This window comes from Camellia sinensis, chromosome 13 (genome assembly GCF_055761805.1).
Source record: "Camellia sinensis isolate YWXY chromosome 13, ASM5576180v1, whole genome shotgun sequence".
Lineage (NCBI taxonomy): Eukaryota > Viridiplantae > Streptophyta > Magnoliopsida > Ericales > Theaceae > Camellia > Camellia sinensis.
The window spans coordinates 47,097,597-47,158,905 of NC_138973.1; the positions used below are offsets into that span (position 1 = coordinate 47,097,597).

The window sequence follows — 61,309 nt, forward strand, 5'->3', positions numbered from 1 at the left end:
TGGATTAAAAAATGCTCTTAGTGAATTTCAAAATATAATGAATGATATATTTAACCCATTTAGACATTTTTCTATTGTTTACATTGATGACATTCTTATTTTTTCTAAATCTTTTAATGAACATTAGAAACATTTAACTGCTTTCTTTTATACTATTAAAAGTCATAGTCTAGTCATTTCTGCTCCTAAGATTAAATTATTTCAAACTAAATTTCGATTTTTAGGATATGATATTCACCAGAATACAATTTTACCTATTAGTCGTTCTATTGAATTTACGTCTAAGTTTCCTGATGAAATTTTAGATAAAAATCAGTTACAACGGTTTTTAAGTTCTCTCAATTACATTGCTAAGTTTTACAAAGACCTTAGGAAAACTTGTCAACCTTTATTTGATAGGTTAAAGGATAATCCTCCTCCTTGGTCTTCTACTCATACTACCATTGTTAAACAAGTCAAACAATATGTCAAGTCTCTTCCTTGTCTTGGTATTCCCACTGAAAATTCATTCAAAATTATTCAAACTGATGCTTCTGATATTGGTTATGGTGGCATTCTTCTTCAGAAAGGCACTCCTCAGTTATCTAAACAAATTATTCGTTATCATTCTGGTGTCTGGAATAAAGCACAATTAAATTATAGTACTATTAAAAAAGAAATTTTATCTACTATTTTATGTATTAGTAAATTTCAAGATGACATTTTAAATTAAAAGTTTTTACTTCGTGTTGATTGTCAATCTGCTAAATATGTTTTAGAAAAAGATGTTCAAAATCTTGCTAGTAAGCAAATTTTTGCCCGATGACAATATATATTAAGTATTTTTGATTTTGATATTACCTATATACCTGGTTGTCAAAATTCTACACCTGATTTTCTTACCCGAGAATTTTTACAAAGAGATAGGCTTGAGTAAGAGATGACCACTCCATTTATTGCTTACCATAAAACCCAAATTACCCATTACCGTGATCTTATTCACCAAATTGCTTACCGTATTGCCCGACTAAAATTAGCCAGAAAAACTACTCAACGTGCTCAGTTTATTAACTATCACCAGATTCAAGCTTGTCGCCATTTACTTGCTGATTATTACAATTGTTTGGATTATCATCAAGCTTACTTAGATCTCCTTAGTTCTTGTTAAGTTTTGTGACTAATCTTTCTTTCTATTCAACAGATGTCTCGCCCCAGGCCTCCTTCCAAAGCCTTGGTCCCATCTAGTCAACCTTTTGTTCCTCCTTTGGAACTAGTAACCCAATACCATCCTAGTAAAATGATTAACCGTTACCAAGTTCTTGGTAACATTCCTAAACCCAGTTACACATCTGCTTTGATTACTGATCCTTTTACATCCTCCAGCCGAACAATCACTCCATACCCTCCTAATCCTATTAAAACAGCCCGATCCGATTATGTGAAATCTACCACTACTAATATGTTCTTCAAAGAACCCTAAAAGTCAGTATGTTAATGACCTAGTTAAATCTTATTTTCCTCCTGGATGGCATTTTGTTCCCATGCATCCAGAGAAATAAATCACCTTCTATAAAGATATTTTGTTTACCCATCAATATATTGTGATTAAACATATTTATGATCGGATTTACACTAGTAAAGTTGTTTATCATTCCCTCTATATTCACAATATTGTTTGCTTAGCTGAATGGGGTTCTCCTTTTCAACTTCGCGACTTACCTAATCACTCTCTTCAATATATTTGTTATGACTATATTGATGCCTGGTTCAAAGCATTTTTATATCAAAATGAAACCTTTAGTTACTCTTGGTTCATCCAATTTGATCAAAAGTTCAAATCAGAATCACTTACTTGGTTTCTGCGATGGTGGACTCATTATGGTGCCATTTCAAATATCTTCCCAGAAATTGTGATGGAACAGGTTAACTACTTTTCAACTGTTTTCTCATTCACTCCCCAGCAGAAGAAATTCCCTAAATTGCTTATTTTTATATCCAAATACAAAGTCCCTTGGATATTTAAATGGCATTATGACATTTCTGATGATGTTGTTCAAAGAATACACTCGGTTAAATGGTGGGATAATTACAAAATTTCCCACATTGTTGAAATTGTTCAAGCTGAGTTCCCGATTAACATTCATGCTCCTACACCTGCCATGGTTAAAGCTCAGTAGAACCCAACTGCTTCAATCACCCAAGGAAGCCAACTTTCTACAGTCAACCTTGGAAGCCCATCTTCAAGTTCTTCCAAACCCAAGTCAAAGATTAAATCAAAGGATAAAGCAAAGCCCAAGACTGATAAAGCACAGTCCAAGGGTTATAGCGATCCCGGGTTTACCCTTGTTGTACAGTGATCCGGACATGTGTCCGTGGATGTTGGTAGTTGGTTGTTATCGTGTTTACATTCCTTTTTCTTCATATTTGAGTTATAGGATGTGTTAGGCAGGTTTGTTACAGGTTGGTTGTGTTCGGGAGCCTAGTGTTGCTGCCCAGAATTTTGGATCTTTGCTCGAGCAAGGAGTTGGTCGCTCGAGCGAGAGTGGGGTTCGTGTCTGGTGGGTCGAGCCAGAGTGGCTCGCTCGAGCGAGCGGTTGCACCTGGTTCTGGACCTGAGAGTTGCCTTTCTTGGCTCAAGCGAGCTTCCTTCACTCGAGCGGTCTGGGTTTTTCTTCGCTCGACCGAGAACTTCTTGGCTCGAGCGAGAGTTTTCTGTGTCTGGTCGCTCGAGCGACGAAGGATTCGCTCGAGCGAGCGTGTTTTATATCAGCGGACAGTAGCGTTTTAAACATCACTTTTTCACTTCCTTTCTTTGATCTAACCCTTGATCCGAGCCTCTCTCTCTCTAAACTTACATTCTCTCTAAGATTTGATCTCCCTAGGGTGTGAATCTAGCCTAGGGCCTTTGTTAAAAAGATAGAGGGTGTTGAGAGCTTCGATTTAATCTGAAAAAGTTTGGATTTGGAGCACGTTGATCTTCGAGTCTTCATCTCCTTTTTGGCTAAAACTTCAAGGTAGGGATATCCTACTCCTCTCTATGGGTTTTGTCTTTAAATTTTGGTATTTTGAGATGTTGGGCTTGGTTTGGTAATTTTGTGAAAGTTTGGGGCTTTTGTGTAATTTTACAAAAGTTGGGGTTTTATTCATAATAAACCTAGATGCATGTTTGACATAGAAAAATGAAATGATTGTTGAATCATTGATGAAAATGGGACCTAAGGGTTGAAATGTTAATTATGGGAATTGACCTAATTACATTGTTTAATTAATTGGGATAATTAATTGAAAAGAATGAAGAAATGAAATGTTGATTGAATATCCATTGTGCATTTATTTTCTGTTTAGAAATAACTGCTTTGGGCTATCGGTGGAGGATAGTCGTGATTGTTGTAGACAATTCATGATGATTAGGCAAACCGAAACTAATCAATGAAGTGTGTCATGGAACTTGACGGTTGATAGAATACATTAATTGTATGTATTGGTTGATTGTGTATAGAACCAATGTGTTTGTATACGTTATGTGTAGAGGAGGAGATAGGGGATGTACTCCGCGGTTTAGGGGAAGATAGGGGATGTACCTCTAAACCGGTTAGTGTTGGGAGAAGATAGGGGATGAACTCCGTAGATACAGCTCATATGCTTGTCTAGAAGTGAAGATAGAGCTTATATGCTTATCTTTGTGATGTGTGGATATAGCTCATATGCTTATCTGTGGATATTGTGGTTATACATATCTGTTGTAGAATGTGGATATAGCTTATTTGCTTATCTGAGAATGTGGATATTGTTATTATACATATCTGTTGAGAATGTGGTTAGTGCTTATATGCCTATCCGTTGAAAAAGGGAAAATGAAAGGAAACTTGGACTCATAAGTCGTATGACATAAATATGTGATTTATGTGATTGTATCAGTGTTGGCCATCTATCAATTGCTAATATTTTAGTCATTGTTCATGGTTGGTTTAGTGTATTTCTACTGGGCTGTGGCTCACCCTATATGGGAATATCATTTTCAGGTGCAGGTAGCATGCCACCTCCAAGGACATAGCTGGGAGGCTAGAGGCGGGCATACTTTTGTTGCTTAACTTTTGATGTATTACATGTAACTTCAAGCCAAGGGCTTAATGTGTAAACGAGTCAGTACTCTTTTGTTGTAACCAAGTGTTAACTTGGAAAGCTGTAAGCCCATAGGGCATTTTGTTATGATGTTAGCATGTAATACTTATGTAATGGAACTCTAAGGAATAAAGGAATGTGGTTAGTTTATATGTAAATGCATGTCTTATCTGATGGGTTTAATGTTGTTATTTTGAGGGCGTTACAATAAGTCTCCAGTTCCTGCTCAGCCCAAAGTCAAGTCCAAGGTTAAATCCAAATCCTCCAAAGATGAGCTGCTCAAAATGGCTCGTCTACTGGTTAATCAAGCCCAAGCCCAGTCAGATTCGGATAACAGCAGTTCAGAAGAGAGTTCAGACAGTTCAAACTTTTCTAAAGGATCAACTACTCAAAACCCATATGGACCCGAGTTTCAAGATGCACAGGATCCATATGCCTAGTCAACCCTACATTGGATTCCATATAGATACAAATTAGCTTCAACCAATACTCTTTTGAGAAAAGCTGCCAATTTGTATTTATATTGATTCCTCTATTCACATGTCTCCACCAAAAGTAACAAAAAGTCATTGTTCACTTTACTGTTTGTCACTCAATCAATCTGCTAAAGCAGCTTCAACTTTCAGTCAATCAACCGAAAGCATCCGACAGCCTACTTTTACCCATGAGCTGCCAGCTGCTCTCCTGATCAAGCAAGTCACATGTTACATAGTTAATTGCATTTTCTATAAATTAGAATAACTTAGTCATTTGTATTCAGGGGGTTAACCAAGGAGAAAAGAAGTTCGAAACTTTGAGTGAGAACCTATTTATCTCTGATAGTCGAACCTATTATGTATTCTGAAGTAACCCAATGTTACTTCCATTAAACAATTGTAAGTTATTTTGATATTAAACATTTACTTTATTTTGGTTACTTTGTGTGCATATTATTCCTTTTCTTTGTTATCATTCTTTGTTTTTATTTTTTAATAACAGTTTAAAAATTATCACAAAAAATATTACTAATTATAAGTTTTAGTGATAGTTTAAAAAAATCATCACAAAAAAACGTTACTAATTTTTTATTTTTAACCACAGTTTAAAAAATTAGTCACAGAAAAATGTTACTAATTGTAAATTTTAATTACAATTTATAAAAATCGTGACAAAAAAATCACTAATTATCAAATTTCAATTATATATGTAAAAAATCGTCACAAAAAATTATTTTTAATGAAAATTTTATTAGAATTTATTTTCAATAGAATTTGAGGGAAATTAAGTTAAATTATTAAGACCTATTGGTAATTTATCTTTCATTTTTTATTTTTAAAAGATGCTTAGTTAAATTGAATTGAATTGTGTAGTTTTTCCATGTGATGAGTAGTACATACATTTGATCTGGCCTTAAAGCCTACGAAAGACCCAAGCCCAGATCGTAGGAAGTTGGTTCACTCGGAGTGCACAATTTATAGGCCCATCAACATGTTGAAGTGGATTGGCTTTGATCTGTAAAAACACACACCACACTTGGCACGCCCTCAATGGTAGAAAACATGAACATGGTACGATTACAGAATGGTCTTCTCCACCTGTAACTATCCCCAGATCGAAGAGAGATATAAACCTGCACCACGAATACTAATAAGCATACTCCAAAATAGTATTACGTGTGATGAATTGTGATAAGTGAGGAATGTAGCATAATCACCTCCTCACACAAGTAAAAATTCTATAGAAATTCATTAACAATCTTTAAAAATGTATGTATATACGAACATTCTTGCTATTTACATCTTCAAACATGTCTAACTTTATCAACGAAGGATCCTTAGAAATGTATGTATATACGAACATTCTTGCTATTTACCATCTTCAAACATGTCTAACTTTATCAACGAAGGATCCTTAGATATGTATGTATATACGAACATTCTTGCTATTTACCATCTTCAAACATGTCTAACTTTATCAACGAAGGATCCTTAGAAAGGATATCAGTCGGTGAGTTCTCAAAAATTTATTTACAAGCCTAACAAGCAATAGGCCTCGTTTAGAAACATGTTAATTTAGTAATTTTTTAGTTATTTGGCTAAAATATGAGCTAAAAAAAATTAGTATGTTTGGGATGACTTTTTGGCTTTTTACGAAAAGATGTGCAAAAAGTAGAGAGAAAAAAGAATCTTTGACTTTTTTATATAAGTTGTTAGCTTTTTGGCTAATTTAGTAATTTTTTGACTTTTTAGCTAAAAGGAAAGGTTCCCAAACGAGGCCTAGCTCACATCCAATCTGAAAGCCTAGAGTTGCCAAAGATCCGGTCCAATCCATAGGTCCACCACTTATTAATATTATCGACATGTTTGCCTCATTGTACCAATTTTCTAACAAACTTTTAGAAATCAAAATCAAGCTATCATATAACATTGACGGACAAGGCCTCGGGACAGTCAATCAACTTTGACAAATCGGGCATTCAGTTTTCATCGTCGGTGCGGCCTTTGGTAGAGCATCAAATTTGTGAGTTAATGCAGATGAAACCAGTGAAGGCTGGGGCGAAATATCTGGGGTTGCCATCATGTTGGGGCCGATCAAAAAAGGAAGGCTTTAGTTATATGACAGAACGGATGATGGATAAGCTTCAAGGTTGGAAGACGAAATTTCTATCACATGCAGGCAGAGAAATCTTACTAAAAGCCGTAGTGCAAGCCATCCCCACATATGCAATGGCCTGCTTTCTTTTCCCCAAAAGTTTATGTGAGTCTATGAACTCAATGATGAGCAATTTTTGGTGGTCAAGTGACTCTAAGAGCGGAGGAATTCATTGGGTAGCCTGGGACAAGTTGACCTTGCCTAAGATGAAAGGGGGTTTGGGGTTTCGTGATTTTCGAGCTTTTAATAAAGCATTACTAGCCCGGCAAGGGTGGCGTCTTCTCAAATATCCCAACTCGTTTGTGGCCAGGTTCTTAAAGGGTATCTATTTCCCTAGCTTAGATTTTTGGCATGCTTCTAAAGGATCCCGAGCTTCTTGGGCGTGGGCGAGTCTTCTTGAGGGCCGTAATATTCTTCAACGTGGGTCTCGGTGGCAAATTTCAAATGGGGCCTCAGTCAAGTTTTGGGAGGATAAATGGGTTGCAACGGCAAAGGATTTCATAATCAAATCCCCTAAGCCAGCTGGGTGTCCTATTTCTAAAGTCGCAGATGCAATTAATTCGACCACAAACTCCTGGAATGTGGGGCTGTTGCAGAATATGATTTCAAGCTCTGATGTCCGTAATGTTTGTGCCCTTCCTATCTCTTTTGGCAACACTGAAGATGCTATTATCTGGCACCATGATCCTAAAGGCCTTTATCAAGTCAAATCTGGGTACCAAGAAGAGAAAATGTTTCAACAAACTCAGCTTACGGCCAGCCCGTCCACTTCTTTCCAAGTTCCGGATCAGGTCTGGAAAATGCTTTGGGGCCTTCCGGTCCCTCCGAAACTCAAACATTTTTGGTGGCGCTGCTGCCACAATTCTCTGGCTACGAAACAAAATTTATTCCGTCGTAAAAGCTCTCGGGAGGATGTGTGCCCGATCTGCCTTGCTGAGTCTGAATCTATCGAGCATTTAATTTGCGAGTGTGCTTGGACTAAAGCTGTCTGGTTTGGCAGTGATTTGAGCCTGACTTTCAAGGATGAGGTTACATCTATTTCTAGGTGGATGTGCAATCTATATTCTGCCTTCTCCCATACTAAAGAGCGGATGTACTTTTTCAGTAAACTTTTGTGGGTGGGTTGGCACATTTGGAAATCTAGGAATGCTCTGGTCTTTCATCGATTGCCAGTGGATCCGCAGTCTACCATTTACCAAGCTGCTAGGGATAATCTGGAATTTCTATTAGTTGGCCCTCGTCATAGCTTCGGGGGAAGCCTCAATCATTCATTAGTGGAAGTTTCAAATGAAGTTTGGACTGCTCCTTCGTTAGGCTGTTTTAAAGCGAATTGTGATGTGGCCATGGGAAAAGGCTCGACCACGGCTTTTATTGTGGTGTTATTTCGAAATTGGAAAGGTGAGTTGGTAGATGGGGCTGTGCAAAGGATAGCCGTGCAATCCGTCTTGCAAGGGGAGGCTTTTGCGGTCCGTAAGGCATGCCTCATGGCCCGAGCTCTTAATCTCTCTCAGGTTGAAATTGAGGAGGACAACAAATCAGTCATTTCGCTGTGTGTCTCTGAAGATGTTCCTCCCTGGACTTGTGCACCTATTATTGAGGATATTAGAATGTTAGCTCGCTGTTCTAACCTGTCTTTCCATTGGTCTCCTCGGTCGGCAAATGGGGCAGCTCACTGGACTGCCAGAGCTTATTTATCTGGTGCTCTTCCAGCCAACTGGGTGGCCAATCCTCCCTTGCCTTTAGTGCGAGCTTTGGGCTGAGTTGTGTTTCTTTCCTTGCTTAGCTCTGTTTTGCTTTCCTTTGTTTCTGTGTTCAAAAAAAAAAAAACCATTAGACTGGTTCATCATAAAAATAAAAATAAAAGCAAAAACAAAAACAAAAACAAAAAAATAAATGTATTCACTAAAAAACCTTCAATAATGCATCAAGAAACAAAACCAAAAGGAAGGTTAAATATATATATATATATATACAGAACAGGGTAGATTGGTCATCAAAAAAAATTTAGCCCTCTTAATTAAGCCATCGCAAATCCATCTCCCAGAACATGAGAAAATACGACAAATCAACACATAAAGAAGATATCAATTAAGAATAAGACCCCAAAAAAATAAAAAATAAATAAATAAATTCTCAATTCATCATCATCACAATCAAAAAGAGAAAAAGAGAGACTTGCAATTATAGAGTGGAAGTTGAATCGAATTTGTTGATGGCAGTCAATGATCTTCAATCTTCAATAGCTATTCTTCAATCATCGATATTTCAATCTTCAATTACTGATTTAAGCAACTTGGAGAGAGAGAAACAGAGGGAAATTGGGAAGAAAAATACAAAGCAGAAAAGAAATGTGCCTGTGTTTTCAAGTTGTAAATATTTAGAGCATCTCCAACGTTTATTCGTTTTCTTTTTTTTTTTCCCATCAAATTTGAATAAAAATTTAGATAGAAGTTTCATTTGATACCGAGCTTTCCACCAAAAAATTTTCATTTTTCATCAAACCATCAATTGACCAGAAGGACGATTGGGCGAATGTCTAATCGATTCACTGGTTTTGTATAAATTAACTAGAACCTAAAGGACAATTTTGCGAATAAGAGGTTGTACAAGAGGATGGACAACATTGTACAACCGACCACTCGTACAGTGTACCTGCAACACTGAAAGCATCCTCAATTTGATATTGATTTGATGTTATGGTTAGAGCAACAAATCTAGACTTATTTCATCAAATTTAAATTTGATAAAAATAAAAATTAATAGAGTAAGCATTGGAGTTAGTCTTAAGAGAGACAAAGTTGAATAAATGTTGGTTATATCACCTTCTTTTTTTCTTCTTTTTTTTTTTCTTTTTTAAACTGTTGTATCACTTCTTCTTTTTTGACTATTATACCATATGGACTTTTAATTATGTCATTTTCTTCTTTAGTTACGATTATTTTTTTTTAATTATGATATTATTTTGAGATATTTTGTTATACCTCATGTAGTGTTTAGTTATAATTTTTTTTTTTTTAGTTATAACTCAAAAAATATAAAATTATACCATTTTTTTTTCTTTAGTTATTAGGTGCAAAAGTGTATATCATAGTCTTTCTCTCTTTTTTATCATAATATTTCTAAACTATTAATTAAGGTCATAATTTCAGCAACTTTCATTTTTTTTTAAAAATGCTATAGAAAACAATTCATAATGAAATTGAGTAAATTATACTTTGTCCCCTTCATGTTTATGTTTAGTCACTCTCTCATTTTGGTCTTTAAAATTTATTTTTTCCTACTTTCAAGTTTTTGTCACTTTACTTTTAAAGTTAATTTTTGTTAAAAATTAAACAAAAAATGATGCATTAATAGTCACATGGCATAAAAATATTTTATTATATATGATCCACACCTTTGACATAAACTTAAAATCCATTATAATAATATATTTTTTATATTATATGACATACTAACAGTTCCTATGATATTTTCTGTTTAATTTTAAATAAAAATTAACTTTAGAAGTAAACTGAAAAAAAAAAATGAAATATAAAGACTCAAAATAGGGGGAAAAAAATTTTAAGGTTAAAGTGAAAAAATGGCCTAACTTAAGGGGACAAAAGGTAATTTTACTTGAATGATGTGTCAGTTTGATTTTTTAAATTATAACTAGTCACATTATTTTAGATAATTTGCATGTAAAATTTATATATCATGTTAACGGTTATCTTAAAGGAACAAGCTAAAATGGCTTGAAAAAATTATACATTTTTTATTACACAATTTTATGTACAATGTAAACCCTTTACAAACATTCAAATTTCATATATACCCCAAACAGTCAAAATGAGTTGAGAAGGTGGGACTTTTCCCAAACTAAGTCAAAATAGCAACTTATTTTCCAAAGTAGACTTGGTTCGGACGGAATTCTCAAATTAGGCTAAAACGTGGTTACAAACCACGCTTTTACCGTTTTTGTGGTCCTCCCATAAAAAATTTATAAAATCGTAAAAGCGTGGTTACAAACCACGCTTTTAATTAAGAAAGCGTTGTTAGGAACCACACTTTTAAGTAATTTTTATTTTTATTTTTTTCTAGAAAACATAGTTACAAACCACGCTTTTACTGTTAACCAAAGAAAGCGTTGATGATAACCACACTTTTAGCCCAAATGTAAAAACGTGTTTTGGAAACACGTTTTCAACACAAAACCACACCCAGAGGCTTCATTCTCTCTCTCTCTCTCTCTCTCTCTCTCTCTCTCACACACACACACATACACACACGCTATTTCTCTGACACACACACACACACACACACTCACCACACTTACACACTCACATATATAATTTTTAATATATATAAACTAGCCTATCACCCATGCTATGCACGGAATAATTATAAATATTTATATTTGTTTTAGATTGTTTTTAATATATAAATTATGTTTTTTAAGATTTTTTATAAAAATAATTTAACAATCTTATTACTAACCATAGTGTATGGGAGAAGTTAAAAGAGTAGTGCAGTAACTATACACGGATTGTATCTATAATTTTTTGTATGAGGAGATTTTGACCAAATTAATAAATGCAGTCATGTGGAAAGACATGTGGATTGAAAAATGTTAATAAATGCTGATCAGGGGATTTTGACCAAATCAATAAATACTGAGTTTTTTTTAAATAAAAAATAAAAAATTAGAAAATTCAGATTGGGATATTGAAGCTCCCACAGACCTTGGGGGTTAAAAGCCCCCTTTTGTTTAATATATTAACATATCACCCGTGCTATGCACGGAATAATTATAAATATTTATATTTGTTTTAGATTTTTTTTAGTATATAAATTATATTTTTTAAGATTTTTTATAAAAATAATTTAACAATCTTATCACTAACCATAGTGTATGAGAGAAGTTAAAAAAAAGTACTGCAATAATTATGTATAGATTGTATCTATAATTATTTATATGAGGGAATTTTAAATGCTGATCAGGGGATTTTGACCAAATCAATAAATGCAGACATGTGAATTGAAAAAAATTAATAAATGCTAATTAGAAGATTTTGACCAAATCAATAAATGCTGAGATTTTTTTTTTTTAAATAAAAAAATTAGAAAATTTAGATTGAGATATTTGAACTCCCATAAAGTTTGGGATTATAAACCGCTTTTCCTTAATATATAGATAGATAGATGGCACTTGTCACATGAAAGATCACGTATGAGTGGAGAGTTGATATAAATATTTCGATATAACTCAAATTGTCCATTATCACTCAATTCCATATTTAATTTTGTGACTCGAAATAATTTATTTTAAACATTCTGTAATCTACATATACCAGCATGGCTTAAAAGGTGACACAAATTCCGATACAAAAATAACTAAAATACCCTCCTCAAAATAACTTATCATCGAACAGTGTACCTAATTCCATTAGTCTCATTTTCGGCCCAAAAAAAGAATTAGTAACAATAATAATGTTTACCCTTATCAGCGTAATAATAACTACCATTTATCAAATATCAATATGAAAATAAAAATATAGGGGAAGCCGAATTAGAAAGCCAAAGATCAATAATTTGAAAAAAAAAATTCTATGCACAGGATAATTATCGATATTTATATTTGTTTTAAATTTTTTTTAATATATAAATTATGTTTTTTAAAGTTAAAAAGATTTGGAAGAATTTAATAAGTGCTAAGTTTTTTTTTCTAAAAAAATCAAAAAAATTAAGAAATTAAGATTCAGATATTGGAACTCTCACAAAACTTGTGGGTTAGAGATAGATATAAATAAATAGACAGATATAGATATAGATATTTATATTTGTTTAAAATTATTTTTAATATACAAATTATTTGTTTTGGAAAAGGTACTGCAGTAATTATGAGAGAAGTCAAAAAGTCTTGTAAGTTAAGAGAAGTTAATAAATGCTGAGGTTAATTTTTTTTTTAAAAAAAACAAAAAATTAGAAAATTATGATTGCATATTGGAGCTCCCACAGGCCTTGGGGGCTAGAAACCCCCTTTTGCTTAATATATAGTACTAGCATATCATCCGTGCTATGCACAGATTGTGTTTACAATTATTTGTATATATGAATTGTGATTTTTAAATATATTTTTTTTAAAATGTCTTCTTTTATTCCTTTTTAATATTATATTAAAGTTTAGTATTTTGATAATAATCATATGTGTTTGACTTTTTAAAGAATTAAATGTCTTTTTTTTAAATTATATTATATTAAAATTTAATATTTTGATAATAATCATATGTGTTGGACTTTTCAAGAAATTTTTTTTATGTTTGTTCTTAATGCATTAAAGTGTTATTATGAAGGATAATAATCATATGTGTTAGGACTTTTCAAGAAATTCATATTGTTAGATTTCAAAGAATTTTTTTTTATGCTTGTTCTTAATGCATTAAAATGTTATTATAAGGGTAAGACTTGTGAGTTGGGAGAAGTTAATAAATACTAAGATTTTTTTTTTAAATCAAAAAATCAGAAAATTTAGATTGGGAGATTGGAACTCCCACAAAGCTTGGGGCTAAAAACCCCCTTTTGCTTAATATATAGCATAGATTTTATTTTATAAAATTGAGACTAATATTAAATATATATAATAATAATTTATAATAGCAAATAATAATCAACTATATAATTTTTATAATTTTTGTAAATATAAATCATTTTTATATAATTTTACAAATATTTTTTTACAAATTAAATTAAAACAATCATACATACGTATGTATATAACTTGCCCAAAAATTAAAATGATAATTATTTTTTACTCTTAAATGATAATTATTTTTTATTTCTTATTTCTTAACCAAATTAATTTTTAATTTTAAAAAAAAATTCTAAAAATCAAACCATACATAGCCTAAAATCTTTTGATAAGTCATGTTTTACGTTGGTAACTTATTTAATTATTTGTTAATTTTACGACATTTTTACCATCTGAGGCATATTTAGTAACCATTTCATTTTCAGTTTTCAATTTATATTTACAAAAATTTTAAAAACTATCATAAAAACTTGTTTGTTAATTTTTTTTAATTTATAAATGGTTGTCTCAATTTGTAAATTTGAGGAAAAAACGTAAATTCAAAAAATGAGTTTACATTGGTTTTTAAACAAAAATTTAAAAATTTCACTAACAAAATTTTTTTTCAATTAATTTTTTAAAAATGAGTTTTTTTTTGAAAAAAAAATTATTTACAAACCAACGTAAACTCATTTTTTGAATTTATTTGAAAAAAAATTAATTGCAAAAAAAAATTAATTGAAAAAAAATTTTGTTAGTGAAATTTTTAAATTTTTGTTTAAAAATCAATGTAAACTTATTTTTTGAATTTACGTTTTTTTCTCAAATTTACAAATTGAGACAACCATTTATAAACTAAAAAAATTATCAAACAAGTTTTTATGATAGTTTTTTAAATTTTTGTAAATATAAATTGAAAACTGAAAACGAAATGGTTACCAAACATGCCTCAGATGGTAAAAATGTCATAAAATTAACAAATAATTAAATAAGTTACCAACATAAAAAATGACTTATCAAAAGATTTTTAGGCTATGTATGGTTTGATTTTTAGATTTTTTTAAATTAAAAATTAATTTGGTTAAAAAATAATGATCATTTAAGGGTAAAAAATAATTATCATTTTAATTTTTGGACAAGTTATATACATACATATGTATGGTTGTTTCAATTTAATTATAAAAAATTATTTGTAAAATTATATAAAAATGATTTATATTTACAAAAATTATTAAAGTTATATAGTTGATTATTATTTGCTATTATAAATTATTATTATATATTTAATATTAGTCTCAATTTTATAAAATAAAATTTATATATATTAAAAATTATATATGTGAGTGTGGTGAGTGTGTGTGTATGTGTGTGTGTGTGTGTGTGTGTGTGTGAGAGAGAGAGAGAGAGAGAGAGAGAGAGAGAGAGTGTGTGTGTGTGTGTGTGTGAATAAAGCCTCTGGGTGTGGTTTTGTGTTGAAAACGTGTTTCCAAAACACGTTTTTACATTTGGGCTAAAAGCGTGGTTATCATCTACACTTTCTTTGGTCAACAGTAAAAGCGTGGTTCGTAATCACGTTTTCTGAAAAAAAAAATAAAAAAATACTTAAAAGCGTGGTTCCTATCAACGCTTTCTTAATTAAAAGCGTGGTTTGTAACCACGCTTTTATGATTTTACAAATTTTCTATGGGAGGACCACAAAAACGGTAAAAGCGTGGTTTGTAACCATGTTTTAGCCTAGTTTAGGAATTCTGTCCGAACTAGGCCTACTTTGGAAAATAAATTGCTATTTTGGCTTAGTTTGGAAAAAGTCCCTAGAAGGCTGGTTCAACAAGTACAAAGGAATGGTAAACATTCAAATCTCATTTTGATCCTTTTTTTTTTAGGCAAATTACAAAAAAAACTCCAAGATTTCGCGTATTTTTTAATTTAAACGCCAATGTTTCAATTTTGATAAATTAAACCCTGGAGTTTTTTCTTTGTTTCAATCTGAACCCTCCGTCTATATCCGTTTGATTGAACTAATGGAATTTGTGCAAAATTCTCAGATTCAAACACACATGTTCAAACACACATGTTCAAACACTTGTATCTCCCTCGTCACAACTCTGTTGCGCCTCATTTTTGCGTCGTTGGATTTACCTTATTGCCTAGTTTTCATTCCACTCTCATACACCTTGTTCCAACTCTTTTTGTGTGCCGTTGGAACTCCGAAAGTTGGCAAAAAATAATATTTTTTTCTCTTTGGGCAAAATTTTCAGATTCAATCACACATGTTCAAGCATTTGTATCTCCTTCGTCGTAACTCCGTTTCGCCTCATTTTTGCGTCGTTGGATTCACCTCATGGCCCAGTTTTCATTCCACCCATTGTATGCCTTGTTCCACCTCTTTTTGCTTGTTGTCGGAGCTCCAAAAGTTGGCCAAAAATAAGATCTCTCTCTCTCTCTCTTCCCCTCTTTCTTTCTTTGTCTATCTTATATCTCCATACTTCTTCTTTCCTCGTTCCTTTCCACAATTATTTTCTTTTTTTCTCTTCTTTCATGGCCCTTCCCTTACTCTTATGTTTCTTTCTGTTCTTGTAAGTCACATACATTCATACTCGACGACACCGCCACTAACACCGCTACCGCTACCGCCACCGCCACCGCCACCGCCACCGCCACCGTTGGAGGTTCGGTGGCCACCACGAGCTCAGTGGAAGGGCCATGAAAAAAAAGGAAAAAAGTGATTAATTGTGGAAAGAGTAGGAATGAAGAAGCATGGAGATAGAAGATAGAGAGAGAGAATTTTTATTTTTGGCCAAATTTTGAAGCTTTGACCACATGCAAAAAGAGGTGGAATAAGGCGCATGAGGGGTGAAATGAAAACTAGGCCATAAGGTGAATCCAACAACACAAAAATGAGGCGAAACGGAGTTATGATGGGGGAGATACAAGTGCTTGAACATGTGGGTTTGAATAAGAAAATTTTGCCCAAAGAGAGAAAAATCTTATTTTTTGGCCAACTTTCGGAACTCTGACAACACACAAAAAGATGTGAAACAAGGCGTATAAGGGGTGAAATGAAAACTAGGCCATGAGGTAAATCCAACGACCTAAAAATGAGACAAAACGAGTTACGACGAAGGAGATACAAGTGTTTGGACATGTGTGTTTGAATCTGAAAAATTTGCCTAAAGAGAGAAGTATCTTATTTTTTGCCAACTTTCAGAGTTCCAACGACACACAAAAAGAAGTGAAACAAGGCGAGTGAGGGGTGGAATAAAAATTAGGTAATGAGGTGAATCCAACGATGCAAAAATGAAGTGAAACGAAGTTACAACGAAGGAGATACAAGTCTTCGAACATGTGTGTTTGAATCTTAGAATTTTGCCCAGATTTCGTTAGTTCAATCAAATGGATATGGACGGAGGGCTCAGGTTGAAACATTGAAGAAATTCCATGGTTTAATTTGTCAAAATTGAAACCTTGGGGTTTAAATTGAAAAACACGCGAAATCCTGAGATTTTTTTTTTTTTTGCAATTTGCCCTTTTTTTATTTTAAATTTTAACAATTTTCTAGTTAAGAAACTCTTTAAAAAAACAATTCACTAAGAGCATCTTTAAACAATTCACTAAGAGCATCTCCAACGGTTCAGTATTTTTTCATCAAATCTGAGTAAAAAATGGACGATTTCCTCAATTTGATATGAGTTGTTCCAACAGGTGCACTGTAGCTTACATTAAAAGGCAGGGACGACCAGCCAGTTGACCGGATAAGGCACTGAATTTTTTTTTTCCCCCTCCATTTTTGATTGGATTGAGAAAGTGAGAAAAAATTCAATAGATAGAAAAATAGTGAATGAGCTAGATCAAGATTATTTATCTGCTACAGGGTTTGGAGGTGGTGGAAAGGTTGGGTTTGGGGGGGGGGGGGAGGGAGAGAGAGAGAGAGAGAGGAGACAACTTACTCGTACTCACACACCATTATGGAGAGAGAAAGCAAGATAGAGGTTTAAAACACTAAATTTATGAATGAACAACGACTAGAGTTTTTCAATTTCTACTCTATATATACACCTGAGTTTCTCTAAATTCCATACTCTCTTCCTCTCTCACTCTCTCTAAATCCCAGTTATTTCTCTTGTTTTCTTTGCTCTACAGATCTAAGGGTTCTTGTAAAAGCTAATCAGTGAAGTGGGCTTTAGGTTTTGAAGCAATGTTGGAGTACGAATGGGGAAATCCATTAACAGTCATGCACTTGGGCGAAGAACCCACCGGAGATTCCGACCCGAACCGCCAGATTTTCGATCACTACGCTCAAGCTTTCAACGAAACCCTCGTGAATTCAACTAGGTTTTCTCAGAATCAACACCACTTTCATCAACCACAACTTTTTTTCCACCACCCCCAAACCCAAGCCTACTCGCACTCTCTCAATCTTTGCTTAAAGTGTCAACCCAGTTCGTAGACCAAACATGGCTGTAGCTCTGCATTTTCTGTCTAAATCAGACGACCAATGGGATAACCGGCCAGAGTCTGACCGATTGTCCGATGGGACCCACCTCCAACAGAAACGCACAGTAAAATGGTAAAATCAGACCCAACTTCTCAATTTGGTGACAGTTTTGCTCCATTCTCAGTTTAATACCATTTTGATGAAACCGTGGAGCCAAAAAAAATATACTTTTTCACTAAATTCAAATTTAGTGATACATCTGCTTAACCGCTAGAGATGGTCTAAAGATGTCCCCAAAAATGGGCTGAAAAACTTTCCCAAATAAGGAAGTTAAAGAGGGCCAGAGATTTCATAACTGAAACAGAGAGTACACACAACCTCCTCATGAACAATAAGATAACCACTTGTAATGTAAGATCCTTTTAACACAATTATTTCCTTTACATCAAGAAAAGATGGGACTTCAAAAATTAAACGAAAGTTTAAATTCCAACTATAATTTGGACCATCTACTAGAGCAAGAAACCTAACATCATTCTTACAAAAAGAACCCTATAATGGGATCTCCATTACCTAAAAGCATTTTCCACATGATTGTACTTATTCATCCAACTCTGAATCTTTGGCACAACCATCTATTTACTGTTTCAAAAATCAACTCCTTAATCCTCTGACATCTCTCTGAACCTGGCAATGGCCTTCTTCTGAATGAGAGTTCGATAACTGTCTCCAGCTTGCACCTCCAAGTTTGGATCCAACTTCTTTTTCTTTTGACTCCCCAGTCCCGCTCTTTTTTCCATTGCTTGTGCTTGCACAGGCTCTACCATGCCACTCTCATCCTTCCCAAGTCCCTGCACATCAAATCACAGAGGAAACAACAAAAAACGACACCCCAAAGCAATGTCAGAATCCTGCTAAATGTGGAAGAAACAACCACCGGCTACTACTATACCTTTCAAACTTCGAAACTCCTCATATCATTAAACGGAAAGAAACAGGTGACTGGCAAAACCAGAGAGATGAAAGAAAATATGCAAGTGCTACTTTTTGAGGATTCAAAATATAGTTTATATATCTAGCCAACTCTTAATGCTATGTTTGGTTCACAGGAATGAAAATGGAATGAAATGAAATGCTCATTCCCTAGCTTCTGTAAAAACCCATTTTCATTCCAATGAACCAAACACTACCTAAGGGTGTGGAAAGGGGAGCCTCTAAACGGTAGTTGCAGCCTGGGTTGAGCCCACAATGGGTGACAAGTTGTACATATATAAGCTAAAGGAGAGATACCAACCACTCTTGCCTCTAGCGAGAGTCGAACCCCCGACATCTCATACGTGAGAGGTGGGGAGATGCTACTGGGCTAGAAGCCTGTTCGCACAAGGGCTACTTGTATAACAAATCTAACTTCATAAAAGGTTAGAAACAACCAGACAATGTCCATAAGACTCACTTGGCAAAGAAGTGTCTCACCATCAGATTCGTAAGAGGCATATTTGACTAGCTTCTAGCAAATACTCAACACACAAAATGTAAACGGGTGTCCAAGAGTGGAAAATGTTACCCAGCCTTCCTGCCAGCCCATGTTGCGAAGCATCCGGTTTCCCAAATTATTCTCATCAATGGCTTTGTCTGCTGCAATCACCTCATAACTCTGCACATTAGTAGTATCTCCAGAACCACGTCCTCCCCCAACTCCAGGGGGAAAAGGCATCGAATCGATTAAACCCCTTTTGGATGATGAATCGCGATCTTGAAAGTTCAGGATTACGTAAAAACAAGGGATTTTCTAACAAGTTAATACAAATATTGAGAAACATAAAGCAAGCAATCAACCACTGACCTCATAACTCAACTAAATTTTGTCAAATGTCCCATGGCTATATGTATAAAACTACTGAAATTACCAAGTGCAATGATTCTAATCTTTTCAGGCATTTCTATAGATCTAAAAGGTGCATTCAAGAATGGCTTCATGACATGGAGTCAAGGGCTAAGCCACCATATAACAAATTGTCAAGTGAGCTTACTTGAATCCCCAATCCCAAGGTCAGAGACATTGTCTCCAATGGAAGATGTTGAACCATACAAGCTCCTCCTCTCAGCCGCCCGATCCCTATAGGTAGTTTGAGGTTGTTCCTTGTGAGTAGAAACTGACTGCACTGGCATCTCAGAAAACCTCCTCTTGCCACTTCCAGAAGCCACTGGTGGTGTGTAAGAACCCAAAGCAGATGCATCTGTTCTAAAGGGTGTCAAAGTTGTGGGTGCATCTGTATTCATTGATGAAGAACCAGCAGGGCATGTAGCAGCAGCAGCAGATGAAGAGGATGAAGCTCCTACGAAAGTTCCAGGATACGAACTATCTGATTTCACCACAACCCTTCCTCTAATTAACCCCTTTACAGTACCCCCTGAGCTGCTACTAACCGACCTTGGCTTATCCTCACCCTCCAAACTAACAGACTGGGCAGCAGTCATAGATGTGGTTGTGGTAAATCCAGAATTGGTAGTTATATTCTCCTTCGTGATCACTGCTTCCATTTTGTACCTGCTCCTTGTGGACGCTCCAACAGAATTGGATTTATCTTCAGCTGAAGCAGCTGGCTGATTGTCATCAAGAGCTACACGGGGTGCTTGCCCTTCATGACTCCTCTGCTTCCACATTGTCAACACATTACTCATTTTCTTCTTGTTGGCCAGAATACTGCTCCTTGAAGCAAGCTTTATCTCTTTCAACTTCTCCTTTTCTTTCTTCTCAGCAGCTATTGCTGCACTAGCAGCGGCCTGAACAGCATCTGGCAATGACGCAGCCTTCTCATTTGATGTTATTGTGGCAGCTGGCGCAGAAATAACTACTTTCCTATTGGTTGAACCATCGGATGCCTTGGAGGATTCAGTTTGTTTTCCTTTTCCAGCTGTTTTATTGTCACTCTGATCAGAGCAGGGCACGTACTGCTGAGTTTGGTGATCATAAGAATACCAAACCCCATTGTTACCATCATAATATAATCCTGCACATTTATAAAAAAATAAAATAAATAATAATAATAATAATAATAATAATAATAATAATAATATAATCCTGCAAAACACAAGAATAAATAAATAAATAAAACATTGATCTTCATCAATCAAATTCTATTTGGTCTACTCCACTAGCACTCGTACCCGTCCAGTTCATTAGCAGCAAAAAGCATGCTTGCATAAAAACAGAATACATATTATCATAGATATGCTTCACCTGATCATGGCATTAAAAATAAAAATAAAAAGATTAAGGTTGCGTTTGACAGAGCTTTCTAAATATGATTTGAGAGTAGGAGTTGTATTTTGAGTTTGTGAGTTTTGGAATTATGATTTGAGTATAGAAAATTTGTTTGGTGAAAGAGTTTAGAAAAGAGTTTTGAATTGAGTGGGGAATTTTTAATGTGACATATGATATTTGATACAAAAACTTACAACTTATAACTAAACACACAACTCAAAATTCTATTAAAGCTTATAAAAAATTTTAAAAAATTCGGAAAATATTTTTTTCGAATATATAAAAATTAACATGTGTCAATTGTGCAAAAAAAAATTTGTACTGCTCCGGTCAACCGACCGGACGACTGGTTAGCCCAAATTTTCCCGCTAAGACAGAGTTTTCAAAATTGAATGTGGAATTAACTTTGAAAAACCATAAACAAACATCGAATGCAAATAAATAAGTGAAATCATAGTTTGAAAACCATTCCAAACAGAGCCTAATACTTTATGTTACATATTTGTTTACCACTAACCCAATTTTAACTAACAAACCATGCCTTCATTGATTAGTATTGTTTTGAATTTTCAAAGTATAAAACAGAATATGAAGATATTCGAATATTTCACAAGTTTTCTCACAATTATAAAACAACAAAAAGATGTTGAAATCAAAACAATAATGACATTTTCTATCTAAGAAGTTGCGAATGTCAATATAAAATATCATCCTTTCACTCTGTTTATGACAATATCATGGAGTTGGGGGGCTTAAGGCGGGTTTAAGGCTTCTCATGGCCATAACTCCATATGTTCTTGAGAAATTTAATCTTTGAATGAACCGATAACAAATACACAAAAAGAAACTGGTAGGAGTAAATATTTTTTATAAAACAAAAATATTAATTATTTTCAAGAAATATTCCTCATGAAAACTTTTGTATATCTCCACAAATTAACCCTATGTAAACCTCAAAATTTGGAAGAAAGATCCCTCATTAGTAAATTGGATAGGTTTCTTAGCAACACCCAACAAATACTGCTCTCAAAGTTGTACAATTCTATTGAGTGTTGTCTCTCCTCTCATCTCTCTGAATAGTGTAGAAATATCGGGGCTCTACTCAAAATTTCAAATATAAAAAACTTTGTAACTATTACTAAAATTACATTTTCTTAAAATAATCCAAACTAAAAACCATCAACAAATGCAGAGCAATCCAAGCCAACCATAAACTCCAAAATAAAAATGCTGTCACAATGCAATGGTCAGTTGACAGCAGAAATCCAAACCAGAGGCCCTTTAAAAATTGAATGCCACCACAAGACCAATGATTAACGAAACTAATTATTTGATGCACACTGAATAAGATTGTTAAAGATTTAGGATGCCACACCAGTGCACCAGTGCAATTGCATGAGCAACACATATCAGAACTTTCACTTATAGAATACAACATTGATATCATGGGGGCTATGGCCCACATGATACAACACTTGCAACATTTGCCTACATTATGCATAAACATAAAATCAAGAGACAGCTTTTATAGTAACAATGAGGAAAACAACAACTAAAAGGCAGCTTCCAAATAAATAAATACCTGTATTTCCATCATAATAGAATCCAGAAGAAGCATCATAATAATAGCCAGATGCTTCATCCCAAACAAAGCCAGATTGTAATGAAGAAGAAGAAGCATCATAATAATAGCCAGATGCTTCATCCCAAACAAAGCCAGATTGTAATGAAGAAGCATCCTTTGGACCTGCAACCTCTCCACCACTTGGCTCCTGTCCACCAGAGGGCTGCTTATTGTCTGGATTATATTCCTTTGGTGCCCATCCAACAGCATCATACTACAAGGATTGAAAGGAGGGAATGTATTTATTCAATCAGGTTCGTCAATAATACAGACTAATTGCATCTAACCAATACAAGAAAATAAGAAAAGACCAGCCAGGTAGAATGCGTGCATGTGTGCATACACGTGTGCGTGTCTTTGGAAGCAATCATGAGCATTCAAAGTGCTTGCTTCCTGAGTTACCATTGCAATGAATCCTCTCCTTAAATTACATGACACTTCAGCTTCAGATCAGCAAAAGGACCACAGTGGTTTTCTAGATAGCAGGGATAAAGAATGGGATGAATGGGGGTGTTTGGTGGAACTTTTTTGAGCCAACTTATGGCTTCTAGCTTTTAAAAAGTTATTTTGGATTGTTTGGTTAAACTTATTTCAAACAGCTTTTGATTCTAACAACTTATTTTAAGTCAAAAAAGTTGATTCTGAGAAACTGCTCACCCCTTGCTTCTGATTATCAGTTTATGCTGTGGACATGCTAATTCACGGTGATACTCTTAGATTTTTTTTTATTTTTTATTTTTTTTAAAATAGAAAAGGAACCAAATGGACTATAAAATATTATTATTATTTTTTATGAGAAATGTTGACAAATAGTGAATAATAAAAAATAAAAGTTAATTGAAAAAACTACTTCACAGCTTATTTAACAAACACTACTCAGCAACTTAAATCTATAATCCAACAGCTACACCAAACAGATTAACATTTTCTGATTAAAGTCATAATCTATAATCTGTTAAGCTATAATTTATAATCTGTTCTAACAGCTACACCAAACAAGACCAATAAACTATGAAAAATCCAAGAACAAGCACAAAGTGTATCCTGCAACGTATATGATGCTACGCAGGGGCAGAGCCAAGATTCCTCCATAGGAAGTCATACGGCAGATCTCGCCGAGCTGTTAATGGATCGACATGAATTTTATTTGATTAAATCATTATTGAATATTACTTAATAGAGGCCAATTGAACTAATAAAATTATAAGAGATTAATCTCAATTAAACAATATTTGTACAGTTTTTACAATTGAGGGGGTCAAAATGTATGAATTTATAGATAAGCGGTAAGGTGATATTTGCTAATAGTTCAGGGGATCTTAATGTCAGGATGATCAAATTTTTTTTTATCACAATTTGTTTATCACCTTAGCCATTCCTGCTTAATACTAATGTAGAATTGATACATAAGATGGTAAACAAAACATCGTAAGAAAATATGCCTATCATAATATTATTGTAAATGTTTGAGACCACTATATGAGTTACTAAATTTTGAAAGCCAACACTTATACAATGTAGACTTCACAAATTTTTTGGGAGTGCTACATTGAATTTGGTGGGCTATCATGTAATATGAAAAATAAAATAAAAATTAGAAATAGCATACATATGTACAAATGAAAATTTTCAGAACCTTGAAGGGGCCACAAACCCCTCTCCCTCCCTCCGCCCCTGGTGCTACATATCATAAGATCAAGTTAACTAGCACTAGAGAGCAGAAAAGAGCAGGTTGCAACATGATGGCAGTGTATATACATATAACCAAGAAGTGAACATCCAAAATGGCCACACTAGCATATTTAGTATAGAATAGACCACTATACATTTATAATAAAAATGAAACAATACATGCCTACCTGTTGAGCAAAAGCTGCTGCCTCAATTGCGGCAGCCGCAAGACTGCTTGACTGAGAAGATCCTGATGGCCCTGATCCCAGTCCAAGAATGCTTTTTGCATATGCTACTCGCAGAATCTGTTCATTCTTTTCTAGAGTTGTCCCGTTTGTTGCTCCAAGAGCTTTGGTAGCATCCTCAACCTGGAGAACAAGAAAACACATAAAAACCATAGTTTGAGCATGAATATCAATATGTTTCAACAAACAATAACATGATAAAAAAATATTTATATTTATAAAAACCTAACTTTTATTAAGAGTGGAAAAAAATACGACAAAAATAAAAAGCACAAAGATTGAGATGACCACAATGCCTTTATAATTGCAGTTTGCATCTTACATAGTTTTTATAGTGAGCCCCGTTGCAACTCATAAATCAGCTAAGCAGTCCCATTTGTCTAATCAAAATCAAATCAGCGTGACAAAATCAAGTGACATTTTGAGAGCAAAAATGAAATATCATATAGTCTTTGTGATGGGTCATTGTGGTAGACTTGGTAACTAATATCTGAAACTCTAGAAATGGGAATTCCTTAATTTACCACAAGCCCATTACATGGTTATCAAGAAAAAATACACATAAATTATGCTCCTCAACAGTTCTCATTCTTTGCCACAATTCTACGTTAAACACTAATGCAAATCAACACGTGATGTGCATTCATCAATAGCAGAACATAGGGGAAATCTTCATGGCATACAATAATACAAGCATAAAAACTCATTAGTTTGTTGTAAAAGAGTGTCAAAGTCAGCTTTCAGCATGATACTTGCTGTGGGACTTCAAATTGCTAGCTCCAGCTCTAGACAGGATTGCAATGGACAAGAAAAACTCAGTTGCACTTTACTTGGATCTGTCGGGGCTGTGCAGGATCTCTCTTTTACAATTGTTATAAAATAGTTGATGGGCACTTACAACTATTCTCTTAAAAGAAGGGAATTCGGTCTAAGGTGGCCATTTTTTTGGGTGAACTATTGCACATAAGAAGATTCTCACCAATTTTGATTTACAAAAGCACAACACTCCAAATTGATGTTTTATGTACAAAGCACAAGGGAGACAATCACCAATTATTCATTATAGTGTCGCTAAGGAGATTTAGGTATTTCTTCCATGTTTGGAGTTACTTGGGTGTTCCCACAATTAGCATCCAACCTACATAGTTGGAGGCATGGAGTGGAATATAGGAGGATGAAGACAGAGAAAGACACAGCTCCTTTGCTTAACGTCAAGTAGTTGAGGAGAAAGGAACGCAAAACCATTTGAAGGGTGCTAAGAGCCATTTCACAAGGTGAAGAGAAGATTTTTTTGAAATGTGATATGGTGTGTTTTGGGGAATCTAAACCATTCCATTGGGCCATTTAAAATTTGAAGAGCATATAGAAACTTGATGATGAATTCGATATACTTGTACGGGGCAGACTACACACATTTGGCATGCATAGGATTGTAAGGTCTGTCAATTTTATTTTGTTTGGCATGTGCATCTATAATAGGGTGGCACCCTTGTTTTTGTACTAGTAAAATAAATCTATCTTATGCGATAAAAATTAAAACTTATCAGAGTGATCTATAGTCTATAGACAAGTCTACCATGGATAAATTTAGTTATTTAATAAGTTTGAAGCATGCACTGATTGATGTTAATCCAAATATTGGTAGAATTCCATCCCAATCTCTGGTTGCCATCATGCCACATATTTATACATCACCCATAAACCAATGTGTACAAATACATTTACTCAGGTCAGCATTCAACTGAATCGACAACTAAAAATACACATACCGTATGAAAATGTAAAAAGGCAAATCCCCTTGAAACATGAGTAAATTTGTCTCTAACCAGACGAAGATCCTGCAGTTTTAAAATATGTATAACTTCAGCAGATTTGAATGAAATACAGCATAGTCATTTACATTTCAGTACCTTATATATAAGTAAATAATACATATTTATATATCTATCGTCCCTTAGTCGTTACGGACTTTCGGTTTATTTATATTTCAGTAACCTATATAACAAATCCAGCATGTTTTACCTTAATTGGAGCATGTTTGGAAAACTCATAACGAAGCATTTCTTCATCAGCACTTTCATCCAACCCACGGACAACCAAGACATGGGTAGGACCTGATGAAATGTCAACTTAGCAAAATCTCCTACACATGATCCTAATGCACACCAAGTGAAAGCATCAGAAAAACTAACCTGCCTCCCCTTTCTTCCCCACTGTTGTAGGATTTGACGATGCCACATCTGCTGGTAGGGCATCAGCTGTTCGTGGCTCATTACACTGTTTCCAAAGAGGGAAAGAAAACCCACCGATTTAGTATAATTCATAGTTAATTGTTAAATAGAACATGAGAAATAGACAGCCAAAGAGGGAAGAAAATAGACCAGCTTAATGTAAAATATCAGATATACCTATTACAAGAGCCTCTGCCGCAACCAAAACATCACTCTCAGAGTCGCAATGTAAAAACACTTAGTTGGATAAAACATAATTAAAAAAATAACAGTTTTTGTATTAACTGAAAATGTTAGTCTCATTTAATTAATGCACATATGTCCAGATGAACCAAATTTCTATTTATAGATCAAGCATGTACAGCAGAATAGCAGATTTAATCTATCTACCTCCAGTGAATAACTACAAAGCAGATTCATATATAGTTGTACTACAATAAAACTGATGCAGAAGGCACCAACTACAAGCCACTAAGCACTAGACCAAATATAATGAGGTTTAGGTCCACAAAAATGATACACCTTTTTGATAAAATGACAAGGGGGAGAGAGAGAGAGAGAGAGAGCAGCAGCAGGAAGAAGAGAATAGATGCAAAAAGTGCCATAGAGGGGGGGAAATAAAGAACAAACCTGAAAGCAGGATGTTCGCCGTGCAAAATTTACGCAGCCACAGATGGTGCACATCCAATCAGATGGTACTGTGATACTTTTATGGTTACCATGACCAGATTTTAACGCATTATCTGGTCCAAATGATGGTCCACTTGTCCCCCCAGTCGGCCTACTACTGCAACATGACAGAGTTGCACATTGTAATAAAAAACAGAATTCATATGTGACAGCTTAAAGCTACAGATAAATTAGTGGAACATTTTGGTTGCATAGAAGAACAAAACTAACAAAAATCTCAAACAAAAGTTCATAACGGAAGTTGAATAAGATATGGTCCAAATCTCACCCACACTATCTGCCATGAAGAATCTTTCTAAAGAGCTAAGAAAGAATAATACAACGCCTAAAACACTGAGACAGTAACATATGATTCAAATCCGATAAGATGAAAGCACTGGAACTCAGTAATTGGACAATGCAAAAGCAAAGCATAATGTGCTTCACTGCCTAATGTGCTTTCACTATATAGTTATTGAACACTTACGAAAATTATATGGTTCACTGCCTAATGTGTTTCAATCCCTTTAGAAAGTAAAAATTGTGTGAGTGCATACATGAAGAGGACCATGCATTAAAATTAACATAATGAACATATTAGTGCGCTTTCACTATATAGTAGTTATAGACAACTACTATAACAGTGCTCAGAAGAGGACCATGCATTAAAATTAATGAAAGTGTAACAAAAAAGTGTTCAATTTCCCATCCCCCAGGCTATGGCCTCCGATGCACCAAAAAAAGTGTACCAAACTTGCATTAAAAATGCTTATACCTGTACTCGAAGAACAGCTTCCTACCATCCACAACAAGACCTTCATCTCCAAGTTTATCCATCACTGCACGTGCAACTCCCTGTTTCACAACAATTTAGCTCACATGTGCCTTTCATAAAGCCAAATTATCAAATGTTGACATGATATGCTTAATTGATACCACAGAAGGGAAATCAATAAAAGCAAAGCCACGAGAGATGCCCGCATTGCGTTCTTTGATCACGCAGACATGGCGAAGTGGTCCCCATTCAGCCTGTTGATGGTAAAAATTAATGAGATGTAGCCAATGTGGTAGACTGCAAGAATTAACAAATGAGGTAATTAAAAATATTGAGTAGAAAAGTACAAGGATCTGGTATAAATCTTCCTCGGTTGTCTTCTGTGAGAGACCCTTCACAACAACAGTAGCAGATGGGGCCTGCAAGAAAACAGCACTGACACTTAACCCATTGAATTAACAATAGTGAAATATTTGAATAAGAATATCCACCATTACACAAGCATACCACAGAGTAATGCTCATGGTGACGTTCATGATCCCTTCGCTTCTCACTCCTCTCATATCCAGAATCATCATAACTGTCCTCTCGATGACTCCAACCATGACTTTGACTCCGAGGAGACCTTGACCTGGGGCAATCATCACGTCCACAAGACCGAGAACACTCATGACTTCTATGTGGACTCCTATCTCTACCCCGGCTCAAACATCTCTTGTCATGATCTCGTTCACGAGATTCACGGCTCCAACTACTGTCTCTCCTACTACCTCTATCATAATCAGAATCATAACTATGCCTGCCATAATCATAATCTCTCTCACGGCTATCCTCCTGGCTTTGATAGGAAATCCGAGATCTGTAGTCATAATCATCATATGCATAATCATTACGATCACATCCCCCATATCTAGCAGGCCTGTCATATCTATGATGATGGTAGTTGTCAATACTACGATAGCCATCCCGAAACTTATCATATTCCTGAAATGTATCAATTTCGTGATACTTGTCAGCTTCATGGAAAGCATCCATTTCATGATATGAATCGGCGTATGGCTTCTCATGTCGCCTAGAGTCCCTCTTAAATGAATATTCTTCTTCGTAACTTCTCCTCCTTGATTGAGACCATAGACCACCTGCAGGTGGAGGAGTTGGATAGTTCTCCCTCTCCAGTATATCCCGGTGGAAGGCATTCCTGGAGTAGATATTATCCCTTGAGAATCTCTCATCAATAAACCTCCTATCTTCGTATGAACCATCAACCCTGCCAAAAGAACATCAGCAAGAACCAAACAGGAGGAGAAGAAAAAAAAAATGATATAACAAAATGTGTAGAATATAGAACAAGTAGTAAGAATTGAAAGGTCACTATCACATTTCATTTAGCATGCATATGAACAAGAAAAACACAACCATCACAAATTAATAAGAGGTCTGCTGCATGTTTGCACGAAATGTGGGATTTATACCAATACATTGCACGATAAAATATGTAAACCGGCATTTTAAATAAGCTCTTTACCCATGAGCAGGTAAATTACCCTAGCACCAAGCATCAGTCAGCACTCACCAGAAGTCTGGCTCATGGACTGCACCATACCCTTCCAAAGCCTGTGGATTCAAGAGAATAAGCTATGTCAGCAACTAATAATGATGGTATGAAGTAGGCAAATCCATTCCATATCCTCACTGTCCCATGGCTCTCTCTCATTGTTCTTTAAGGATGAAATGCCAGGAAAAAATGGACAATCACATGAGCCCTAATTCTTGTAAATCATCCAATATAGTGATTAAAAAGGAAACCACAATTACGCTGTTATTTTCCCATCCTTGCCGAAGACCATAGTGACCAGGATCCATCTCTTGCAAGAGCTGAAAGTGTTACCCCCCTGAAAAGCTCTTGATGATCGTTCAGAATTTCAGGAGCGGATGTCTGAAACCTTTTGTTAAAATTCAATGTATAAAGAGAATTGTATAGATAATGAATATAAAGAGAATTGTATAGAGAATGAATGATGTATTATTGATTGATATATAGATATGTTACAATGATTCCTATATATAGAAGAGTAGGTGGTAGTAGGTGGTAGGTGGAGTAGGTGAAGTGGAGGTGGTAGTGGTATAGTGGGTTAGGTTTAGTGGAGTAGGTGAAGTGGAGGTGATAGTGGTGTAGTGGGTTAGGTTTTTAACAGCCCCCCGCAAACTCAAGGGGGATAGGAACTAACCAACTTGAGTTTGGAGAGAGTAACAAAACAAGAAAATACATAAAAATAAAAGAGGATAGGAGACACTGTATGGTCGTGTCAGACCATTGGTGAAGACACTGGATGGTGGTGTCATAACGTTGTAGAGGACACTGTATGGGGGTGTCATAACGTTGTAGAGGACACTGTATGGTGGTGTCATAACGGTGTAGAGGACACTGGATGGCGGTGTCAGACCGATATAGAAGACAGTTTATGGGGTCATGTCGGACCATTGTAGCAGACAATGTTGTGACAGTTTACGGAGTCTTGCTGGACCCTTGTAGAAACAAACCGGAATCAATGTCGGGACAGTTTACAGAGTCTTGTCGGACCCATGAAGGAGCTAACCGGAATCAATGTCGGGACAGTTTACTGAGTCTTGTCGGACCCATGAAGGAGCTAACCGGAATCAATGTCGGGACAGTTTACAGAGTCTTGTCGGACCCTTGAAGGAGCTAACCGGAATCAATGTCGGGACAGTTTACAGAGTCTTGTCGGACCCTTGAAGGAGCTAACCGGAATCAATGTCGGGACAGTTTACAAAGTCTTGTCGGACCCCTAAAAAGTCGCACCCTCAAAAGGTGTGCCCAATCTTTCAAAAGGCGTGCCATCAAAAGGCGTGCCCAATCCATAAAAAGACGTGCCATCAAAATGCGTGCCCAATCCATAAAAAGGCGTGCCATCAAAAGTTGCGCCCTCAAAAGGCGCGCCCACTTCATCAAAAGTCGTGCCCGACAGAAAGCGTTGAGCCATCAAAAGGTGAGCCGGAGACGCGGCGAGGCACGTGAGCGACAGAGCGGCGTGTCGGCCGCGTCGTCTGTGTCAATATAAACCAATGCAGAGGCGGAGGAAACCAAACCAGACTGAAACCTCTGAACTTGTTATTCTGAAACAATCTGTAAATACTCTGTATCCAATCCTTCTCGGAAACACTCAGCAACCCAAAAAACATGGCCTCTTCTTCCCGTTCAGCAACCCAGAATATGGCCTCTTCATCCCGTGGTCTACTCACTCTCTTTCCCGACCTCAATGAGTCAACAAGAGAGAGAACTGGTGCGGTGGCCAGTGAACCTCAACCAAACACCTCTGTGTTTGCTCCGTTGAACTTTCCAATGCGGTCGGTGGAGCAAAAAATGGCGGTGCAAACTGATATTGAGGCCAATCAGTATACTCTGAAGTCATGTGTGGAAACCATGACTGCGGTCACAAACTTGTCGCACCGGCTGCAGAGCAGGACAAATGAGGTGCAACAGTTAAACTCACAGCTGGCTCTGCTCCAACGCATGTATAAGGATGCGCGAGCAGAGATCAGTGTGCTAAAGGCAGAAAACAAGGAGCTGAAGCGGAAGGCCACTGTGATGTTCCGATTCGAAGGTCCGCCATATGCTGCAGTGGAGGAGCAGGGAATAGTGATCGTGCCCAGTAGAGTGGGAAACACGGAGGCAACACCGTCAAAGGCCGCCCAGGACGGAGGCAAGAAGAAAAGACCGGCGGAATAGGCGAAGAGAAGAAAAATCCCGCCTGTGGATGTGGTTGTTTGCAGAAAAGAAAACAAAGCCGTTGTTTTTTTTTTTTTTTTTTTTTTTTTTTTTTTTTTTGGTGTAAAATGGTGATCGGGGTGAGCCCCGACATGAATAAAATGAGTTTGTGGAATGATGAATGTTTTTTTTTTTTTTTTTTTTTTTTTGAAAAAGTAAGGGAATCGAATAATAAAAAAATATGGAGATAGTGATGAAATGATAAGCATGGTGATGATGAATATATAATAAGGAATAAAAATAGACCACCAATTAAGTTTTATAATAAAAAAAATAAAATTTGGGCGGTGGAAAATGTGATAATGATTTTGGGTGGAGAATATTTTAGAATGAAAAAAATGTATATATAATAATAAGAAAAGTGAATTGGGTGGCCCGAGGAGGGTTCAATTCATTTGCTTATTTATTTAGTTATTTTATTTGTTTGGGGAAAAAGAGTGGATCACATCAGTTTATTTATTATAATAACAAGAAAGTGGGGTGGTGTGTCAAGCAGGGGCTATGAGGAATTTTATTTTATTTGTTTGTGGTAGTGTGTTGAGTGTGTGCCCATGTGCATAGGTCTGCCGAGAGGGAGAGAGTAAATGCATGGGTTGGTATGTCAAAAAGTAGAATAAAAAGAAAAGTGCACATGGGAAAGAGAGATAGACAACCCTAAGCTTGCATTCTTGTATTGTCCTTCTACTGTCTTTATTAAAGGTATCTTGTGGAAGCTCATCGACATCAGCATCTGAAGCCACAATTGTGTTTTGTAGGAGAAATTTATCTTTGCATTGCATATCTGGAGGGTATTCTGTTTGAGCTTGAAGGGTGACAGTTCCTGCTGCAGTTGCCATGTTTGTCGCATAGCTGTATCCCTTTCATCCTTCAGATGTTGCAAACCCGGAATATCATCATAGCTTGAGGAGCTGCGCATAGAGTTGTTATTAAAACTTCGATCATCTGGGTTTCCAAGAGCTGCTTGAGGAGACATATTTCCTTCTGGGCCAAATTTAAACGGCAGTGCCATTTCTGTATGATATGTGGAAAGGGATTCAAGAGAGAGCAGCAAGAAATTTGACAGCGGAGTGAAGGTATGTGTAGAGGTTCGGCGGACGGCCAAGGCGAGGCTGCCGCCCGCCGGTGAAGCGGAATCACTAAGTTCTTAACCTTACTCTGATACCATGTTAAAATTCAATGTATAAAGAGAATTGTATAGAGAATGAATGATGTATTATTGATTGATATATAGATATGTTACAATGATTCCTATATATAGAAGAGTAGGTGGTAGTAGGTGGTAGGTGGAGTAGGTGAAGTGGAGGTGGTAGTGGTGTAGTGGGTTAGGTTTAGTGGAGTAGGTGAAGTGGAGGTGATAGTGGTGTAGTGGGTTAGGTTTTTAACACCTTTCCTGTAATGGATGCACAAACAGATATAGTTATCCACTGTGAACTGAGAAGCAATCCTCGTAACTTGGCCTCTCCTTTTACTGGACTTCTCAAATATCAAATTCCTCCCACAAACATCCTTCTACAAACTCTCTTGACACAAAAATTAAATGGCCTTGATAGCAAAAACCATCAAATTATAAATCAATACATCATCCGCGGGATGAATTGAGGCTAAACAATCTCGATCAGGTCTACTCTGGATGAATGCAAGCCCGGACAACATTCAGAATGAACATTGTAGCACGAAAGGAGTGCCAGCACCAATGAGCCACACACCCTTTCACCAGAACAATTATGGCAGCATGGGAGCCTAAACCAATGCTAGGCTGTAAAACTTACTTTAGCCTATATGTCATTTCATTTAACTATCTCACAAAAACTGACTCAATTAGTATTAAAATTCCACAGTTGCAAAATGCAAAAAATATAGAAAACCATCAATGGTACTTATAAAAGAATATGCATACCATAGCCACCTGAGAAAATATTACATTATATACATATGAAGTGCACGCACATGAAATAACCATTAAAACGTAACATTAAAGTGTGATGCTTACACTAATTCAGAATTATAAACGAAATCAACAACATATAATTAAAAAGCAAAATTAGAAAGTATTAATTTCTCGTGTCTTCGAAATTCTAATCATTCCACTAGTATTTCTAAAAATGTATAATCATCCATTCATCAAGATTTTAAACATTTTCTATCTACTGTGTAGACATCACATCATGGTCCCCCATCTAATGATCAAATACAACATGAACAACAAACCCTGTAATCCTATTTAAGGAATGTTTACAGATCCATATATGTGATTGAAGAAAAAGCATGATCTTTTATATGATCCACCAGCTGTAGAAGCATAATCAAATACAATGTAGCTGCTAACATATAGATGGAAGGAATAAATACACAGCATCACAACCCCTCAACATTAATGGAGCATACACCTATTCCTCTCTTCTATAATCTAATCTAAATACATTCAATCGCAACTCATCTTATAAAATCATTCAATTGGGAAAATAATGTGGTGGTTCTTGTGCTACAATATCAAAAACACACCATGTGACCAATTGAGCACTCGATCTTGTGATGTAAATCAGTCAATCATGAGTATTCTAAAGAACAATTTATATTAGTAAAAAACTTGTCTAAAAAAAATTATGGAAGCAAGAACAGGGCCGCATGCACTACAGGTAATGTATATAACCATCTATCATTGTCTATCCTTTTTTATTTTTTACAGCACATCAGAGCTGCTTTTCCAAGCTATTTTTCTTGTACTCATCTCTAACTACCACTTAACACAAACACTAAACTGAGTATAACCCCTGCAACAGAATGAAGAATACAATCCAGGGATTCTCCATCAATCTTGCAGATATAACACACTATAGCAATCAGCAGACAGCAGCCTCTTCTAATCAACTCATCTTCTATAAGCATTTGTTCTGCAAACCCTACCTACCCACCCTCTGTTAGAATAGGAAATTGTTAGAAGCATTTGTTCTGCAAACCCTACCTACCCACCCTCTGTTAGAATAGGAAATTGTTAGAATAAGAAGTATTAGAATAGGAAATAGTCGGTTGTATTCTTATTCATTCCTTTTTTTGATTACTCAGACTATGCATGTAATTGCTCAATTATCAATATAAAAGGGAATGAAGTCTAACTCATTCCCCAACTCTTTCTCTTCTCTAAAATTACATGGTATCCGAGCCTAAACCCTAGCCCATAACTTATTCTTGTCTGCCGGCAGCTCTATCTTCCCCAAGAGCCCAGTCAGTCACAGTAGCCTCTCACCCAGACCATCGTCTGTCATCCCACAGTCCGTCTAGGCCATCGTCAGTCTCCTAGGGGGTCTGTTGGCACTCTAGGGCCTCACCCAGGCCATCGTAAGGCACCCTAGGGCCTGCCGACAGCCTCTCTAGCTTCGTTGGCTTCTGTCGGCATCTCCTAGGCAGCCGTCGAATCTCTCTTGACTGCCGACTCTCTCTCTCGCAGCGTTGTCTCTCTCACAGTCGTCAACTCTCAGCGTCATCTCTCTCTCTTTTCTTATACAGTTGTAATGGTGTATTAGGAGTGCTTCTAATGGTTGGTTAGTAAAATAAATAAATAAATAAACAAAAAATAAAAAATATATAAAAAAAATGATGCTACATTAAAAAAATAAATAAAATAAAAAAAACACTTATTTTGCTAATCTCTTTGTGGTTATAGTGTTGGCTATTCCTCCACCATCTTCGAGTTTGTGGTTGGCAGATTTCACTAGTGAGTCTACAAGATCTCAGCCACCTAAGAGCGAGAGTTCCCTTATCCCTTCTACTATGCCTGATAATCTCAACCCTAGCCTTAAAATCATCACTTCTTTATTCAATGCTCAGAACTATCTAGCGTGGTCGAAGAGTCAGACTATTTTCTTGAAGAGCAGAGAGAAGATGGGGTATGTTGATGGCAGAATCCAGGCATCCCTCACCACAGACCCGAGTTATGATCAGTGGGAGATCACCAACTCACTCAACAAAATGGTGTTGCAGAACTCAAAAATCACCATCTCCTTGATATCGCCCGTAGTCTATCCTTTGAGATGCGGGTTCCTCGATCCTATTGGGGGGATGCGGTTCTCACTGCCGCTTATTTGATTAATCATCTTCCTACCCAAGTTCTTCAAAAACAAGCACCTCTTCAAGTTTTGTTCGGGTTTACCCCTTCCGAGTTCTCCATTCCTCCTACGACTTTTGGTTATGTTTGTTTTGTCCATAATCATTCAACCACTCGTGGTAAATTGGATCCCCGGTCTCTTAAGTGTGTTTTTCTGGGTTATTCTACCACCAAAAAGGGTTATCAATGTTATCATCCTCCTACTCGCAAATGGTTTGTCTCCACAGATGTTACTTTCTTTAGGTCTCAGCCCTATTTTCCGACCCCCCTGGTATCACAGTCATCCCTTTAAACAGATAGTGGATGATGAGCCAACAATTGTTGAGGAAAAGGAAGCAGACAAAGTTTATATCAGGGACAAGAATAGACAGCAAGTCACTTAGATGCAAGAGACTACTTCTCTTCCTCTACTGCCAACTTCTTCTCCGGATGAGTGTCTAGAGTCACCCACCTATACTAAGAGTCCAGGTAATTCTAATTCTAGACTTCTATTCCTGTTTTTTCCAATCTTGATGTTCCCATTGCTAATAGGAAGGGGGTTAGGTCCTGTACTCAACATCTTATTAGTAATCATGTCTCTTATTCTCATTTATCTTCCTCATATAAAACTTTTCTGTCTAAAATGTCTTCTATGAGTCTACCTACCAATTTTTAGGATGCTCTTTCTATTCCTGAATGGAAACATGCCATGATGGAAGAGGTGAGAGCTCTTCGCAAAAGTGGCACTTGGGAGTTAGTGGAGTTACCTAGCGGCAAAAATCCAGTTGGTTGTAAGTGGGTGTACACGGTAAAACATAAAGCAGATGGTTCCATAGAACGATACAAAGCAAGACTAGTTGCTAAGGGCTTCTCTCAGACTTATGGGTGGATTACCAAGAGACATTTGTACCAGTTGCTAAGATGAATTCTGTAAGAATTTTACTCTCTTGTTGCAAATTTGGATTGACCCCTTCATCAATTTGATGTGAAGAATGCATTTCTTCATGGAGATCTAGCAGAAGAAGTCTATATGGATATTCCACCTGGTTTTGCCGATGCTAAGTCCAACGGTAAGTATGCAGGTTCCAAAAGTCACTTTATGGCCTAAAGCAGTCTCCTAGGGCTTGGTTTGAAAGGTTTACTCAAGCTATGCTGAAATATAGGTTCAAGCAAAGTCAAACTGATCACACCTTGTTTGTGAAACACTCCTCACATGGTAAGACCACAGTTCTTATTGTCTATGTTGATAATATTGTTCTGACAGGAGATGATGTTGAGGAGATTCCTCATTTGAAAGAATATTTGGCTAAAGAGTTTGAAATCAAAGACTTAGGCTATTTGAAATATTTTTTGGGCATTGAAATAGCTCGGTCCAAGGATGGCATCATCATATGCCAAAGGAAGTATGTACTTGACTTGCTAAAGGAAACTGGAATACTTTGAAGTAGACCATGTGATACACTTCTAGAACTGGGCCAGAAACTGAGTAAGGATCAAGAGAGAGATCCAGTGGACAGGGGGAGATACCAGAAACTAGTGGGCAAGCTCATATACTTATCCCACTCACGTCCAGACATTGCCATTGCTGTGAGCATAGTGAACCAGTTTATGCATGCTCCTAGAACTTCCCACTTGAAGGCTGTTATGAGAATCTTGAGATACCTGAAGTCTTCTCCTGAAAAGGGTCTCTATTTCTCAAAACATGGCATCTCAGTGTGGAGGCATTTACTGATGCAGATTGGGCTGGCTCAATCACTGACAGACGATCAACTTCCGGATACTACACATTTGTGAGTGGTAACCTAGTCACATGGCAAAGTAAAAAACAGAATGTGATGGCTAGATCTAGTGCTAAGGCAGAATTCAGGGCTATAGCTCAGGGTGAATGTGAGTTACTATGGATTAAACTATTGTTGGGAGACTTGGGAATCCATGACTCCATGCGACCATTCTGTGACAACAAGGCCGCAATCAACATAGCTCATAATCCAATTCAGCATGATAAAACTAAGCATGTGGAGATTGATAGGCACTTCATCAAGGAAAAACTCACTAGTGGCACCATATGTATTCCATTTGTGAAGACTGAGGACCAACTAGCTGATGTTCTCACCAAGGGACTAAGGAGCAAATCCTTGCATGGCATTCTCAACAAGCATGACATGAGAAATATCTTCGCACCAACTTGAGGGGGAGTGTTAGAATAGCAAATTGTTAGAATAGGAAGTATTAGAATAGGAAATAGTCGGTAGTATTCTTATTCATTCCTTTTTTGATTACTTAGACTGTGCATGTAATTACTCAATTATCAATATAAAAGGGAATGAAATCTAACTCATCCCCCAACTCTTTCTCTTCTCTAAAATTACACCCTCCCCCTCTCTTTAGAAAGCACCTATCCAAACCCAAAATAAAAGAAACAACAACAAAAAGGCAACTAAAATCTTCAAATTGAGAACTCATATCCTGAGAAACTTGTTAAAATTCACCCACTATCACCTACCACACTTCACCTACTCTCCACCTACCACTACCACCTACCACACTTCACCTACTCTCCACCTACTCCCAAACACACTCCTATATAATAGGAATCCTTGTAATTGTAATATACAACAATATCAAAAAATCAATCAATAATCTATTTCTCTTTATACATTGATTTTCTACATGGTATCAGAGCAAGGTTAAAGATCTTGGTGTTCTTCGCCTTCCGGCGGGCGGCAACCTTGCCTTGACCGTCCGCCGGATCTCAACCAATTCAAACCTCCCTCTCCCTCTCGGTACCTCACTTTCTCTCTCTTCAGCTTCGGAGTCGGTGACCCAACAAACCCGGAGTGAATCGACCTCAACCTTGAACTAGGGAGAGGGTTAGAACCTTTTCAGAGGATTACAATGATTTGAATGTTGAGCCTTCGTTTGGAGAGACCCACCATTTTTCATGACTTTCTGGGTCGGAGCTGTGCCTCCGATTCGTCTCCTGCTGCGACGGTGAAGCCGGGTGTTGGCGGAGATGGGCTGTATTTGCAGTTCCGTATCATCACACCCACAATCACACCTACAACTTCTCTGCGGCAAAATCCCCTTCTTCGTAAGCCTACGTCGCTGCTTTTCCTGAAGCGCTTTTCTACAAAGTCCCGTCGGCAACTTATACATAGTCAGCACCAGAAAATTCACCAACGCACATGGACAGCAACAGCACAACCCACTGGGCGACATAATCAGTGATGATGCAGAGGAGCAGCAGGCTTACTCTTAGTGCTCCACACCCATTCTTCTTTTCTTTATTTAATCACACCCACATGTTCTCTCTTTCTGCACATGCACATTCTCCCTGAACCACCAAACACAACCCAACAAAGCTTCCAATGCTCTTATAAAATATTATCCCAAACCATCCACCACCCACTTTTGCCCCACCAATGCATGCTTCTCGGACAGGGTGCCAGGCACCAATATATGCCACTCTGCACCATACCATCCATTCACTTTTGTCCAAATTCAGATTTTCCAGAGGTGCTCCAATTTTTTAGATTTTTCCAAATTCAGATTTTATCAATATATGATACCCATTTTTTTTTCTTATTATTATTATTATTATTATTATTATTCTTATTCCAAAAAAAAAAAAAAAAAAAAAAAAAAAGCCAAACACCATTGCAAACAATTTACAAATTTGCACAACCACCCATATTTTATTCATCTCCGCGAACAATCCCGTTCACCATTTTACATCAAAAAAAAAAAAAAAAAAAAACACACACACAAACAAAACCACCACACCCACAGTGGGATTTTCCCTTCTCTACTCTGCCGCCGGTCTCTTCTTCTTGCCTCCGTCCTGGGCGGCCCTTGACGGTGTTGCCTCCGTGCTTCCTAGACCACCAAGCAAGTTGCCTCCTCCCTGCTCCTCCACTGCAGCATATGGTGGCCCTCCAAATCGGAACATCACGGTGGCCTTCCGCTTCAGCTTCTTGTTTTCTGCCTTTAGCACACTGATCTCTGCTCGCGCATCCTTATACATGCGTTGGAGCAGAGCCAGCTGGGCATTTACATGCTGCACCTCATTTGTCCTACTCTGCAGCCGGTTCGACAAGTTTGTGACCGCCGTCATACTTTCCACACATGCCTTCAAAGTATACTGATTGGCCTCCACATCCGACTGCACTGCCATTCTTTGCTCCACCGACCGCATCGGAAAGTTCAACGGAGCAAACTCCGGGGCACTCGGTTGAGGTTCCAGTGCCACCGCTCCAGTTCTCTCTCTTGTTGACTCGTTGAGGTCGGGAAAGAGGGTGAGCAGTCCACGGGACGATGAAGCCATTTTCTAGGCACCAGAGTGTTACACAGTATCTCTCTCAGAATTCTCTCTCAGAAAACAGAGTGTTACAGAATCTCTCTCAGAAATCTCTCTCAGAATATCTCTCGCAGGTTTTTTGCCTCAGCCTCAGCCTCTGTCTTATAGCCGAGGCAGCCACGCGCATCGCGCGCCTCTTACCACCAGCCGACAAACGGGCACGCAAGCCAAGGCGCCCACGTGCCTCGCCATCATGTTCGGCACACCTTTTGATGAATTGGGCACGCCTTTTGATGGCACGCCTTTTGACAAAATTGGGCACACCTTTTGAGGGTGCCACTTTTCCAAGGGTCCGACAAGACTCTATAAACTGTCCCGACATTTGATATCGGTTAGCTTTTACAAGGGTCCGACAAGACTCTGTAAACTGTCCCGACATAGATTCCGGTTAGTTTCTACAAGGGTCCGACAAGACTCTGTAAACTGTCCCGACATTGATTCCGGTTAGTTTCTACAAGGGTCCAGCAAGACTCCGTAAACTGTCTTCTACAACGGTCCAACATGACCCCATAAACTGTCTTCTACATCGGTCCGACACGAGCCAGTGTCTTCTACATCGGTCTTCTACAACGGTCTGACACGACCATACAGTGTCTCCTATCTTCTTTTATTTTTTATGTATTTTCTTGTTTTGTTACTCTCTCCAAACTCAAGTTGGTTAGTTCCTATCCCCCTTGAGTTTGCGGGGGGCTGTTAAAATTCACCCACTATCACCTACCACACTTCACCTACTCTCCACCTACCACTACCACCTACCACACTTCACCTACTCTCCACCTACTCCCAAACACACTCCTATATAATAGGAATCCTTGTAATTGTAATATACAACAATATCAAAAAATCAATCAATAATCTATTTCTCTTTATACATTGATTTTCTACAAAACTCTCAATATATGGTAAAAGAAATATCAGCACACCTTCTACCCAGGTAAAAATGCTAATATCATGCGATTTACCAAACAAAAACGAAACGAAGTCCAGTTGCCCATCTCTAAAAGCTTTGCTTTAACAATAAGTCACACATTCACATAGTCATCCAACCAAAACTCCTAATTTATTGTGATAGAATACAAGCCCTAGAAACATCTCCTTAAAGCCATTCTCCCAAACCAAACATCCTCCCATAATTGAACAGGTTTGCAATTGAAAAACCAAAATTCAATCAATATCACAATCGAAAGCTAGTACACAAACCTAAAGGGTCAGGCTAATGCAAGAAAAATATAAATTCTTATTTCAAACGCCATGAATTTATTCAAGTCTTGTAATAGAAATAGAATCCAAAAAGATAGATAACTCATCAATCAAATTATTAAAAAGAATATAGCAATAGTTAATATTTTTTCTTAAGTTAATGCATACAATAAAACGCACTAAATTTTATGATTATATTTTATACTTTATTGATTATTCATAGATAATGTTTATCTAAAAAAAAGATAAATAATGTTAAATTAATGGGGTTTCTTTTTTTCGGTGCGTGTGATGGTAGAAATTGATATTATATATTAAATTTTACGACAATTATTTTATTTTATTTTTTTTTTCAATTAGGAGTTACATGTGCTTCGACCCCCCTAAAGTCAAAATCTTGGATCCGTCGTTAACCAGAAGGGAGGGAGAAGGTGGTGGAGGGTGGTTGAGACCACTTTTCTGCTTCTTTGTTTCTCTTGTTGCATGCATCCCTGAATCGATCTCCATATATGTATCCCTCAACTGTTGAATTAACAATGATGGACGCCAAATTTTAAAATTCACGATTTAATTTGTTATTGGGCATAACTTTGGGAGCTTTAATTATTTGGTAATTTTCCCTGGTGTTATTTGAAATTGGTATTTAATCGTGGTAAATTTCAAGAAAAATACAATTTTAATCAAGAAAATTTGCTTAAAAATTGAAATAATTCATTCACGCGTACATTCATGCTTCCAAATGTACCCATCAAAGACTGTACAAGCCTCATTGTGGAAAGATCTAACTCTGAGAAAAAAATGGAAATAACAAAACAAAAAACATGGCAGCATTTGCGCCCAACATCCCAAGAAAAGAGAAAAGATCTCCTAACTCCAAGAAAAAATGGTGAAGTATGACGATCTAATCTTGAACATACAATCATCCTCAATAGTCCTACAACCAAATGGAAGAAAAATCTTATCTAGAACTTAGTCTGCTGAACATTTCATCTCCTTGTAATTTTGATTCACCAGCAATTCCAAATAAAAGTGAAAATATCTCATCAGATTGCGGGTGCGATCTATCGCCAGAGAGAAAGACATTAACTCTCCCTTTCTGCAAAATCCAACTACATCCAGGAACTTTCTTCATCCCCTTCAATCCCATATCCTTCCTCAGTGTTTGCTCTTCAATGTGACATCCAGTTGCTACATATATATTGCGTAGTGCCACAAAGGCTGGTACATTCAATGGATCCAACTCAAGGAGTTTTTGGGCTGCACGTTTAGCCATCTCTGCATTCTTCTCACCAAATCCACACACACCAAGTAATGCCCCCCAAGCGGCATGACCTAACTCAAAAGGCAGGCTCAGAACAAACTCTTCTGCTTCCTCTAGTTTGCCTGCTCTGCCTAAAAGATTTATCATAGAAATATAATGCTCCAAGCCTGGTTCATTTGAGTATTCATTATTCATGGCACTAAATAACGCCCACCCTTGGTCAACAAGACCTGCATGGTTACACGCTGACAAAATCCCCAAGAAAGTAACAGAATTTGGGCAAATTACAGATTCCTGCATGGCTACGAAGAGCTTTAGAGCTTCACTAGCTAGCCCATGATGTGCAAATCCCATTATCATGGAATTCCAAGAAACCAAATCCCGAGATATCATATTTGAAAAGATGCCATGTGCATCATCTATCTCCCCACATTTTGCATACATTGAAATCAAAGCATTCTCAATAAATAAATCAAGTTCCGGCAGTGTCTTTGTCAACAAACAATGGAACTGCTTGCCTTGATCAAGATTAGCCAATGCACCAGCGGCTCCAAGAAGAACAGAATATGTAGAATTTGGTGGTGATATTCCATTAGTTCGCATTTCTGCAAACAAGCAGGTAGCTTCTGCAAAACATTCATTTTGGACATACCCTGATATCATTGCTGTCCATGCAACATCATCTTTATCAGGCATTCTCTTAAAAAAATCACATGCCTCTTCTACTTTGCCAGCACTAAAATACCCACTGATCATAGAAGTCCATGAAATTTTGTCTCGGAAGGGTACTGTGTCAAACAAAATCTGTGCATTTTCCAACTGTCCAATCTGAATATAACCAATAATCATAGAATTGCAAGACTGAACTGTACAACTTTTCAAATTTTTAAGAAATATACAATGTGCATAATCCATGATACCAAACATTGAATACATGTGAATTAGGCTCTTAGACAACCTTCCATCACCTTCAGCACAATCCCAACCATTAATTATCAAATATGCATGTAATTGCTTGCCCAGCTGAGGATGACCCACACCTGCACAAGCATAAGCAAGTGAAATGAAAGTCTCACCATTTGGTTTTATGTCATAGTTCTCTCTCATTTCAATAAAAAGCAACAAGGCATCTCTGTATAAGCCATTCCAACCAAACCCGCCAATCATGGCTGTCCAAGAAACAACATTCCTCTCGGGCATTCTTCGAAATAAGAAATACCCCTCTTCCACATTGCCAACCCTACAGTAACCGGCTATCAAGCTAGTCCAAGTAATCACATTGTAGCCATGCATCTTCTCAAACAATGCTCTTGCTTCTTCCATCCTACAATGCTCAACATACCCCGAAATCATAGCATTCCAAGAAACTTGATTTTTGGTCGGCATAACATCAAAAACTCGCCTTGCTTCCTCCAAATATCCATTTCTAACCAACCCGACAACCATTGAATTCCAAGAAACCACATTCCTCTCTGGCATCACAATAAACAACTCCCTTGCCTGATCAACCATCCCCGCATTCATCAACCCACAAAGCATCGAAGTCCATGACACCACACTCCTCTCCGGCATCACTTCAAACAATCGATATGCATCATTCAACCTCCCCCATTGCAGGTAAGTTGAGATCATTGCATTATATGTTACCACGTTTCTCTCAGGCATGATCTCGAATAGTGTTCGAGCTTCGTCAACAAAACCATCTCTCCCGTATTTTGAAAGCAATGAAGTCCAACCCACAACATGGCTAGAGTTATCTCTTTGAGGTATTTGCTCGAGTAGGTCACGAGCATCTTCAAAATTATTGTTGGAAAGGCATAGGAGGAGTTGAGAATCTTCAAAACTGAGTTCTGGGTAATGGGTTTTGGAGAATTTGGTTTGGAGTTTGAAGCAACCGACATGAAAGGAACAGCAGCACAGATTAATTGGCCTTTTTGAGAGGAAGTGTTTGAGGGTCTTCAAACTAGAAGTGGTGCACATTAACTGTTTTCAGTATGAGGATGATATTGTGGTTGTTATTTGCTCAGTGTCGTGCCATGGTTTGATTGGTAAATTTATGAACCCCTACAGGATGTAACAACAATAATTATTAGACTAAATTCAACATTATAATTTTTCTCTCTTTTCAGGAATATATTCGGACAGCATATCATTCAAAATTAGGGTGGGACAAGAAACACTTAACTTGATGAGTCATTTAAGGTGTCTGATCAATGGGTTAACTCACGGTGTGACATTAAATTTCTTTGGAATTCTCTCTGAAGACTGATTCATAGAGATGATTAAGCAAATTGTAAAAATAAAATAATGCAGTAATATGAAGTTTATAATTAACACTTGGTTATTGAATATGAGAAGGTGGGATATTTTAGGAATTAGAAAGATTTGGACTAGATCAATCCAATATGAGATTTTTTAAGAAAATGTTGTAGGGTATAATGAGATTAGTTGTTTTATTTTAACCTATAGAATTCACAATTTGATAAGTATGTATGGCAGAGAGAAGTACATGTTCTTTTTGATTTATTTGATGAGAGAGGTAGAATGGGAGTTATATAATAGCACTTTTATTTTGATATGAGAGAGAGAGAGAGAGAGAGTTATGATGAACTTTTATTTAATGATAGAGGTGCCTTGTTTATAACATAGAGCCATAATCCACCCTCCCCCTCTCTTTTAAAAAGAGCATATCCAAACCCAAAAGCAAAGAAAAGAAACAACAACAACAACAAAAGGCAAAGGACGAGCCACAAGAACCAAAACCTTCAACAGAAAACTCGTATCCAGAGAAACTCTCAATATATGGTCAAAGAAGCTAAAACCATAAAATTGACCATTATCCATATCAGCACATCTTCTAACCCAAGTAAAAATGCTAATAATATGCAATCTACCAAACAAAAACGAAACAAAGTCAAGTTGCCCATCTCTAAAAGCTGTGCTTTACAAAGCCATCCAACCAAGCGTCCTACTTTATTGTGACAGAAAACAAGCCCTGGAACTCCTCCTCAAAGCCATTCTCCCAAACCAAACATCCTCCCATAATTGAACAGGTTTGCAATTTCAAAACAAGAATTCAATAAATATCACACTCCAAAAAAGCATCAACACACAAACCTAAAGGGGCTGGAAAATTTAAACTTAAATTAGAATCAGAGCCCAAAATTGTGTCATTTCCAAGTCCAACATTTGGCTAAGGCATAGAAATAAAATCCAACCTTCCCACTAAAGTGAAACCCCCCAAAAAAAAAAATTTGTCTAAAATCAGAGACTGAAACTCTAAATCACAAAAGATAGAAGATTAAACTAAGGAATTATTATATTAACAAACAAAACATGAAAAAAAAATTCAATTGAAAATCACGAATGACCAAAAAAAATGGTTTGGCAATCTTACGCTGAAACGACTAAACCGTAGGCCCACGATGCTGCCTGGATTGTCTCCGATCCACACCGTGGCTCTGCCGAATGCCTAGCAGAGCGAAATGAGAGAAGTCACAGAGATCGACGATTGATGAATTAAGAGAAACGGAGAGAGAGACAGAGATTGAAGCTTTGATTGACTTGCTTAGGTTTACGGGTCTGTTTGGTTTCAGACCATTTATTTTATTTAACAAAAATTAAGTTTGAGAAATGTTGAACTTTTTTTTTCTTAAATCGTCTTTAGTGTTTTACGCCTCGTTCGGGAACAGACTAATTTAGTAATTTTTTAATTATTTGATTAAAAAAGTAAGTAAAAAAAATTTATATATTTGGGATGACTTTTTAATTAATTACGAAAATATGTGTAAAAAATAGAGAGAAAAGATAATCTTATGTTTGGTTTGTGTTTGAGAGATGTGTTTTAGAGATAAAAAGTACGAAAAGTTGTTTGGTTTGGTTTTTTTCAAAAGATGTTTTGGAAAATTATTTTGAGAGAGAGTTTTGGAAAAAGTGATTGATTTGATGTGTGTGAGAGAGAGATTTGTTTGAAAAACTTGTTTGGTTTACAAGTTTTGAGAAATTTTTTTAGGAAAATTTGTTTGGTTTCATTACTTTTAAAAACTTATTTGTAGAGAAAATTTCCCAAAAATTTTTCCGAAATTCAAACCAAACGAACCCTTTGACTTTTTGGTATGAGTTGTTGGTTTTTTAGCTAAAAAGGTAACTTTTTGGTTTTTTAGCTAAAAATGTAAGTCCCCAAACGGGGCCTTAGTGTTTTTTTGTGTTAAAAATTGATTTTTTTTGTATTTTTTTATGTAAAAAAATTAAAAAATTAAAAAAAATAACTTTTTACTGCCTCCTTAAAAGTAAACTGTTTTTGTAGTTTGTAGAAGTATTCGCGGATCGATTTTGTGCGGTTTGCAGTTCAGTTTTGACCTGTCCGCATCTATGCGGTTTGAAAAAAAGTCAACTCGTAACTGTCCACAATGCGTTTTGCGATTTGTGCGGATATAATTTGCAGATATGCGGGCGGTTTGCAGTTTACATTTTTTTCTTTAAAAATTAATTTTTGAGTTTTTTTTCCCATCGAATTTAGGCATCAGATTCATTTTATATATTTGTGATTATTTGATAACAATTTTCTGATGAGTTTACAAATAAAAATTGCATATCAATGCATTAAATGAAAGTACCCAAGACAAAGAGACCCTACATTAGTATTTTTGTTATGAAAAATATATATATTAATGCATTAAAAAATGTATATCAATGCATTAAAGATTGTACTCAATTAGAATTGCTAGTTCAGTAATCAATAATCAAACTAGAAGCTCCATCGACCACCAGAAGGAAAATTTTATTAGGAAAAAGTGGATGAGTCACCAATGAAAATCATATAAGAAACAAAGTTTAGGACTTGATAATTCTATAGCATTAAGAAAGTTGAGAAATACTTAAAAATAAGGATCCTAGTGTCATAGATAATATAATGGTGCTCCTGTTAAAGTTACAAAATTGGTATATAAAAAAAATAATAATAATAATAATTAAAGTGCACGCGGTTTTGCGGGTTGCGAGGTTAACCCGCGACCCGCCCGCAACCCGCAAATTTGTCATATTTCAAACCGCATTCGCCCGCATTATGTTTGCAAAACCGCCCATTTATATGCTGGTTGGGCGATTTGGATAAACCGTTGCCCACCCCTAATAGTTTGGTATTTGTATTATTTTGATTTTTGATCTTTTTATCGTTATATATTTAAATTTGAATTTTGAATCTTATATTAAACAAAGATAATTGAAAACATTACTACTCTATTTCAAGAAAAAAGTTATCAATTTAATAAAATTTAAATTAATTTGACAAAAATAAATATTAAAAAATTATTTGTACTCACCAAAGATAAAATTATATAAAAATAATAAATCTTTTATATATTTTTTTTTTACCAAATTAATTTTTAGTATATATTTGAATGATCATCATGTAATTGGTGGTTGTTTTTGTTAATATTTTTGGATGATTATCATGTAATAGATGGTTATATTTACTATTAACATATATTTTTTTTATGATTATTATGTAATGGATAGTTATTAGGCTTTTAATGTATAATCGATATATTGACTATATGAAATATTTTAAATTTTAGATTTTTTGATTTAATGAATTAGTTTAATAATAATATCAAAATTAGCATCATGTTTGACTTTTAAAAAAATAAAAACTAAATTAATAAAAACAAATATTCAAATAAATTATTTACAAAAATTATTTCTACTCCCTAAAAGATAAAATTATATAAAAAAAAAATTAATTTTTTTCACCAATTTAATTTTTAATTACTTAGAAAAAATTTTGAAAATAGATTATGAACAGCAAACCAAATAGAACTTTGTGATCAAAAAAATTCTAACTTTATTCATTAAAAAAAAAAAACCCAAGTTGTATGACGATTTTACTCTTAAAATTGAGTAATAATATTTTCAATTATCTTTATTTTGAACGAGATTCAAAATTTATGGTGAAATGTATCGCAATTAAAAGATCAGGGACAAAGTGACGCAAGTCTCAAATTATAGGGATAATATGATTCGCCCAAAGTTTTAAAATGATTATTAATTTTTTGTTACTTTTCAAATATTTTTAGTCTAAAATGATCTAAAATCTAACAAAATAAAATAAAATATTACAGAAATTTATTAAATACAAACAAAAATACAAATCTCATCTAAACTTTCTCCATAACGAAAAATATAGGGGTCTTTTAGGAAGAAAATAAAAGGTCAACTTTTAATTTTTTACCCATTTTGAGTTACATCACCTCTTACATTTTTTACCTACAAAAAGACATTAAAAAGCCAAAAAATTAGTTATTTAAAAGATTAGAGACAAAGTGACACAAGTTTCAAATTATAGGAATGATTAATATGATTTGCCCAAAGTTTTAAAATGATTATTAATTTTTTGTTACTTTTCAAATATTTTTAGTCTAAAATGATCTAAAAGCTAACAAAATAAAATAAAATATTACAGTAATTTATTAAATACAAACAAATATACAAATCTCATCTAAACTTTCTCGATAACGAAAAATATAGGGGTCTTTTGGAAAGAAAATAAAAAGGCAACTCAAATAAGTTTGTGTTTCCTAAAAATTTTTGGGAAAAATTCCCTACAAATAAGTTTTCCAAAGTAATCAAACCAAACAAATTTTCCCAAAAAATTTTTCCAAAACTTGTTTGGTTTACAAGTTTTCCAAACAAATCTCTCTCTCATACACATCAAATCAATTACTTTTTTCAAAACTCTCTCTCAAAATAATTTTTCAAAACATCTTTTGAAAAAAACCAAACCAAACAATTTTTCGTACTTTTTATCTCTAAAACTCATCTCCCAAACTCAAACCAAACATACCCACCCCTCCATTCCATGTATTGTGTGGATGGAGTTTTGGAAATGTGGTTGGAGTTTTGGAAAGGTGATTTTACCATATATTTTAAAATATATTTCTTTTTTTAGTAAGAGATTTTATAATCATATAATTTCACCTCTCCATTCCATGTATTGTGTGGATGGAGTTTTGGAAACGTGGTTGGAGTTTTGGAAACGTGGTTTTACCATATATTTTAAAATATATTTCTCTTTTTAGTGAGAGATTTTATAATCATATAATTTCACCCCTCTATTCCATGTATTGTCTGGATAGAGTTTTGGAAATGTGGTTGGAGTTTTGAAAACGTGATTTTACCATATATTTTAAAATATATTTCTCTTTTTAGTGAGATTTTATAATCATATAATTTCACCCCTCCATTCCATGTATTGTGTGGATGGAGTTTTGAAAATGTGGTTGGAGTTTTGGTAATATGGTTTTACCATATATTTTAAAATATATTTCTCTTTTTAGTGAGAGATTTTATAATCATATAATTTCACCCCTCCATTCCATGTATTGTGTGGATGGAGTTTTCGAAATGTGGTTGGAGTTTTGGAAACGTGGTTTTACCATATATTTCTCTTTTTAGTGAGAGATTTTATAATCATATAATTTCACCCCTCCATTCCATGTATTGTGTGGATGGAGTTTTGGAATTGTGGTTGAAGTTTTGGAAATGTGGTTTTACCATATATTTTAAAATATATTTCTCTTTTTAGTGAGATTTTATAATCATATAATTTCAGCCCTCCATTCCATGTATTGTGTGGATGGAGTTTTCGAAATGTGGTTGGAGTTTTGGAAACGTGGTTTTACCATATATTTTAAAATATATTTCTCTTTTTAGTGAGAGATTTTATAATCATATAATTTCACCCCTCCATTCCATGTATTGTGTGGATGGAGTTTTGGAAATGTGGTTGGAGTTTTGGAAACGTGGTTTTACCATATATTTTAAAATATATTTCTCTTTTTAGTGAGAGATTTTATAATCATATAATTTCACGCCTCCATTCCATGTATTGTGTGGATGGAGTTTTGGAAATGTGGTTGGAGTTTTGGAAATGTGGTTTTACCATATATTTTAAAATATATTTCTCTTTTTAGTGAGATTTTATAATCATATAATTTCACCCCTCCATTCCATGTATTGTGTGGATGGAGTTTTGGAAATGTGGTTGGAGTTTTGGAAATGTGATTTTACCATATATTTTAAAATATATTTCTCTTTTTAGTGAGAGATTTTATAATCAGATAATTTCACCCCTCCATTCCATGTATTGTGTGGATGGAGTTTTGGAAATGTGGTTGGAGTTTTGGAAATGTGGTTTTGCCATATATTTTAAAATATATTTTTCTTTTTAGTTTGATTATTATTATTTTTTTCTCCATTGTAAAAAGTTGAGAATTTTTGAATTTTGAGTTTATTCGGTTATCTTTTCGGATGTTTCTTGGACGTTTAGTCAGTTGATCAGAATAATATATATTTTTTTTTTTTTTGCAATTGCCAATCGCCAATTGCCACTTGTTATTTGGAAAAAAAAAATATATATATTTTTTTAATATTTTTTAAATATAAAAATTATTTTTTTAGACCAAAATGACAAATTTTTTTTTTAATTGAATGTTAAAAAGAGTTTGATTATGTGTTTTGAATAAAATATTCAATAGAGTTTTGAGTTGTGCGTTTCGTTATAAGTTATACGTTTTTTAATTTAGTTTTAAAAACTATTTTCAAACTCATAATCAAACAATTTTTCTCATTCATATGTCACATCAAAAATTCAAAACTCAATTTAAATTTTTTTTTCGAAACTCATAACCAAACAAATTTTTTATTTTTGAATTATAATTCCAAAACTCACAAACTCAAAATACAACCCTATTATCAAATCATAATTCTAAAACTCTGTTAAAAGCTACCACTAGAAATAGAATCCTTGTTAGTCAAAATATCTAATATAACTCTTTTTTTTTTTCTTAATTTTAATACATTAAACATATGATTAGGTATTTTAATTTAACTCACATTTACTAGTTATATGTAGCTAGCCTTCAAAGGCTAGGTAAAATATATTTAATTATTAAACTCAAAATACAACTTTATTCTCAAATTATAATTCTAAAACTCTACCAAAAGCTACCAATAGAAATAGAAACCTTTTTAGTCAAAATGTCTAATATAACTCATTTTTTTTTAATATATTAAACACATGATTATGTATTTTAACTCAACTCACATTTACTAATTATATGTAGCTAGCCTTCAAATGTTAGGTAAAATATATTTAATCATTATAATCATTTCCCTCCATCTTTGTTACAAGTAACATTCTATAAAGTTAATAGTATTTGAATGAATAATTAAAATAAAGAGTATGGTTAGAGTAGAAGCATGAAACAATTGATAGATAAAATAAAATATATACTTTATAGTGCTGTTTAGATAGATAAAATACATATTAGTGTTGGAGATTGTCATGACCCAAACCCGGCCCTATGGGTTTAGCACCGTAACCGGCCAGTAATCCGAGATTACCGAAGGCCTGCAGAACAGTAGAATAGTAAAACAGAGTACAGGGCCTGGCGGAAGCCAAAACAGTAAATAAACAATATCCAATGAGCTGTGACAGTCTGTATGCAAAAAGACTTTCATACGTTTATACATAAACAGTATAGAACAGTATACACAATATTTACAATCATTCAGACTAGGGACTTCATCCCTTACATAACAGTACAGTAACATGCAGTCTATACAATCCATTCGGTTATTACAAAACAGTAAGACAGTACAGAAGGGGGGAATCGTAAAACACCCCTAAGCCTTAACGCGATAGGCTCGGAACCTCGCAGTGAGGCACATAGGCTGGCTTGACAAAACTGGAGTAACTCTGACGCTCCTAGCCGCGGTCTGGTGCCTGAACACCTACATATATATATGAGCAGTGAGCTAAAGCCCAGTGAATAACATAATGCGTAAAGAGGTTAAGAATGAATGTCCTTAGAGTATGAAAACAGTTCAATTAAACAGTATTTCAGTTGTTCAGTCAACACAGTCATATGTGGTACACCCATTAGCATAACAGTACAGTAAGCAGTAGGTCTTAAAAGACCGAACAGTAATGATGGCCATCAGTCAGTAAACAGTAGTGGTTTCAACAAGGGAACCGACAGAGATTTCTGTCACAGTAACAGTAAACAGTAGGTGCTAAGGATGCCACAATACAGTTCAGAATATAGGACATATATTCATTCAGTTAACAGTATCAGTTCTGAAAACAGTATAGTTCAGTTGTTCAGAAGATAATCATTTGTGAACATATCTTTACACAATCGTTACTCACAGAGTTCTGGGTTACAGTAAGCTAGAGCGTGCCTCCCAAGTCGCCAACCCTACACAGTTAACAGATTGAACACACTAAGCTACACAGCTGGGAAAGATAGTAACTTAACCTCTAATACCTCGGTGTGTTCTACATCTATATCCTCAGTAAGATGCCTTAAACTAGGCCTAAGAATGCCTAGAATGGGATGAGGATGCAAAGACGTACTCAAAAAGCAGTTTCAGAAGTTTCAGAAAAACAAAGTCCCGCTCGAGCGCAGGTTTACCAGCTCGAGCGCAGGTTTACCCGCTCGAGCGGACATGCAACAAAGGTACACGCTCGAGCGTCAACTTTCCCGCTCGAGCGTACTGTAAAAGTACTGGATGGGTGAAATCTCCGCTCGACGCCCGTTCGAGCTTGAGACACAAGACTCCGCTCGAGCGCCCAATCCTCCGCTTGAGCGGACTGTAAAACAGTGCAGAGAAATACTGGATGCTCGGATTCTCCGCTCGAGCGCCCAATTCCCCGCTCGAGCGGAAGTGCAAAAATCTGGAAAACCCAGATTGCACCTCCAAGCTCAAACCAAGCTTTCACAATTCAAAACTCGACCTCTTGGGCTGAATTTCCAGAAAACATTTGTAAACACATAGAATAACATGGTTCAAAGCTCAATTTTGAGAAATCAAAGCCCAAGGGTGTTTAATTCAAACCCAATTTCAAACCATTTTCATGAACATGGAGAACATGCAAACATGCATGAATTCAAATAAATTCAAAGCTTCAATTTGATGCTCTAAGGAGCCAATTGATCCAAAAACAAGTTGAAAACATGGACCATTACAAAATTATGGACATGCATGTGACAATTTGCCATGAACTCAACTCAAAATCCCACAATACTAACATTCATGCATGAATTATGCTCTATTACAACATGCTAGCACTAAATCATGGCTCAATTCTCAATTTTCACATGAATCATGCAAGAACAAGCTCAAACACATCAATAAAGGTTGAATTCTCTTACCTAGAGCTTCAATTACAAGTGTAAAACCACAAATCAACAATCAACTTTCAATTCTCCAAGTTGTCTAAGCCAAATCTTCAAGAACTCGAGATGAACAACTTAATCTCTCACTCTCGCCTCCCTATGGTCGGTTTGTGTGCAAGAAATGGAGCTTAAGAGATGTTTAGAGTCAAGTATGCAAGGCTCTAGCATAACTAGGTAGTGGGCCACTCGGTGGCAAAACGGTAATTACGGCAAACTTTGCAATTAACTCATTTTAATCTAGTTTAATCATACCTAATCAATTTTCAGATAAATATACCATAAAATCACATTAATTATGAGAATCATAAAACATCAATCAATTCCTGGTTCGGCCGCCGATAAGGCCTTCAATTAGCAGTTTAAACATAAAACGTGAACAGATCAAGTAAACAATCAAACAGATAGAATACAGATTAACACACATACTCAGTCAGTTCAGTTCCAGTTTCCAGTCAGTCAGTTCAGTACTTTAATCAGTTCAATTATCAGTCATAATCAGTTCAGTCTGATGGTAATCAATGTTTATCGGTAAGCAGTGATGAGGGTTATTACAGAGATGCTCTTATTTCTTTTTTTAGCAATGCTATATATTTAAATTTTTACTGACAATCTTACTAAAAATATATATATACACATATATATATTTTATGGACAGTATTTCTCTCTAGTTAGACCCAGCTGGGCATCCTGTTGGGCCTCTGTATGCCTACCATGGAGCCCATATCTATAATTCGAATCATTCAATATTTAGGATTTTATAAAAAATCACGCTGATCGAATATCAATAGTCACTCAATCAAATCACATTTGTGTCAACAAATTATTTTTAAAATCATAGTTACCATTAACACAAATTTGTAGTGGTTATCAGTATCTGATCAACGTGATTTTTAACAAAAATGAAGCACTTGACGAATCATAAATATTGAACGATTCGAATAATTGATGTAAGCATCATGGTAGGCCCACGAAACCCAACAACACACTCCAATCCGATTTCAAATTAAAGAGAAGCCAGGCCTTGTGTTTTTATAACCAATTACATTTGATCTTTTGTAATTTTAATAATATTGTTAGTATTAGGAGAATTCTTCTTCTTTTTTATTTTTAATATTTATATACTTTTTTTGATGGGGAATATTAATTATACTTAGTACGATTGTATGTTTATATAACAGTTATGAAGAAATTATAATTTAATATAAGTTTGAAAAAATTGAGATAAAGTGATAAATTTTATAAATATTAATAATTAAAATTTTAAATGTTTTATGAATCTATACTTATTTTGTGAAGATACAATCAAAATGTAGTTTATCTTTTATTTTGGGAACATGTTAATTTAGTAATTTTTTGACTATTTGACTAAAATATGAGCTAAAAAAAACTAATATGTTTGGGATGACTTTTTGACTTTTTACGAAAAAATGTGTAAAAAGTAGAGAGAAAAGAGAATCTTCGACTTTTTGGTATGAGTTGTTGACTTTTTAGCTAATTTAATAACTTTTTGACTTTTTACTAAAAAAAAAAAATTCCCAAACAAGACCTAAGAGTTGAAATTTTTTCGAAACAAGACCTTCGGTAAGACCAACGAGTCCGAACAGTAGACTACTATCCATATCTGGAATTAGGAATTCATCAAAATCTTATTTTATTACTTGCACTAATACCAAAAATTCAATTTAATATTTCCACTTTTAATTATGCCTCATAAAAATGTTAGATTTGAAACATGGAAAAATCTATAATATATTTTATTAAAAAATATACAGAATATAAAAATTAATGGCTAAAATTGAGCCACATCATTAAAAGTGATCTGCTAAACAGGTCACTTTTTATAGTTATGAGCTAAAATCATATTTCTTCATAACTATAATTAAATTGATCATAACTTAGTCATAACCACATCTCATAACCAATACCATTTTGTTCATAACTAATATCATATATTTCATAACCACATCTCCTAACCAATACTATTTTATTCATAACTAATATAACATATTTCATAACCATAATCACATATCTCATAATCACATCTCATAACCAATCATTTGAGTCATAACCAACATCACATATCTCGTAACCATTAGTCACATATCTTATAACCAACAAATTTTTTTTCATAACTAACATCACATATCTCATAATCACTAGTCACATATCTCATAACTAACACCTTTTTGCTCATAACCACACCACTTTGATCATAATCAATATTACATATCTCATAACTATTACCCACATGAATCGAACCACATTTCATAATCAACCCCTTTGAGTAATAACCAACATCACATATCTCATAACTACTAGTCAAATATCTCATAACTTACAACCATTTTGCTCATAAACACACCACTTTGATCATAACCAACATCTCATATCTCATAACTATTAACACATAGGGTGCGTTTGTTTGGACGGACTGGATAAGGGGGATTGTAATCCATCGGACTGTTAATCCCAGGATACATTGTTCCCGGACTATTTTGTTGGACTGGACTTGTATCCTATATTTGTTTAGTCATTGGATTAGATGTCTGAATTGGACTATTTTTAGTGAATCCAATGTTTGGTTAGACGGATTGGATAATGATAAATGTTCAAAAGACTATTTTATCCTTGTAATTTATATTTTTTATTTAATATATAATTTTAAATTTGTAATCTATAATTTATAATTTAACAACACTAAAAAAAATTAATTTATAAGGCCATAATTTTTAATTTATTATTTTTAATTAAATTAAATTTATAATTTATAATTTATATTTTTTATTTAATATATAATTTTAAATTAACGACAATAAAAAAATAATTTTATTTAATATATAAATTAAATTTTCAACAACACTAAAAAAATTTAATTTATAAGGCCATAAATTATAATTTATTATTTTTAAATAAATTTAATTTATAATTTATATTTAATATATAATTTTAAATTAAAAACACTAAAAAAAATAATTTTAGAGAAATATGTAAATTTAATTTTTTAACAAAACTAAAAAAATTTAATTTATAAGGCCACAATTTTTAATTTATTATTTTTAATTAAATTTAATTTATAATTTATAATTTAAATTTTTTATTTAATATATAATTTTAAATTAACAACACTAAAATAATAATTTATAAATGTTCAAAAGACTCTTTTACCCTTTTCTAATTGTTTACTAAGTAATAGCATGGATGGTGTACGGGGAGCAAATATTCCGGCAAGCCCGTACTCCTTTCTTCCGAGCTCCGTTTCTGTCCGATCACCTGCGAGCAAATAACGGTGAGCTACCCGGCGGTGTGTGGCCGGAAAAACCCTCCGACGATCAAGTTAGCGCACACCTTAGGATAGAGAGAGAGAGAGAGAGAGGAGTGTTTGAGTGTAAGAATTTCCTTACAAAATGTTCCTGTCACATATAGGGGACGCAGATATGCTTATATACCCTTCTGCGCTCCAAATCTACTCCCATTGGTTTCTCGACACGTGGCTCTGTTATCTCATCTATCAGCACAAATCTTGCTATACATCACCTAACCCAACTGCCAGCCCACTCTGCTGGGAGCACGGCAGCCGGGCAACATTATCTCGGCTATCAACGGCCATACTGAACATGCCGAAATGCAGTTGATATAGTTTCATACTACCGGGCCTAATTCCAGCCGTGCTCAATTGTATTCCGGCGAAGTTGAGCTGGAGATTGGTTGTGCCGGTCAGCCAACAACCTTCTCGGCCAAGCTCCAAGCGCTGGCCTTCATACCGGGTTAAGGTGCGTGCATTACAGCCTTGCAACGCGTGAGCCGGGGAGTCTCATCTAGGCTGTTCCTCCACCTATCCGCCCTTCGCGGAAGCGAGATCATATAGCTCGGTTCTACATGGGCTTTGCCATTACCGAGCAATATCACGGCCTGATCTTGGAGCCCAATACCTCGGCCCAAAACTATCCGGCTAATGTCACGGCCTAATCTCAAATCATAAATCTCCCTCTCAATTGCCCCTTAATTCCGTCCGCAAAAGCGTGACTAGGATTACTTATTTCGACCGGGATAACACTTCTTCGGTCCTCAGAATGAGAAATGGCGACCGGGCTAGTTGACATTCCTGTCTGCAAACTTGCTCGGTTATACTCCTCGGTAGATGTCCTCTTCTTCAAAAATTGCCCGGTTGTCTCCTCGACTCTTCAACCTGTCCTTTCAGTTCTGACGTCGTCATAAATGGGGACACGTGGCAGGCTTCCATTGGATCTCGAGCAGCCAACCCAGCCGTCCGCCAGAATTTGAATTCTTGGCGGTTTCTCCGTCTATACATACAAGCCCCCTCTTTCTCATTTCGCTCCTACTACCTCTCTGCAATCCGACGCTTCAGAGCTCAAGCACCTTTCTCCAAGCCTCGTCTGCCATTCTTCGTGCTCGAAGGAATAGTCCCTGCCCTTCACTGGTAAGTACTTCAACTCCTCTTTTGTTGCTATCTTCTTAAATATTTCACACATTAGGGTACTAAAACATAGTTCTTAGGACGTAGGCCATAAAAATCATCCCAAACCCCCCACTGTTCATGGTGTTCTTCATTTTCGCTGATGAACTTCGAAGAACTGGGGCGGACCGGGCTCTAGGTCTTCGTTTGATCCAAAAAACCATCTCGACCGAGCAAATAACCTGTTAGATATAACCATAGCAAGAACCGGGATAACAAAGGTCTGGGCCGCTCAACCGGGCTAAAATCTGGTCTACTTGGGCGGCCGAGCTCCTTGTCAGCCTCTACGACCGAGGTGGTTTGGCACTCTAGACGACTGAGCTAAAGTCAAGCTCGCTTTGCGCGACCACACTCCCTCTTACACTTGCCCTCCTTTTCCTGTAGAGTCCAAGGGGACCACTGTCCAATCTTGAGGCTCCCAAAGACCAAGCAGCCACAAATCACCTGACAGTGCCAAACCAAAGCCGAGCTAATTTAGCCGGTCGTAAATGGGGAAATTTCGCTTCCTCGTAGATACTCCGGCTGCCCTAGCTGCGTTCATGGAGGAGTACGGCATCCCGGCCATGTCCACCTAGAGCTCGCAGAAGAAGAGACCACGCCTTGGGGCAGAACAGAACAATGCCCCTTCACCGTGCTGTCGATCATCGAAGGAGGCCTCCGCTTCCCACTCAACCCAGTTATCACCGAGTTCCTCCGCCGCACCGGGCTGGCACCCACACAAGTGTCCACCAACACTTACCGAATTATCAACGGCGTCCATGAACTGAACAATCGGCTAGGCACCAACTTAGGTCTAGCCGAGATATTAAGGCAATATACGATGGGTCACATCGGTGACGACCTAGCCTATTACTTGAAAATCAAACTGGGCAAGGAGAAAATTGTAACTGGCACCTCGGATAAAGACTTGCACGATGACGATTTTTTCTGGGAGTCGGGCAATTACGAAACAGCCGAGGTACCGGGCTGGTTTATAAGCAAGAACTTCGGTTCCTCATGTAAGCCGCTCAAACTTGCTCGGTCAGCCTACCTTCTTTATTCTGGAATTAACCAGTTTTCTTGTTTCTTTTGCAGCAATCCAAGCCTTGCAAGCCAACTACTAATTTCCCAACGTAGAGGCAATTCGGACCGTGCTCCGCCATCACCACCGAGATTGCAACGAGCTGCTCGGCTACACTCCAACCTACAGATACTCTGCTCCCCGTCGGAGTAAAGTTACAGACTTCCTCCATGCTCCATCACCTCCTCCAGATCCAACTTTGCCAGACGTTCCACTAATCCGGTTGACAGAAGAGCAAGAGATGGCCAAACGAAGCCGAATCAAAAACCTGCTCACCGCAACGTCTGCCGAGATGCCGAGCGTCGTCACCCGCTCTCCAGCCGCCAGTCAGTCAAGGGGCGCCGTGGTCGCCCTTACTTCTCAAGCTGCTGGAGAGTCAAGCCAAGTAACACGCCGGGCTGGCAAAAGAGCTCGCGCGGACCCGTTTGCCAAGCTGATTACCAAACTATCCACTGAGCAACCTACCGTTACAGCTGAACCAACGCCGACATAGAGACCACAACTCAAGCACCGGGGAAAGGAGATCCCGGCAACGGCTTCCGTCAAGAGAGACAAAGAGAATCTTCTTGCCTTTGATCTCTCCAAAGCCCTTCTCTTGCCGAGCGACGTGGTTGGCAGCGACCACGTTCCTGACACTCGGCTGGTGAAATCAGCCGTGAAGTCTATGACCGGGGTAAAAGTCTCAACCTTCTACTCCAATTTTCTTAGTGTTTGCACGATTTCTTCTTCTCTGATCAGGTTTCCTTTTTGCAGGCCATCCAAAAACAACACTTAGTCATGGAGCGCATCCACCGACTTCGCCAAAAGGCAGCCGACACTGACAGCCAAGTCCAAAGCCTCCAAGCTGAGCTTGGCCGGGAAAAAGCATCTCTCCAAATCGCCAATGCTGACAACAACAGGTTGCATGGTCAGCTTCACGAGGCCGAGAAGAAGCGCGATGAGCTCCAGGCTGAGCTGGACGCTCTGAAAAAGTTAAGGAAGAAGGATTGCCGAGATGCAAACAATGCCTGCTTCGTAGAAGCCGAGGGAAACTACAAGAAGCAGGTCTTCGCTACCCAAGACATCTACTTCAAAGCAGGTTGGAAGTTTGCCTGCGAGTATCTTGGTCAGGGACCTGATACTGACGTCTTTGCCACCCCGCCGCTTGCTTCCCTGCCGGCCTACCTCGTGCCATATGCCAATGACGTTTTCAGTGCATTGCAGGCTGAGGCCGAGGAAGGGCTTGAAGAAGAAGAGGCCAGGAAAGATATTGACGGAGAGGAGCAACCAGAACAGGAGCAGCCCGGCCGAACTGAGCCCGGTGTTAAAGACCGATCTCCAGTAGTGAACTTGGAGACAACTCCGGATGATGAATTCACCAATCTCTTCCCCTTAGTTTAGTTTTTTCTTTTTTCTATTGCTTTGCACATGTAACCGGGCTTTCTGCCCCTCCTTTTGTATTAACTTTCTATCAATGAAAAACTTTAATTGCATCAAGTGTTCGCACAGTTTTCTCGAACTCTATTTTCAGCAAAACATCTCGGTTTAAATCACGAAGTTGCACAAATCACCAACTAGCCTGACCGGAGTTAACATCTCGGTAAATTTAGTAAAATTGAGGTTCTTCAACCGGAATAAACATCTCGGTGGGAACAACAGTTGAACAAATCACGAAT

The 61,309-nt window shown here is 36.1% G+C and overlaps 1 protein-coding gene and 1 pseudogene across 8 annotated transcripts; both read right to left on the reverse strand.

Moving 5' to 3' along the window:
- Nucleotides 1-18,099: 18,099 nt before the first annotated feature.
- On the reverse strand, nucleotides 18,100-46,508 carry LOC114256502 (SUPPRESSOR OF ABI3-5). 8 transcript variants are annotated; one of them, XM_082902171.1, is made up of 16 exons: nucleotides 46,278-46,508; nucleotides 30,010-30,137; nucleotides 29,739-29,808; nucleotides 28,702-29,461; nucleotides 28,542-28,613; nucleotides 28,356-28,448; nucleotides 28,195-28,274; nucleotides 27,381-27,537; nucleotides 26,712-26,796; nucleotides 26,542-26,633; nucleotides 26,289-26,357; nucleotides 24,463-24,642; nucleotides 22,562-22,817; nucleotides 19,745-20,725; nucleotides 19,279-19,466; nucleotides 18,100-18,565 (listed from the first exon to the last, which is right to left on the reverse strand). In XM_082902171.1, exons 4-16 carry the CDS (start codon nucleotides 29,227-29,229, stop codon nucleotides 18,377-18,379), a joined length of 2,970 nt encoding a protein of 989 aa, XP_082758297.1. In that variant the 5' UTR covers nucleotides 29,230-29,461; nucleotides 29,739-29,808; nucleotides 30,010-30,137; nucleotides 46,278-46,508; the 3' UTR covers nucleotides 18,100-18,376. The 8 variants fall into 8 exon arrangements, with proteins under 8 accessions (XP_082758297.1, XP_082758294.1, XP_082758295.1 ...); XM_082902168.1 differs by having other exon boundaries at nucleotides 29,768-29,808; nucleotides 46,278-46,464; XM_082902169.1 differs by having other exon boundaries at nucleotides 27,381-27,534; nucleotides 29,768-29,808; nucleotides 46,278-46,450.
- On the reverse strand, nucleotides 42,578-44,860 carry LOC145805363 (pentatricopeptide repeat-containing protein At1g32415, mitochondrial pseudogene; annotated as a pseudogene).
- Nucleotides 46,509-61,309: the final 14,801 nt, after the last annotated feature.

Coding starts and splice junctions, on each gene's coding strand:
- LOC114256502 (XM_082902168.1), bottom strand. CDS start 30,057: ATGGATCCTGGTCACTATGGTCTTCGGCAAGGATGGGAAAATAACAGC. Junction 29,462..29,767: donor GTCCATGAGCCAGACTTCTG/GTGAGTGCTGAC, acceptor TTCTTTTGGCAG/GGTTGATGGTTCATACGAAG. Junction 22,818..24,462: donor CAGCAGCTTTTGCTCAACAG/GTAGGCATGTAT, acceptor CAATCCTTGTAG/TATGATGCTGTTGGATGGGC.